Raw genomic sequence first — 60948 nt, 5'->3', positions numbered from 1 at the left:
TTTTTTGAAAGAAAATAAAACTTTTTTTGAGCAAAATGACAGTGAAGACATTTATGTTACAAAGATTTCTATCCAACAATGGCTCCAACAAAAATATTAAGCAGCACAACCACTTTCAACATTGATATAAATAAGTAATGTTAGAGCACCAAATCAGAATATTAGAATGATTTCTGAAGGATCATGTGACATTGATCTTTTAAAACACATGAAAAAATCTTATTGACTCCCTTTGAATAGTAGTGTAGGTACATATTTTATATTTATGTATAGTTTATATTTAAAAAGAACAAATTAAAGAAGAGTCTTTGATGGTTTTTTTTTTCCAGTTTATTAAGCTGAATTGTTTTAAAGTGATTTTATTGTTCAATATGCATCACAATAATTTACCTGCTGACGGATAAACCCATTGATTCACACAGGTTAGTAAGGTCTCTAAATTACACACACACACACACACACACACACTCTCTCTCTCTCTCTCTCTTCTCACTCACTCACTCACTCATGTATTACATTTCTTCATGAGATATAAAGCATACACTAAAGAATACCAGGATTGGCGGGAAACTGATGATGTCACAGTGATGGTTTCCCATGAGATTTTTTTGTGCTCTTGTCAGTACAGCAAAGATCAAATCTGACCACCATAAAAGAACAGTGTCAAAAGCACAGCATGACATGGCACTAAAATTCTACAACCCAAGACAGAAATACATTCATAATGCCTCATAATCGTGAACCGGCCAAGTTGATGGGAAAAATACATTCCGATAAATGTTGACAGACCTTCATAACCCTGTTAAGTCAATAATTTGACAGTAGTCCAACATATTCAACATTAAGCATTCACTCAACATTCAATCTTTAAAAAAAAAGGCAGATTTCCCTTCTACAAAACATTCACTTCCTTCATTGATTTATTTCAGCGTCCAATCACAGTGTGTGGTTTCAGTGGTTTACAGTGGTCTGACTCTCATGAAACATATTTCAGTAAAGCAAGTCCATGTTTAACATGGTCTCAAGGGTGTTTTTAAAGTGCAAGAGACACTTTTATTGGCGTAATCTTTTTCTCTGACACTCTTCAGTGATTGTACGCATCATAAATATGTAACATATTCAGAACATCCACTTAAAGACTTCATGACACCTTTGAAAACATTATTTCAGAATTCACAAATAGGCAATGTGACATCTGAGCCTCATACATCAGTGATGTAAAACTAACAGTGTGCCATTATATTTGGGGAATTATTCCAAAGTAAATGTCCCAGGGAGTGCCACAGTCACTCTGTACTTCAACTTAAGCAAATGATCAATAATTAATAATTTGTATAAATAATTTCCTTTATAAAGTCTCAGAGTGTGTTAATTTGCGCTCGCGCAAACAAATTCATATTCTGTACATGTTCAGGCTTTGGTGACAAATGTTTTCAGATAAGATTCAAGCTGTTGGGATTTCATTATCCATTCAGATTTAGAAACAATTTTTCAATCTGATCAGTCATGATTTTGAATCTGTAAATGAAATAAGTTAAGGTCTGTGGTAAACGTTACTTGAAAAACTTTTTATGTTTTGCGACATAAATTACACAGAGTCATATCTTAATGAAAAAATGCATTCAAGTTTGGGGTCAGTAAGATTTTTTTTTTTTTTTTAAAGAAATTTTAATCAGCAAGGATGTTTTAAGTTGCTCAAAAGTGACAGTAAAGACATCTAAAATGTTACAAAATATTTCTATTTCAAATAAATGCTGTTCTTTTGAACTTTCTATTCATCAAAGAGTCCTGAAAAAATGTATATCAATGTTTCCACAAAAATAATTGTTTTCAAGATTAATAATAAGAAATGTTTCTTGAGCAGCAAGTCAGTATAATATTAGAATGATTTCTGAAGGATCATGTGACACTGAAGACTGGAGAATGATACTGAAAATTCAGCTTTGCCAAATTATATTTTAAAATTAAAATTATATTTTAATTTTAATACATTTTAAATTAAAATGTAAAATATATTAAAATAGAAAAAAGTTATTTAAAATTGTAATAACTTTTTACTGTATTTTGAATCAATTAAATGCAGCATTTATTGCGGATAAGAGACTTCTTTCAAAAACATTAAAAAATCTTACCGACCCCAAACTTTTGAATGGTGTTGTAGCTAACAAGTTGCTACATAAGGACAACAACCTTGGTAATGCCTATAATTTCATTTCTTTCTGGTAGATTTAAGGCCCATTCACACCAAGAATGATAACTATAAAGATAACTACATTAGCGTCCACACCAGCGGACGATATTGTTCAAGCTCGTTACAGCAGGATGGATTCTGATTGGCTGTCAAAACGCTTCTTAATACCAGGTGTAAACAGGGCCAAACTTATTCCAACAATATAATTTCTCTGTGCCGTTATCATTATAGCTGTGCTGTGAACTCTGTTAATCTTTAATATTGAGAACGATTATTAGAACTATATCTTTATCATTATCTTTATAGTCATCATTCTTGGTGTGTACGGGCCTTTAGTCCTTATTTAGCAACTTGTTAGGGACTTTTTAAAAAAACAACAACAAAAAAAAAACCATCATTCACATTTAAGGCATGAGGTGTGAAATTTATGTTGTAGAACAAAGTAAAGTCAACCTCATACGTACTCATACCACATTTCTAAAAACCCACAGGAAATTCCAGAGGAAACCCAATCTAAAATGCTAATTCACTTCCTGGTTTAAAAACTACAAAATAAACAGCTTTATTCTTGAGTCATTGCACTGGTGGTCTTTTATTCTGGAATAATTTCCTAAATATTCTGCCATTTTATTTCTGAAGGTTTCTTATCCAGCCCTGCACTGGCTCCTTTCACAGCAGTGTAAAAGACTCAACATGTACCTGAAACTGTAGGAGATGAAAACAAGTCAAGTTTTGAACCATGTAATAATTTAAATGCATTATTCCCCTCCTCCTCAGAAGGCTTTAGGCTTTTGACTGACGGACATCCTTCCACTCCATCTTGGTGCTTTGTAAAGCCTGTGTCTTCTTCTCGTCTACCTGCACGTAATCCACCCTGTACTCGTCTGCCAGCAGCGGTTTCTGAAAACATCAATAATGCAATATGAACAATCAAAACACTAACCAACACGGCGGAACTGTATCAGTCTCGGAGGCAGATTTATGCCATGTCGTGTTTAGAGCTGAGTGGTGGCAAAGCAACTGTCACCGGGACAGGAAATAGAAACAGAGTCACTGTTACAGCTGCCTAAAGATTTGGTTTAAAAGAGCCACAGAAAAGATTACTATAACAGATAGCAGTGCCCACTAAACCCCCATGCACACTCACTAAATGAGCGTTTGTATTAGAATGCTTTAGATGCTTGTGAGAAATGTATTTCTGATATCTTTTTTTCCACTTCATGCCCACCACTAACCTTCTGGACAGGTGAGGGGGAGGCAGAGTTGAAGTCAAGTGACAAGTAATCCAGCTGAGAAGGCCTCACCCAGGGGGTAGAATCACAAGCTGAGAAGAGCATCTGCCGAGAGTCCAAAACCAAGGAAAAACATACAAATATACCCACAAAATATTTAATACTGATACACATTATATATGTTTTTTATTACATAACAATAATATTTTATGTATACACATACATTTGTATTCAAAACTATCACCAAGGCTGCATTTATTTGATCAAAAGGAAGGAGAAGAGTTACTACAATTTAAAATAACTTTTTTTTATTTTTAGGTTTCTTTTTCCTCCCTCTGTTGCCTTCTTGCTCTTTCTAATTTTAAAGAGAAACAGAGCAATAAATTATTAATGAGAGAGGACGGCTTAAACAGGAAATCACGTTACCGTTGGCGTGATGCTCCTTTCCTGTTCAGAGCACCATTCCCGCCGCCTGTCCAAAGGAAGTGATGTGCTAGAGACAAAACAAACAAGCTGATATTAAAACACATTAACATTCAAATACAGCCATACAAATACAAAACACTATCTTACCAATAACAAATAATAAACATCAGTGTGTCACTCATAAACATCACAAACATGTAAATGAGAAAACACTCGTGCAGAGGGGTTTGCAGAAGCAGGAAATAAAGATCGGGTGACATGAGGAAGAGCAACGTCAAGACAAACAATTTCTTTGTGGAAGATTTAAGACAGATAGAAATACTAAAAAGAATTACAGACGGTAGTGGATGAGAAGAAGAACAGATTTGCAGGGGATCCATTTTAGGTCATTTTGATCTGTAAATGTGGGTTTGTTATAAGTCAATGTTGTGCAGATCTCACCTGGGTTCTGTCATGGTGCGTGTGAGAGGAACGTGGAATGGACATTCAGAAATTGTGGACAGGCCCCGTAGGTCTAAAGGTGGCGGTCGAACTGTGAAACCAAACACATTGCAAAACACTCAAACACTCTATATGTTTTTCTGTCATCCACACAACACACACAAACACACACTTTCACTGAGTTTAATGAGGCATTTCCTTTGTGTGAAGGTGCATGACCTGTAGAAACCCTGTGCCTCCACTCAAGACACAATGCTGTCTGCATTTCCTGATCTGTGAATCTGATAGTATCATGCACTTCCTCTCTTGTGCTTTTGACTTAGGAAACCTAAATGCTCACTTTAAAAGTATTTAAAATATGTCACAAAGACTTGGCTATTCAGAATTAAATACAAAAATACTAGTGCGCTGCTCAGTGCACACTACTATATATGATCCATGATTAAAAGTGCGGTCACATTTACTATTCTGTGATTTTTTCGAGGGCAAAATCCAGTCATTTTAAAAGGAATCCACGCAATAAGGAATTTCGCGAAGGATTTCTGTATTGGGTTCAAGTTAGTCATGCAAATTCGCAACGTTTCGACCAACAGAAAGCCGCTTGGTTTGCATGTAACTTCTGTGTGAAAGGTGCTTCATACATTGCTACATTATTGCCAATTGACAATGAAACTTTTTTTCACCTGCGCTAATTTGACCACACTTTAATTCTGTGGTGGCTTTGTATGGAAGGCAGATTCTGCCGATTTTATATAAATTAGCAAATTTACAGTCAAACCAAAAATTATTCAGACATTTTTTATATTTTTTTACTAGTGGGTGCAGGACACTATAGTTCATTTATGTAAGTGAGGATAGCAAAATAAAGTAAACTGTGACATTATACCCAAAAATTCTTCATACAGTGGACTGCCAGTAAAATTGATAAAAATTTGGAACCAGAAATTATTCAGACACTTTGACCTGACCATGTTTTGCTTAAGTGTTGTCTGACATAATTAAGATTATTTTTTTCTGATACAGTTTAACTCTGAGATCTTGTCATATTTTATTACCATTTTTTAAACTATAGTGAATAAACTGTAATAATGAATGAAATGTTCAAGGTGTCTGAATAAATTTTGGTTTGACTGTATATGAAAATGAAAATCAGGGTAACCATTTAATTTCTGAAAAGTGTCAGCAAAGTATGTGGCAAAATTGAGAATTCGATATTTCATTTACTCTACAATCTCAAGGCAAGACTGCCTTTAAAACGTTTAAATTTAGAGCTTGAAATAGAAATGGTTTGTGTGATACACAGATCATGAGCCTCTGCTGCATCTTATCTTCCTCATATTCATTTTCAACATGCGTCACTCTTCTGTACCCCTCCTCACATGAGATCATTTTTTCCATTTCTCTATTTTCTTTTTCTGACGTAGCTAACTAAAATCATGATATTCCAGTTAATGAAATTGCTTCATGGCAGCAGTTACAGCTAGTAAAATATACAGAGCCCCTAAAGGTGCTTGAAAAAAATATGAGATGGGAGGAAAAATTATGTCTGTCAATGCTTTTGCATTTTCTTGCAAATGTTTTGCATTCCCCCAAGAAACTTTGCGTTCACTCGCAAAATGTTTGCATTCCGCCAAGAATTGTTGCGTTCGCTTGCAAAACTTTTTTTGCAATGTTTTTTGCGAGCAAACTCAAAGTTTCTCGGGGGAATGCAAAACATTTGCGAAAGAATGCAAAAACATTGACAAATAATTTTACCTCCCATCTTATTTTTTTTTTTCTTTCACCATGTCCCTTTAGGGGCTTCATAGCTCCTTAATAATACATTCTTAAAAATAAAGATTCTTTATTGGCATTGATAGTTCTATGAAGAATATGGAGCTTTTCATTGCACAAAAGGTTCTTTATAGTGGAAAAAAATCTTCATACTATTACTTCATACTAAAATATTTTTCACACTAAGAAAAAAAAAATGGTTCTTTTAAAGCTGCAGGCCTCAATTTTGCCTCTTTGTCGCCATCTCTGTTTGAAACCTGCAATTGCAGTTGTTTGCGGAATTATTATCTTTACATGGGTTGTGTGAATCTAATGTTTGCTGTCAATCACCACATCGGTGTGGATACTGTAGTCTGGATTGTCTTTTAAGTATGACCAAAATAAGAATTTTCGCCGGAAAATGTCATCTGAACAAGTAAGTAACATGTCTGCCACTTTTGTTCTGACTAACTGAGGAAAAAAAGCATTACAGTAAATCGTGCTGCCAATGGTGATTAAATCTAACGATTGCTTAGCTCGGATCACGTCAAACCTTGCAAATTTTTATTATTGTTATACTTTGTTCTCAAATTGTTAATGTTAACAACATCAGCATTGCGTGACTGTGTATTTAGTGTGTGTTAGCGTTACCTGTAGATTTCAATTTCTGTACAGTCGAATCTCTAACGTTAATTTGTCATACCATACAATCCGCCATCAAAATGATAAGTTTAATTATTGCAGCTGCTGTGAGGAAAGGCTATAAATGATCCGCCTCACATGCGATGTAGCCTAGTAGCTGAGACTCGTTCTTTATGTAAACAGATGTGGAGTAATGACGCAAAGACAAACGGCGACATGCTCGAATTTCCAGCGAAAACTCACCAGTACCACCCAAATTATAAAACATTATTACAAGCTTACCAGTGTGAATCGGGCTAAGGTAAGGAGATAGTTTTGAACACTGGCTGGTTATGTACATGCTCAAAAATTGATTTTGGATCATTTTTAACCAAAAAAAGTTATGGACAGCAGCTTTAAGAACTGAATGTTTTTTTAATGAACCCAAAATGGTTATTCTATGCCATTTCTATGAAAACCTCCTTTTGGCACCTTTATTTTTAAGAGTGTACTTGTGCAAAAACCTTTAAAAGAATAAGGAATTCTGAAATAGCAAGTTCCTCAAACTATGACATCACATCCTGTTTTTTAGCTAGAAATTAGTCATTGGCACAGTATATTTAGCAAATGTGTTAGGAGTAGATGTATCTTACATAGCCAAAGATAAATGTAAATTAAAAGGGGCTATCCTCATACATTTGACCATGTAGCGTATATGCTATTACATGTTACTTTGGGGCATGTAAATCTTATTTCCTAATTAAATCATTTAGTCTAAAGGCTACAAGTCACAATATGGATTACTAATGCTACAATCACAAAACTTTTAATGAAATTTTAGTACCATATGCTTTGATTGGGTATGATACTGGTAAACGTTTACTACATTTTTAACCCGAAAACATTTACCCTTTTTTGGTCTTTTTGGTTTAAGGTTGCGGTCGACTGGAGGAGGCTCAAGGTCGGGATTCGAAGGTGAGGGCAGCTCTGTTTTGCCGTTGGTCAGTAGGGAGACAGGCAGGGTGGAGGGACTCATGGGTATGTAGCCGTCTGAAGTGACATTAGAGCAGCTGATTGGTGGGGAGGCCATGGGCACATATGAATCCTCACAGTGGTTTTCAGTAACTGTGGTATTCAGAAATATCGGCTAGAAATAGCCGAGATACAGAGAGAGACAAACTATGATACATCTGGTTTCTGGCAGTGAATATTCAAATTGATGCTTATTTACTGTGTATGTTTAACTTTCACCAGGCTCATTTGACTATTTTATATTTGAATATTTCTTTACCAGGTTGAGGCTTAGACGTTTGTTCCAGTTTCTTCCAGCATTGTCATACTCTCCTGAAAAAAAAGGTAGTATAATAATAAAATATAATATATAATTCATTTTAAGGAGATGTTTTGGAGAAAAAAAGATGTGTGTGTGGGGGAGGGAGTCATTGATAATATTTGTTGTGTGTATTTGTGTGTATGTTCACCTTTCCTAAAGTGGTCTATTCCTGAAAGTGACGTCCTGCGAGGGAGGAGAGCAGGTTGTGTCTGATTACGGCCGGTATCGTCATTACTGGGGTGATCGGACAGGTGTGTGGGTTTGGGTGGGAGGGGAGGAGGCGTCTGTGGGTCTGATGTCACACAGAAGGGTCGGTCGAATCTGAAAATGTCCGATGGACGGCGTAGAGAGATGGGAGATGAGAGGCAGGACGAAAGAGAGGAGGAGAGAGAGAGTGGCCCACAGGGGGCGCTAAATGGGGGCTCGGACGCCCCAACCAAAAGAAAAGGGGAGGAGTCAATGCGTGGGGTGGGGCTAAACACATCCTCTGTGTACTCAGACGAGCTCTGCTCAAAGGAGCGTTCAGAATTAGAGATGCTGTCACACCTATAGGGAAGGACAAACAAACAAACACATAAGAAATAGGCATATACACACTAAAACAACACTATAGTCAACTAAGTAATGTTATTCAAATTAAAACATGTTGATGAAACTCTTCTATGGGAAAAAAAATATTCAGAGAAAGCATATGGAAAATGTGTGGTGTGTTGTGTCATAATGAAACTATTGTTTTTACATAGGCTTTCTCTGCTGAATGAGTGCTCATTTAGAAATCATACATTTGCATAACAAATTCAAAATATTCTTTTACATGTAAAGCCTTAGGAAGACAATACAAAAAAATCTAAATAAACAAGTAAAGTGTCACATATTAAATAAGTTAAAAAATTCAACATTTGCTTAAGTGTCTGAGCCACTCAAATCTGGTTCACATTAGAAAAGCTGTCAAAGTCAACATGAAATAAAATTTTACCCTATTTACTTTTTTTTATTAGACTTCTCTGACATTATTGTACATTATTCAGCTGTGTGTGTTATTATAAAAGAAAATAAATGTTGTGTTGAAGATCAGAGACACATTTCTAATTTCCAATTTCCAATTCATGTTAATGTTGATTAAAAACTTTGAAAACAAATTTCCCGGAACATATACATACTACAGTTCAGGTTTTGTTGTCAGGTCTTTTGAAGAAATTAATACTTTAGGAAACACTTTAAATTAGGGAACACATATTCAAGGTTCCGTGTTCTACGTCAGAATGCTGACTCAGCATCAGCATCACGCATGTGTCATGCTACTCACGTGTAGAGCATCGGCCAAACACTGAGTCGGCATTCTGACGTAGAACACGGAAATGCTGCACTGCGTTTACTATGCCAACAGCGTAGGAGACTGACAGGGAAGGAAAAAAATTGAAAAAATTGAATAAAGTTGTTATTTTTGTTTTGTTTTTCCGCACAAAAAGTATTCTTGTCGCTTTATAACATTAAGGTTGAACCACTGTAGTCACATGGACTATTTTAACGATGTCTTTACTACCTTTCTGGGCCTTGAAAGGTGCAATGACATTGCTGCCTAATTGTGGTTCAGAAATCCTCGGATTTCATTAAAAAATATCTTAATTTGTGTTCTGAAGATGAACGAAGGTCTTACAGGTTGTAACGACATGAGGGTGAGTACTTAATGACAGAAATTTTATAAGTAGTAATGCATATTAGTACTTATAAGTACTTATTATTAGTAGTACTTATTCTGCATGACCATATTCTACATCTCTAAACCCTACCCCATACCTAAACATAACCACTACTATAACTACCTTATTTACTATCAATAAGCAGTAATTAGGAGTTTATTGAGGGAAAACTCCTAGTTAATAGTAAATATGTTCCCTAATCTAAATGTTCTCTTGCTGTAATTAAGCAAGGATGCATTAAAGTGATCAAAAGGGATGGTAAAACATTTATAATTATAATTACAAAAGATTTCGATTGCAAACAAATGCGGTTCTTTTAAACTTTCTATTCATCGTAGAATCCTGAAAAAATGTATACAGAATTACCCTTAAGACTTGTTTTGTGGTCCAGGGTCACATTTGTCTGTGCAACTGCACAGATGTGAACCAATCAGGCTTCAGAATTCGGAGAAAACAGGAGTTTTTTCCCATAAGCATCAGCTAAAGCAGACGCAATGCTTGTTCCCTTTATCTCAAGGAACCAGGGTTACGTGAGTAACCATAATGTTCCCTTTCGATACGGTTCACTCACATTGCATCTGCTTTAGCTGCTCTGTGAGCCGACAGCTAGGGTGCGCCCAGTCGAGGGCCCCAAGACCAACTAGTAACTTTGGAACACCACTAGCCACAGTGGCTGGTGAGAAAAAAAGTTAATGTCAAGCTCTGTGTCATTTTCAGACGGTTGATGTGCCATTTCATCATAGGAGTCGCCCATGAGCCGAAGGCTATTCTGCCATCACACAGAGCACCCCAGCCCATCTTGGAGGTGTCTGTTACGACCATTTTTTTCCTGAAAACAAGGCCCAGCATAGTCCCGTTCAGGTAGAAATGGGGAGATGTCCAAGGGACCGAGGCCTTGACAGAGCTGTGGGTCACTCTGAGAGTGAGTCGGCCCGTGCCCCATGCATGAGGCGGGACACGGACTTTTAACCAGAGCTAGTGTGGTCAGGCCCAGCGGAACTACTGAGGATGCTGCTGCCATGAGGCTTAATAGCTTCCGAAACCTCTTGAGGGGATAAAAGGGACCATTCCCTGAATGAGGCTGCCATGCTCTTGATTTTCAAGGTGCGCTCTTCAGAGAGCCAAGCCTGCATTTAAGCGGAGTCGAAAACTGCCCCCCCTGGAATGAGATAGTAAGCTCTTGCCAAATTTAACCCTGAAACCCAAGTTCTCCAGATGGCTGAGGAGCAGGGATCTGCAGGCACATAACTCGTGTCTTTACTGGGCTAAAAGTAGCCAATCGTCGAGGTAGTTGAACATGCAGATTCCCGTCTGTCTCAGAGGGGAAAGAGCCACGTCTACACACTTCGTAAAGGTATGCGGGGCTAGAGAGAGTCCGAATGGAAGGAATGCCACCCCTTCGAACGCGAATCTCAAGAATGGTCTGTGATGGGGGCTATCTAGATGTGAAAGTAGCATCTTTCAGATCAACTGACATAAACCAATCCTCGGGACGAATCTGTGCGAGGATTTGCTTCAAAGTTAACATCCTGAACGACCGTCTCATGAGGGTGCGATTCAGACGTCTCAGATCAAGAATGGGCCTGAGGCAGCCCTAGATCAACCAATGGATTAGGCGGTGGCTTTAGGAGCGCACAGGGCCAGGTCTGTTGCACTGCGCAGCTCTTTGAATTTAGCCGGGTCGGGTCCAGACTCGTCCATGTCATGGAGAAGTTTGGCCTGATATACTTGAAGCACCGCCATAGTATGTAGTGCAGAAGCGGCTTGGCTGTCAGTGCCGAAAGCTCTGGAGGCAAGAGCTGACGTGGTTCTGCAGGGCTTGGAAGGATGACTGGCCTTGGTCTTCCAACCAATAGCCATAGGCAGGCAGAGATGCACAGCGACAGCTTCTTCCACTGGGGGGGAGCTTCGTGTAACCTTTTTCATCTGCGCCATCGACTTTAGAGAGAGCAGCCAAAGAGGAAGAATGGACGCGCGCCGAGTACGGGTAACATGTCTTGGTGAGCTCTCAATGGACTCCAGGGAAGAACGGGGCTGGTCTCTGGCGAGGGGGCTGCTGGCGGGCTCTTCTGGGGCCGACCAGTCTAAGCCGAGCTCTTCCACAGCTTTTGAGAGGACTCGCAAAAACGAGTGACGCCTCAGTATTCAAAACAAAACAGCATTACAAAAATCATAATGTGTTTTTATAAAACCATTAAAACCCTACTTTGCATACAGGTCCCTGAAGATTTTATTAGAATCTAATCACAGTGTGTTATGCTGCAGTGACCAAGATCAAAAGATCTCACTGAAGCAAAAAGCATGAGAGATTTTCTTTTCTCATTTATTCTCTCAGTCACCTTTATTAAATCTGATTAGAGAAAAGCTGATAGTCTGGCGCTACATGGAATGAATCTCAATTCTCTATTGAGATTAACATATAATTATTATTTTTGCAACGTGTGATCATAAGAAGTGAGGTGGGCCTTGCCTGACGATGCTCTTTGTACCGGTTTCACACTGAGAGAGGAAGAGGTAGTCAAGTGGAGGGCTGATCTCTGATTCGCTAGGCCTGTCTATGACAGCGTGGCTGTCGATGGTAACTGTGTCCTGATTGGCCACAAGAGAAACATGAGGAGAGAGTGCTGGAGATGGCTGCTGGGAAGAGGGAGTGTGATTTAGACTGTCCATTGATTCTGTCAAAAAGAAAGAGCGAGAGAAAAATAAATAGATTTGCTTCGATACATTTATTTATTTTGGATGTCAAACAAATAAGTGCAATAACCATATTTCACACATTTGATTTTTGAAGTACCTTTGCTTTTAATTACCAGAAGGTGGCAGACCAAATCACCCCCTTTCCAGCCCCCCACACACCACAACCCACACACACACACACACACACACACACCTCTTTCTCTTCCTGTTTAGACTCAACAGTGCGTTAGTAGTGGGCAGACATTTCTAAAGCTCTCAGTCCCACAGATGAACACGTGAGGCTCACGCCTGTTACACACACTGAAAACACATGACATGTTCACAGTCAATTTTTTAGGGGTGTAATCATTTCTCTTCTTAATAGTAAGCAAAAATGTTTTTAGAAGGTGGAACTGAGTTAAAATAATGCAGTTATTGTGGAAAGTTTTGCACTGTTTCCATGGTCATATTTATGTGTGTTGTGAGAATGAGATTGACTGTATGAATCTGAATGACACATCTCTCATTTTGGGAATTATTGTTGAGCAGGTTAATTAAATAGGCAATTTCAAGCAATACAAATAATTTTAATTGCCCAAAAAGAGGTGTCCAGTGATGACTCAGTGTTTGGAAGTCTGATATCACACTCAACCTGCTGGTGCTTGAAAGGCATTGTGAGTAATGTTGTGGGTAAACAGTTGTAGATAACCGGCTTTTGATCACGTTGCAGCTAGCATGCTAATCTGAAGGGGATTGTGTGGGCTCACATAAACATTGCTTCTTTGGCAGAGCCTACTATTGGGTACCCAACACTTGAATAACTGACAATGACTCAGAAGAGAAATCTGAGAGACACTAGGCGTGTAGTTGTATTCATTTTTGTTATCTTATATTTACTGTAAACATCCATCAGATTTTACTCAAATGTATAAGCCCATAACATTTTTGCACAATGTTTGTACAGTAAGTGTAACATTTTTTGAACACCTTTTGTTATACAGCTGCATTGAGAAGCATATAATTATTATGTAGAGCTGCTTTACACCTGCAGTCCAAGGTTGCTATGGTAAAGGGATTCAGGAGAACAGAGCAGTTGTCATGGTGATGGGGTCAAAGGGACAGTAGAGATACAATAAATAGTAGTCATGGTGATGGGGTCAGAGAAAGAATAGATACAGAGTGCAACAGTCAGGTTCCGGAAGTAAAAACTCCATTCAGTTTCTCCATAGGGAAATTGATTTTTAATGACTTGGAAACCTTTTTAGACAGCCATACTGTGAGCTACGATGTTATTAATCGATGGTAATTACTTCTGTTGAAGCCCACATTATTTCAACTAAGTTTTAAAATAATAATGTTTTTTTAAACAGTGGAATTTGTGGTGAAAAACTACATTACCCATGATGCTGTACAGAAAATTCCACCAATCAGAGAGTTGAAACATATATTATCACCACTGCTGAAAAAGTGGGTGGACACTGTTGCATTCTATCCACCTTATTCCTACGTCCCATGACGCTTTGCGCAAATTATGGATGTAACTTCCGCTAAGCTGTAAACAGTCAAAAGTGCAAAAAAAAAGTGCGAGTGCAAAGCTCGCTCTATGAACGCAATAATACATTTTATTTTTAAACTGGGTACAATGAGATGACATTATTCTACTCACCCTTCAACCAACGAACATTAAAAGGACACTTAAAAGTGTAAAAGCATCAACAAGGTACTTTCTACAGACCATGAAAAAGCGTGATTCTCTGTATTATGTAATATACGTCGCCTTAATAAAAAATGTTCATGAACTTCAGCATTGCGTGATACTATTTCAAAGTGATTTCCATCATTTTTACAGATAATAAATTGTATTTACCTATGGAAACAAACCTGGAAAGAAACGTGAGGCTTTGAGGAGAAAAACGAGAGATTCTTCGTGCATTCCAGTGAATTATTAATGGGATATATCGTAAATTATATCAAGAGAACAGACCACAAATGTGCAGTATATGTTGTCCTTTTTCATACTATTACAGCGGTATGCAAAGGGACAAAAGAAAATAATCACGAGGATAGAAAGCAGCGACTGAAAAGAGCTCTTGCCATAGATATTCTTGTTATAACATGTTACGTTAAACTACCAAGCGTTACGTTATTCTCATGATGTCTGAAAATAAAACATGAAAGAAAAATTGACAGCTCAATCAGTCAAACTGACGGATAAGCTTTATTTGTAGGGAAACCTTATGATTTGAAACGATTCGTTTCAGTCTTTTTAAATGGAAGTTCCCCAAACCGGAAGTGGAACCCATAATTCGAAACGCAGTAGGCTAGTTAGGAATAAGGTGGATACAATGAGCAGTTGTCATGGTAATTGGTCAGAGGGACAGTACAATGAGTGGTCGTCATGGTTACGGTTTAGAATGAGAGTAGAGATACTGGGAGCGGTTGTCATGCTGTCATGCTGATGGTCTAGAGGGACAGTGGAGATGCAGTAAGCAGTTGTCATAGTGATGAATTCAAAATGAGAGCAGAGACACAATGAGCAGTTGTCATGACAATGGGTCAGATTGAGAATAGAGATACAGCAAGTGGTTGTCATGGAGATGGGTCAGAGGGACAGTGGAGACACAATGAGCGGTTGTCATGGTGATGGGTCAGAGGGACAGTGGAGACACAATGAGCGGTTGTCACGGTGATGGGTCAGACGGACAGTGGAGACAACAATGAGCGGTTGTCATGGTGATGGGTCAGAGGGACAGTGGAGACACAATGAGCGGTTGTCATGGTGATGGGTCAGAGGGACAGTGGAGACACAATGAGCGGTTGTCATGGTGATGGGTCAGAGGGACAGTGGAGACACAATGAGCGGTTGTCATGGTGATGGGTCAGAGGGACAGTGGAGACACAATGAGCGGTTGTCATGGTGATGGGTCAGACGGACAGTGGAGACACAATGAGCGGTTGACATGGTGATGGGTCAGACGGACAGTGGAGACACAATGAGCGGTTGACATGGTGATGGGTCAGAGGGACAGTGGAGACAATGAGTGGTTGACATGGTGATGGGTCAGACGGACAGTGGAGACACAATGAGCGGTTGACATGGTGATGGGTCAGAGGGACAGTGGAGACAATGAGCGGTTGACATGGTGATGGGTCAGAGGGACAGTGGAGACAATGAGCGGTTGACATGGTGATGGGTCAGAGGGACAGTGGAGACACAATGAGCGGTTGTCATGGTGATGGGTCAGACGGACAGTGGAGACACAATGAGCGGTTGACATGGTGATGGGTCAGAGGGACAGTGGAGACAATGAGTGGTTGACATGGTGATGGGTCAGAGGGACAGTGGCAAAACAATGAGTGGTTGTCATGGTGATGGGTCAGAAGAACAGTAGAGATACAGTAAGTGGTTGTCATAGTGATGAAGTCAGAGAGTAGAGATACCTTGAGCAGTTTTCATGGTGATGGGTCAGAGGGACAGTGGAGATACAGTGAGTAGTTCTCATGGTGACAGGTCAGAGTGAAGGACATTGAGAAGTTGTTATGGTAACAGCGAGAGTACACACAAAGTAAGAATGGTGACAGATCAGAGTGAGAGAACAGACGTAACCGTGTGGCTCTGGCAGAGATCAACATTTGAGTTTACAAAAGTTCACAGAAGCCTTTGTTTAACAGGACCCCAGCGTGTGTTCTGAGTGTCTTGACACATGGCCTGAAGCAGGATCTGAAACTGTGGCCCACCAGGTGTGACTACAATCTCTGATTTGTTCTTCTCTCACCCTGCTGTCTGTCTGTCTGCCTCAAAAGAGTCTGCCTGTAAATAAAACGCTGAGTTCCAGTTCACAGCTGGAGTCCTGCTGGGGTTTGTAATGAGGTTAGCGGTTAAGCAGCAACTGAGACTTTGTGTCTCCAAAACTACACTCGCTGTTTCTCACTGTTCTGTATATACTAGCTTTATCCTTCACAATTGGCCTTTACCAGTTTAGAGGCGTGTCCAACCATCCAGTGTGTTGTGCATTAAACAGTAACCATGTGCGTGTGTGTCTGAAAACCTCCCGGCTGCTGTATATCTTTTTGATACCTTTCTAAGTAATGTGTAACTTGTGGTTTCTCTCATTCTCTGTGTTTGGTATATCACATTAGCCATGCTAACTGCTAACATTCTCCCTGTGTCTTACACTAATTATTGTGCCAGCTTTAATAAAAACCTATTTTCTTGCTATAATAGCAGTCATATATGCTGTGGACACAGATCATGACGCTAGCTGTTTGCTATTAGTTAAAGATATGGGATGCCACATACTTGTGAGCAGTCTACCTTATGACAGACGTGTGTTTGTCTGAACGTTCCTCTGTGACGCAGCTGTTGCTCTGCAGACTATTCGAAAGAGAGGAAGAGAGATGGAGGAATGGAACAGAATATTAAAATAAGACCTCGCCTATATTACAGCGTCATTCTCTCACGGATTCTGTCTGCATCTCTCAGTCTCTGCATCTCTCTCTGGAGAAACATCCTGTGGCTAATTATTTCCCAGTCTAGGTTTATTCATTTTAAAACCACAGTTAGAGAAATGCTAATCTTTAAATAAATTATGGAGGAATCTGATGTGGTGAAAGGATTGTTTTTAGGAGGCTTTTTACGTACACAGGTTTTTCCTTTTTTAGCTTGTCCATAGTACTTTCTTTTCTCATAAACCCACGCACATACACAGAATTTATTTATTAACAGTTTGTTTACCGTAGATAGAAGTGAAATAAATTTGTAACTATAATTTTAATTTTGAGGTTCTTTTGTACTTAGTTTAAATATATTTTCATGTGTACCTTTGTTAATGCCTCACTCGATCTTGTTGCATCACCTGTCATTTGCTAATTATTTATTCTTATTTATATAGTGCATAAACATGACTGTTCAAGTTTGAGGTCAGTAAGATTTTTTTTTTTAAGAAACTGATACTTTTATTCAGCAAAGATGCATTCAAATGATCCAAAAAGTGTCAGTAAAGACTTTTTTTTTTTTTTTACCAAAATGTTTTATTTCAAATTAATGCTGTTGTTTGGAAATTTATATTTATCAAAAATCTTGAAAAAAAAGTGTATCATGGTTTCCACAAAAATACTAAGCAGCACTGTTTTCAACATTGATAATAATAATAAGAAATGTTTCTTAAGGCACCAAATCAGCTTATTAGATTTTTTGAAGTATCATGTGACACTGAAGACTGGTGTAATGATGGTGAAAATTCAGCTTTCCTTTACATTTTAATATATATTAAAATAAAAAAAAACTTATTTTAAATTGTAATATTTCACATATTACTGTTTTTACTGTATTTTTGATCAAACAAATTAAGTGCTGGTGAGAAAAGTTATTTATTTAATTTAATAACCAAATGTATGTTGTTGTTTATAATAGACTGGACAGTCTGCATTCATTCTGACATTCTCATTTACATGTAAGATTGTAATGATATTGAAGCAAGCCCGTACACTAATGTTAATGTGTAATGTTTTGCATAGGGGGGGGGATAAGTCAGTGTGTCTGGAGTCAGCTGTGCTCAGACAAAAGAAGTCAAGAACTGCTCATTCTGAAGTGAAATCTTCAGGTAATTGTGATATTGTGATGACAACGGAAATCAAATAAGATATTTATGTAACGTATTACAATAAATAGACAAGTTAGTATCATGTCTATAATTTGAAGCTACGATTAATCAAAAAGGCAATTGGAGCACGTCATACTAAGCTCTCCAAGACCTAAAAACTAAATTACACATTTATAGTAAAAGTCCTCACCTGCATGTCTGTTCAGTCCTCCAAACGTACAAATCTGTCCAATGTTCTGTACCCAGATGTTCATCTCTTCTGCTGTTTTGGCCAGCAGGTAAAAGATGCGTGTGGTGGTCTTGACCACAAACAGGTGCTGATTTTGGTACTGACGTTTAGTGGGCCGTACCTCTGCCTCAATGGTGACCTCACACTCCTGCAGGTCAATGGTTCTGATTGGTTTCCGGGAGCTCTTGCTACGGTAATATTCCAAAACGTCAGGATCCCCGCTCATCCGACCCCTCCGCAAAACAAACCATCGCTTTCGCCATGACTGAGAGAGAGAGGGACAGAGAGCAAAAGAAAGGGGAAGAGAATTAGATTAACACTGTCCTAAAGGACACACTCACATAGATTAGAAATCAAGTTAAAAAGTCTCCTTTGATTTTTAGATCTTGTCTTTCAAACTACAAGCATTCACTAGTCACATAAAAATCATCATTTGCCCCTATTTATATCTTGACACACGTTGGTCTTGGTTGGCCTTATTTTGAACAATTTATCTGTGCACATTATTTAAAAAATAAATAAATATTTGTCTTTTATAAATGAATTTTTTTAGTATTACTAAAAATAAAACTATAAAAAATAATTTTCATTCATTTAAATGAAGCTGAAATAAATATAAATATTGCGTGAAAAACTTAAAAATATTTTTTTAATCTAAAAAAAGATCATATTAAAAAATCTAAATATATAATTAAAAATAAAAATAAAATAATATTTAAAAAATCTAAATAATAATAAATACTAATAGTATATAAATAATACTGAAATAACACTGATTTTAGTATTATACTAACTTAACTTCTTCCTCTGAAACAAATGTCCTTTTCCACTGATGTTAACGAATAGTCAAATAATTATTTACTAACTAAGCACTGTTTTAAGCAAATCTACTCTGGCTCCATTCTGGTTTGTAAAACCCATACTTCAACTGTCTTCTAAGAAAAGTGATTGCCAAACATAACTTTTATTCAAGAAGTAAATTAAACAAAATACTTAAGTATTATTGTGCAAATTAGACTTGCCACAATGTCCTACTTTTCACACCATGCGGTATCTGTGTTCAAATTGTTCAATAGCCTACACAGTAATGAAAACAGCTTGAACTTTTATCATTACAAGCGTTCAGTCAGTCCAATAATGGTCTTGGAAATATATCTAGATGGATACCTTTGTGGCTTTAAGTTTCATTCATAATTCCACCCCCCCCTTTTACCTGATATAAAATTTCACACCACTGTCGTACCTTACTGAGCATAACTGTATACCATGGCAAGGCTGGTATAAATGCCAGAACAAACTTAAAGATAAACTTCTGTCTAAACTGGGCAGGGCGTGGTTTGCAGTAAGAGATGACTTGCAAACACTCTTCCCAAGAAACACACACAGATTAATCTCTCAGGACAGAAACAGGTTGCACATATGGTTACAAAAAGTGAATAATCAACACCAAGTCAATCAGTATAAATCCCCTGGCTTCACCAGTGACTGTAATCAGTGCAAAAACATGGTTATTAGATGTATTAAGTTGTTATTCTATTAAGATATTAGGTTATTATGTTATCATGAGGTAATTAGGTTAATATTAGCTTATGAGGTAAGTGCATACTTTGATGTTATTAGGTCATTATTTCTTATTATTATCCATTATGTGTTATTTTAAGTAGGTTATTTTCCCTGCACTAAGTGCAAACAGTACCTGCCTCGGGTGAAATCTATAAATCTTTCAGAGAATTTGCCTATTTTCAATGATGTAACAGAAACTGTTATAGAAACTACAGCAGGAATATTTTTCTCAGCAAAAAGCAAGACAGGTAAAGCAATAGCAGTCCCAGGTTTACTCATACAGTAGTTTCTCTCTCCTTCTTGCTCTCTTTTTCTTATTAGGGAAGATTATACTCTAACCCAAAAAGATGAACCATGCAAATTTTTTTGAGGGGGCACCAGTGGTTCACTTTTTGCCCTAGGCTATACATCTACACTACAGACACTGCATTTATACCACACCTTGGTCCCCATGAGGGAAACAGATTATAAATCATACAGCATTATGTATTTTTGAAAATGTAAAAAAGCAGAAAGTTTTCGGTGATGGTTAGTAAAAATCATGTCTATGTCTATAGAATGTCCCCATAAAACATGAAAACCCGACGTGTGTGTATTTGCAACTATAGATAACAACTTTTATATTTAATTTTTTCACTTTAATGCCAATGTAAACCTGACTAGTGTCCTTTTTTTAAAAGACACATACATACTTTATGCTATATAATTTTGTTATATAAGGTTTGAAAGATGTATCACACTCAGTCTGTACTATTACACAATTGAATTATGATTTGTGACAATGAGATGAACTCCAGTTCAAAAGCCAACCTGACCATCAGATACGGTATCAAAAACCCACCTCAGCACAAAACACACACCAGCTGTCATTGCCACTAGCTTATAGTCTATTTGGAGTGATTCCTTATTCTAATTCATGAGAAGAGATTGTTACTCCAGTGAAAAAAAAAAGAGAAAGTTCAGCATTTTTGCATGGCCTTAAGGTTTCACACATGCTTTCAGTGTGACCGTCTTAATTCTGAACGTTCTGGATCCATCATCGACTTGTTGCTTTCTGTTTTGCGTCTGTGACATCATTCATTTCTCTGAAACACCTTTAGTTACTGTTGTCTTTCTGTAACCAAGATTTCACCAGAAGTCAGCTGTTACACAACACCTTGCGGTAAAGATGTCTCTCACAGGCCTAAGTATCTAAATAATCTAATTAACATGCAAGCAGTGAAGTGTTATTAAGATCTATTGTGAAACAAGACCAGTTTTCTGAGTGTTTTAAAGTTGTTTTCTTACAGCAATATTTAATAAAAGGCCACAATCTCCTACTTGTATCATCAGGAAAATCCCGACTTCCTTCCTTGAGGTCTTTTTACCGATATACAAATATGTTTCAAACAAATGCATTGTGGGTAAGAATGCCACAGAGCTGCAGAATTTCTATCACTCTAGTGTCACAAGACAAACTCTCTTCCTCTTCTCTGAGATCCAGACCAAGTGCTGACATTAGTACTGAGAGCCAGATTAAGCAAGAAAAGACCAGAAAAGACTTCATTTACTTTGGTCTAATATCCAAATTTTTATTCCAAAGTGACTTATAGTACACTTACAGTATGACCAGGAGTGTCATGCCTAAAATTCAAGGTGCACGTGCCACCTCAGATTGTTGAGACAAAAGAATTTTGAATGTAATTTTCAAAAAAAAGATTGTAGGTTATCTGATACCTGAACCTTTTCATTTACCGTAAGTGGTTTTTGTATCAAAAACATTTGACACTACAGGCCAGAAATGGACTTTACAGTCACAAACGCCTCCTTAAAAAATAATCACACCTCATTAATGTTGCACGCAACACATGCACAGAAGACAAAATGTAGAACTGTTTTTACTGAAATGCTGCGCTTACAATGCACAAATCTCCATCTTTGTGGTCTTTATTATTTAAAATACTCAGACATGCAAGAAATAAAGTTGACAAAGGGGGAAGTGGGTTGAGATTGTCCTGAAACCTAAGCAATTTCTCAGTAATTAAGCATTTATTAAAAAAAACTCTAGAAGTTTGATCACTAGCACTGCTGTACTGTCAAATAATAAACTCAATTTGAAAACACTTCCTTGTTTTTAAACAGACTAGGGAAAGATAACGAGCACAAATGAACAGACAGATTAAAACATGGTTATCTTTAAAAATTCTTCCATATTGAGTCAGTAATATGTGTGTGTGTGTCTGTGAATCTCACTAAACCACATACATTACACTTCCTGTGCCTGAACAGTTTTTCTACAGAATTTGTCATCGAGGCCACACGTAGTTCTGGGCATGCTCAGAGCAGCATGGTCAGGGCATGGCCTTGATTTACCTCTGTCTCAAACAAAGACCTTCTCTCTATTCTTTCTTTTGGAATGGTTATATTTTCTTCCCCTTATTCATGCATGTTTTAGTCAAAGAGAGGAACTAGAGCTGTGTTTTCCCAGAACCCTTCACAAAAGGGAAGTCTGAAACTGGCCCAAATGTTTGTCTCCAACAAGCAAACACCAACATATTCACATTTGCATGTATATGAGTTTTTGTGTATGTTTATGTACATTGTGGAGGAGTAAACTGAGTCCGTATGAAAAAAAGTAAATATCCACTGATCTTTTCCCATAATGCTTTGCACAAACAAGTGATAGTCTTGATGAAGTCTTTGCATTTATCTACGGGCTTATACATAAAAGTAAAGTATTCAATTACTTTTTCTACAGATTACATTGTTACACCATGTATGTGGTGACAAGTGATCTTGGCTGTGTCAAAATTGCCCCCTATACCCTCATTCACTATTCCCTACATTAGTCCACTAATGTAGTTCACTTAAGGGAGTGAATAAAAACGATTTCAGACACAGTAATCTTCATGAGTGAATCATCGCAAAGAACAGACTTTTGTTCTCGTGGAGACTGGTCTTGCCAGGCTACCTTGAAAAAACGAACTCGGAGGGACTAAAGGACCCAGAACACATCCTTGTGAGAAGGTAAAGACTAGAAGGGATACAGCTAAGGACACTGGGCATGCGCAAAATTAATATTGGGTCATTTAATTACTGTATTTGCATTATTGTAAGGGTAGGTTTAGGGTTGGGGTAGGTGTAAGTTTCAAGTTTAATTTATTTATATAAAACAGCAGCAGCTGACCAATGTGCTTTACAACATCGGATAAAATAAATACAAGCAAAACAATAAATAATAATGTCACAGATAAAATCAGAGACAATTTAACCAACAAAATATCAAAAGAAAATCAGTACACCAACAAAAGTCAGAATATAAAAATAAAACATCAAGGGACATTAAAAGCAATGGAAAAATAATGAGTTTTAAGCAAAAATTTAAAAATCTGTAATGTAGGAGCTGATCTAATGTGAACTGGTAACCTGTTCCAGAGTTCAGGGCCCGCAACAGCAAAGGCATGTTCTCCTCTTTGTTTTACTCTGACTCTGGGAACAGCAAGCAATGTAAAACTACTGGATCGAAGAGCTCCAAAAGGGTTATGTAAAGATAGAAGTTCAGATATGAAGGGGCTAAGTTATTTAAGGACTTAAAGTGTACTCGTTAATAAAACACAATCTGATAAGTAGCAAATTAATTTACTGTTATTTCATCGTGAAATTTTGCCTCACTTCCGGCCGTTTCTGTATCCCTTCTAGACACAACCTTGTGAAAATTGAGATGTTGTTGCTCAACTGAACGTCCCAGCATTAAAGTCCCCCTGAAATCAAAATTTAAGTTTTTAAGCTTTTAGTATGAATATGTTAGCCTTAAGGTTATGAATAAGCAGTGTGTTCCAAAACAATGACAAAATTCGCATTTAGGAGATATAAGCATTCAAATCTTACAGTCTCTCACTTCCGCTAAAATAGATTTTCATGACATCACATCACACTTCAGTTTCTTGTCAAATCTTCGGTCCAGACAGACGCTGAAGCCTCGGCTGAAATCGGTCATTTGCTCACACATTTACTGGTTTCTACATGGTGAATGGCACATAGTGCACTATATAGAGAATAGGGAACGATTCAGACAGTGTAAACATGCTTTCCTTTGACGCGAATGAGGTCCGTTTTCGCGTTAGTACCGCCGCAATGTGAGCAGTCTGCTCTGGTCCAGAGACATGAGAGCACAGAGCGGATCATATGCGCTAGTCGGCACAGACCACAAAGGGTATCGGACCCATATGAATTCTGCACAGAATGCTATATATTAAAGCGATATAAAGGACATTAGGAGGAGAAACGGTTAGAGATTAGAAGGAAACAGAGGTTTTACTGAGTCTAAGGGCTCTGGCGAGCTGTAACATAAACAAAACGCTATTGGCTATTTAAAAAAAGGGGCTGTTCGATATATCGCCCTGTCTTCCTGTTTCAGTTGAAATTACGTCAACACATTGAATAATGCTGCGCGTTCCAACACTTTTCAGTGGGCCTTTAAGCGGCCAATGCACACTGACATCACAAACATATCCTATTAAAACATTTCTTTCATATGATTATTGACATTATTATCACATTATTTTATATCATTTTATTTTACCATGTGTATTTGTGAAAATGAGTATGTAGCCTAAATGTTATCAATGTTAAGATTCTTTTTAATATGCCAATAAAAATACTGCAGGCTTTCTTCAGGTCTTTATCACCTTATTAAAATTAAGCAAACCAAATGGACAAATTATTACTTTCAGAGCCGTCACGTATTTACGAGCTTGCAGCGGGAATCTCTTAAGCGAGAACGAGAAGTTTAGAGCTTACAGGCCTTCCATAGCATCTTCCCGCAGCGTCTTCAGGCATTCCTAACGATTCGGTTTTCTCAAATCGATGCATCTTCTAGACTTATTCACAGCAGCGCCATCTCTTTTAACGGGATAGAAAGTGAGGCTGTGAGGGATAGACATCTCTTCAGTGCGTTGTACTGTTATTAAATGTGTTTTTGGATTGTTCTGCTCATGAAAAACTGCAAAAATATCTTTTCAGGAAATTTCAGTAGACAAAAAACTCCAGACAACATGAGCTGTGAAAAATTTATGAGTAATTTAAGAGCTTTATACAGCTTTTTAAAGCGGATGCCGTTAAAAACGCATTAAGTCTATCCCTTACAGTCTCGCTTTATTACCTGTCATGGCGCTGTTGTGAATAAGGTCTATTAAGAACACATCCGGGTACTTTCATCCATCCTCTGTACTTGCATTGGCTGTGTCCCAATTCAAAGGCTGCGCCCTTTGAAAAACTCAGACTTCAAAGGCTATATAGAGTATAAACTATATATAAGCACATCTTATTAAGATATGTCAACATTTGAACCGCTTTAAAGTTTTTATTTTACATTTGTATTAATAGATATTTGTTGAAACCCAGTACTTAAGTTTCAAAGTGTAATTCATCAATTTCTCTCTCAAAAAAACAACAACAACAAAAAAATCCTGTCGTCACTGGTGCACAATGAATTCTGGGGTAGGCAAGGCTGCGAAGGATCCATTTGGATCCATTGCCTACAACAAATGGATCCTTCACGGCCTTGCATTTGGAGGCCGCATCTGAAGGAGACTTCGCATTGGGACAGCCTTAGTGACACAATCAGCCTTTGAATACGCCCTTTGAAGAATGCAGCCTCTAAATTGGGACGCAGCACTTGAGTATTGGAATTGAAATTTGACGGTTGATGATGACACAGTACAAGAACCCAAAGACGCAAGATTGCTTAAGAACGCATATTGAGAAACTCGCTGCCTTATAGGCAAATGTATGTTTGGTCAAAAACATACATTTACACACAAACTGACCAGAAAGCGCAACTTTCAGATGCCATCTTTGTTTTTCTAGCTCAACTGTCACTGAATGGAATTCTGAATTGTGGAAAATCAAAGGCAGCGAAGGATATATCTATGCTGCCTTCAAAAATCGATCAGATGAAGGTACCTCAGGAGACAGGAGGTGAAGCTAACACTGGATTCGGACGTGCCTTGATGCTTTCCTACCCTGGAATGCGTCCACCGAAGGCAGCATTTTTAAGTTTTTGGATGCAGCCACTGAATCATTCTCTCAAACGATTCGGTCAAAAACACAATTAATTCAGGAAGGAAGCACCACATGCTGTGTCTTACACATACAACACTGTTGGTTCTGCTGCTGATTTGAACTATTTTTCACAAGTTCACACTTACAAGTAATCAGATAGCGAAAAAGAAGTATGCGTATTTGGCATGCTGTCCGAGGCTCTGTGTTTTGGCCTGAACCCAGAGTACTCCCCCCAAATCTCTGCCTGTGATAGGAACCAGGCAAGAGTGAGGAGTCAGGGTGGTGTAGCGATGCTGAAAACTGTCAAGAAACATAGCTGAGTCAGCTATGTATATACAGGCCTCTTCTCGTGCTGATTGGATAGATCATTTGAGTGTTCTTCCCGAACTTTAATAAAACATCATACACTGATGAAGCAAAAACAGACGCAGTAACTGGAAATATTGTGCCTGATATGTAAGTTACTAATATTAACTTCGTATTTATTGAAATGTGTTATAAAAGTATATCACGCGCAGTACAACTATATATAACTATGTAATTATGAACTACTATAGTGTGTGTGTGTATATATATATATATTTTAAATGGGCCTATAAGTAGACCTATTATGCAAAATTCACTTTTACATGGTGTTTGAACATAAATGTCGGTTGGCAGTGTATGTACACAACCACCTTATAATGATAAAAATCCACCCACTTAATCCCCTTAAAACCTTAACAGCCTCTCAGAACAAGCCATTTTTATTTTCTGAGCAATGTGACGTCACATAGCGCAGGCCCTGCCCACAACTGCTGATGGACTCTGCCTTATTAGCATAGTTTCTGCCCTGAGCGAGTTGTAATCTGTCTGCCGTTGTCTCGATGCCAGAGTAGCTGTCTTTTGTGAACTTTGTGTGTTTTTGACAGTTTAAACACAATAATTAAAGAGAAGTTAGTTTAATACTCACAGCCAGCTTTCTGTGCATGTGCTTTAGATGTGTGCGCTCAGAAAACAATAAATTAGAAGTTTAAACTGATATAGCTTTAACGCATGCAGATAATAAACTTTCATGATGAAGAAGAACTTCAATGTCCGTGAGCGTGATTGCGATATATATGATGATCAAAATGAAGCAGATGTCATGTTAGTATTTGTCAGGGTATTCGATGCATGCAAGAGCTGTGAATGAAGGAGCTATTGACCTTTTTCACATTTTCGGGTTTGTCAGAAGTGGAAGTTGTCATAGTTGGGTTAACTTTTACAGCGGTGAATGAGAGACTTCATTAAATATATTTTTTTGTGTTTTCATTTGCAGAAATAGCAAAAGAAAAAACTTCACAACTGTGTTTTCACAACTTTCAAAAAGAGGAAAAAAATAGAGAGCAATTGATAACAGCAGCCAGAAGAGAAAAGAATGTAATTTTTACCATCACTCGGGGAAACACCCTCACAGCAGCGTTAACTAGTTTTTTGTAATTTAAAGCAAAGGTAATATAATACTTTTATAATGTATTTTTTACAACTTATATGTTAACCTCAATGCATGTACTTCTCCAGTTCACAGAATGTAAATACCAACAAAACAAGAATCAAAGAGAGAGGATGGTGGGGAGAAAGAAAGAAAGAAAGAAAGAAAGAAAGAAAGAAAGAAAGAAAGAAAGAAAGAAAGATCACACCGGTAGCACACAACAAACACTCCTTCCCAACGTCTCACATTTTACTATCTGATGAAGCCACAAAACCAGAGAAAGAGAGAGAGAGCGAGAGAGAAAAAAAGAAAGAAAAAAAAAGTGAGCGAGACAGAGTGTTTGTTTGCTCTTCATGCAGTGCCTTGAACTATTTACTATGACACACACATAAGCACTAAACAGGCTACAGGCACACTTGTTTACACTTGCACTCACTATTTGTCAGCCACCCGGTTACACCTAATAGCAGTCAAGCCACTTTTGCTGGTTGGGTCTCTTATAGCACAGCTCATTTCTGAATGCAGGGTCACTTTCAACTGCCTGGCACCCTACACTTCCCATGTTTTGCAACACACCCAAATTTCACAGAAACAGAGCGAAAGACAGCGAGGGGTGGGAGAGAGCATGTTTGTGGTGTCAGGCTGACACTTTGAACACTCGTCTTATGACTGGAGGTCCTCCCTGCCCTTCCTCTTCTCAACCAAACAACTGAGACCTTCACTTTCATGCAGAAGATCTTGAGTCTCTCTGTGTTTCTAATCAGGTTGTAATTAGACTAAACAGTTTTCTTCTGCATATAAATCAACTTTTGAAAATTATTATGCACCTGCTTTTGGAAGGTGTTTTACAATTGTGAAATATAACAAGCGAAATATGAACTCACTATTAGCCAAACTAGTAACAAAAGATTAATAAATGGATAGTTGACATAACATGGGTAGGTGACAGCACTGCACTTATGTTTGACATGCAATTTTCATCTAAAACTACTCTTCTGAAATAATTACTGTACATGTAGACATGGAATATTTGTACTTTTAAAATGTCATGACTCATATGTCACACCACAGGGATATTTAAGTAAACTAAAAAACAGTTGGTTAATAAAATAGGTGAAAAAGGTGAACAACTAAAAGGAAATGATGACCAGTCACAGCACCTAAAATATACAATTTCCCTTATACATTAATATACATTTTAACCAAAAATCTTTAAGCTAAACGTTTGTGTGCATGTTATTTGTCAACTGTGATCTGTCTCAATGATTGAATACTTAAATTTACAATTTAAGGTCCGTTCACGCCAAGTACAATAAATATAACTATAAAGTTTTAATAATCGTTTTAATTCTATTAGAATAAGGAAGTCTACACCACAGCTAAGGCTAGTTCACATGCTATAACAGTAACTACTGTCTATTAGTGTCCACACCAAGGGCTGATAATGTGTTCTGTTTATTAAAAGTGTGCACAGAAGTCATATTGTCTGCTTATTTAAATGCTTGTGTGGATTCTCATTGGTTGTCAAAGTTTTTATCATTTATCAACTGGAGAAAAAAAGTTCTGAAAGTGATTCCAAAGTGATACCATTCCCCCGTGTTGTTATCGTTACAGCTGTGGTGTGGACTTCCCTGTTCTCATAGAACTTGAATGATTATTAAAACTAGTTTATAGTTATAGTTGTTATAATTACCGTAACAGGCCTTTATAATGACAACAACACAGAGAAACAATATCACTGGAATCAGATTCAGAGCGATTTTGTTTCCAATCAGAATGCACCCGACATTAAAGAGCTTAAGGATTGAATGAACTAGAACATAGGAACAATGCTTATAGTAAAACGTTATTGTCCATTCGTATGGATGCTAAGCTAGTCATTGTTAAAGGTATCATTATAGTTATCTTTATAGTTATAGTTCTTGGTGTGAACGGCCTTTTATACTGTTGATAGTGATTACCATGACATACCACTCATCTCTGTTTACAACAAAACTGAGGTCAACGCATTACCCAACACCATTTTACACAGTAAAAAGAGAACAGTTAGGTTGTTTCAGTTTTAAACTGTTCCAGTTTTACTTTTAACGGTTCCTGTTTTACTGCACTTATGTATTAGAGTCTGGGACAAGGAAAACATTTTCACAGCAACACAATTAAAGGCTCAAAAAACTAGCATTTGCTGAGACACTGTAGCTTCTAGTCTGACAGATGAAAGCACAGGGTCAAATGAGTGCTGAGCACAGAGAAAAACTTACAGAATTAAGCACAGTACACACGTAAACACATTGCAGAATACATGCAAGAAATGAGGAAGGAAGATTAAACACAGGGGAACAGTACAGGACAACAAAGTGTACACTTTCCGCAATAGTCAAATAACAAAGAGACTGCAGTTACATGACAAAGCATAATGCACTGCCACATTCCATGACAGAGTAACATATGAAAGTGCCTGTTTAAGTGGTTGCACAGGTAAACTGCTTTGTCACAAAGCACAGCACTGAAATTCACACAGGCAAGAAGAGGCAATGCAAAGCAGCACAGCCACGTGCAAGAAGGCACACAAATGTTGCACAAACACAGCTGAGAATTAGCATGTGTAAAGCATCGCATAACAACGACCAAAAGTCCACAGGCAACAGAAATTAAAATGCAGCCAAGCAGAGCCTTCGGCACAGCACAGTTAAATAGTCTAAAACACTGACAGTGATGGAAAGCAGTAGGGAGAGCCCAAGTATAAGCAATACTGTTAAAAGGCGTGAGCACATAGTTGAGAACATAGTATGCCTTAAAATGCAATTAAAATGAAACCATGCAGCAAAGAGAAACACAGCAAGAGATCCTGTCATAAAAACACAGAGAACATGAACTGACAGTGGATCATTATACTGCAGTACCTGCTTCTAATGCTGAATACATCACATTCACACTCAGACACACAAGAGTTTTACTCACAAATCTCTTTAGCTTCTTCTCCGGAGGGGATTTTATGAGCCATCCTGTGCACACCACATCGCCTGCGCTCATAGCTGCTGCGTCTGTGTGCGTGTGTGTCCGTTGCTGATTGCAGACTGAGAGGAAAGCAGTGAGAATCCTGTGTTCAACCCCCCCAAACACAGAGAGGAGGAACTCACAGCATCGACCAGGGAGAGAGTGAGAGAGAAAGAACGAGAGAGAGAGGAGGAACAAACAGAGGGTGGGAGGAGAGAGCGTGTGTTTTTGTATTTGTATGTGATCTGTGAGAGGACATGTATGTACAAGCAAACCGTCTCTGTGTGTGTATTTTGGGTGGAGGAAGAAAAGATGTTCCTCCCTCCAGTATCTTGTAACAAACCAGCACATGACCTTGTATGTGTGCGTGTGTATGCGTGAAAACCCAAGGTCAGTTTGGAAAATGTTGTGAGGGGAATTTTAACTGGTTTACTAGACCATCTGTTGTTAGAGCCTCTGAGAAAGAAAGAGGGAGACAGAAAATGAAAAAGGAATTACTTTTGTTCATTTTAACACATCTTTGTTATGTATGTCATCACAATCTGACCAACAATTTTTTTTTTTCCCCCAGGTTGAAAACACTTTCTCAGTAGCAGGTTGTGCTGCAAGAGGAAATACTGTGGTATCTGTCTGCCTCCTAGTGACCAATATCTATATCAAAACAGTCTATTGGCATCAGAAACTTTATTATTACCACCACCTTTTATCCTTGTAAAATAAATAAATTGTCTGTACAGGAGATGTGGAGATGTGTCTCAATCTAATTAGACTCAGAGTGACCATAAAACAACAACACACACTCTCAGAAAAAAAGGTACAAAAGCTGTCACTGGGGCAGATCCATATCAAAAGGTACTAATATGTACCATTTAGGAACTAATATGTTTATTTTAGGTATTAATAGGTTTCTTTAAGGTACTAATTTGCACCCTTTATGGGTAAGTAAAGTACAAAAGTGTACCTTTTGAAAGGGTTCTGCTCCAGTGATAGCTTGTGTACCTTTTTTTTCTGAGAGTGCACCATGTTACTCTATAATACAATAACATGTTACAAAATATTGTATCACAATAGCATGGGGTGACCAGATGTCCAAAACACGTTCAAAACATCCTGCAAATACACTGCAAAAAAGCCCAACCAACATAGCCTCCAGAAGCACAAACATAAATTAACGTTTGAAAAATTAAAGTTATTACTGTATACAGTATATTCACAGCTTGTGAAAATAAAAATATTAAATACAGTTGGAAAATGGTAATATATTGCTTTTTGCAATGGTTACTATTTAATATTTTTCTTTTTGGGAATTGTATTAAAACCAGTAAGGGTCAGAGATTGAGATTTTAATTATATTTTGACCACTGAACTAGAAAATGCCCCGTTTTCATTTCAGAAATTTGGTCACCTTTCAATATCAGGCATTTAGTTCAAACTGAGACATTATTTAAAAAAAACAAACAAACAAACAATACGACACATTTGATCTTTCTACCTGCTTTGCGTCTCGGTGCATTGTGTGACAATATTCAACAATTTCGTGCAGCTGGTTAGTGTTTGACAGTTACCCCTTTTTTGAGCCTTTGATATCGCGAGATCTAATGAACAGCTCCGAAAGGGGCAAAGGATCACTCTAATCTCGCGATATTTAGTATGAAGCTCTGAAAAGGGGCGTGTGCGCGCGCCGTGACTGTACGGTCCTGTCATGACGCATATGCCAAAATTATGCTTTATAACTTACTGTCTGGTCACCAATAACTCATGAAAACCTTCGTACACTGACCAACATGTCGGACGAAGAGCTACCGTCTACTTCTCGGGAGGCGCACGCGGAGGCGGAAGAGGTAAAGAGAAAGAGAGAAGTACATAATATGTTTGCAGACGGACATGAAAAACAGGATGCAGAAGTTTACAGTTCATCTGCGTTTGGGGGAACGGAACATGGCGGGAAGGCGGAGTTTAGTTCACATCTGCATTGCTTTATATGTTTATTACTCTTTGCTTAAGAGCATGTTTTTTTTTTTGTGTGTGTGTGGCTTTTGACAGATTTGCATGCGTTCCGTCTGCGGTCGGAGCAGAGTTGCGGAACGCACGCAAATCTGTCTGATTCACATCAACAACTACCTGCAGACGCTGCCCGCGTAAATAAACACTCGCACGCTCACTGTTACTGTGAGCTGAATTGACTCTAATGTCACACTGGCTTTATTTAAGCTCAGATAAGCGTGTGTCTGTGAGAGTATTGATCTTTTGTTGCTATAAGCAGTTCAAAGCTGGGGTCCAACTTTTAGTTGTCAAGAAGAGTCGTTTTAATAAGAGATTTAAACATTATATACTACATGGCTTTGGTCACTCTTCACATTATTGACACATAATTTATACATTTGTTTTGTTATTTTTTGTCATACTATAGTGATTATGATGTAAGATTTGTAACTCGTCCCCTAAAAATGTTACAATGGTAAAATATTCTTCTGCCAATAACTACTACAGTTACTGGTACTAAACTAAAATTGGAGAATGCATTGGCCATATAATAATAATAATAATAATAATAATAATAAAGTTGTGCCTTTTTCCACCACATTTTAGATCAAAGCAAACAACAGTGTAAAAGAAAAAATGTATTTTTATGTCATATGCATCTAGTGTGTAAATTGAAAAAAAAAAAGGCGGACACTTTTTGTAAACATATTTATATGTTTATATCCAATTACATTGTTAAAGCTCAATGTAACAATCCAACAACAAATATTTCAGCAAAACTGCAATCATTTTGTATGTGTGTGCTGGCACCTATTCAGTGAAGTCTGTGAAGTTTAACAGAGACTCGCTTAATGCAAAGATTATAGATAAAGATGGTTTACTCCTATTAGTTATGAATGGGAGAAGCTGCAAAGGGCAATATGGCAGAATACGTCCCGGCTTCGAGCCTGAATAATAAGCTTTTTTAACGCTATTTGAGCATAAGAAACAACATTTATGGGACAGTTAATGTCAGATTTTGTTGCTGATTTGAAGTATGTTATTTAATTATAAGTTCGCCAAGCAGTTTTTGAGATTTCAGGATTCCCCCATTCAAATAGATAGGACTTGGTCATGGATGCCCAAAATAGCTGCCCGGAGGTGTTGCAAATATGGCTGCCGAGTGAACAGACTTTCCTTTAAAGGGACTTTGCTTAATGTCAAGATTAAATTTGCACAAATTGGAAATATTTCTATGAATTACTAACATTTATAGATAAGGATATACTGTAAAATGTCAAATATGTCAAACGCATTAAATTGCACTCGCATCTGTAACAGCACCTGGCAGGGCAAGACATCACATTGAACTTTATACTTATGAGTTAGTAACAACTTGGGTTGATCATTTTTCTGCTGAATCTCACTTTGTGACTTAAGCTAATTTTTTCAGACTCTTTTGTCCATATAAATATGTTTTTCACTACTGTAAGATGCAAAATGTCCAAAATGTATGTGTCCAGAACAAGGATGAGCAATTTTATATATATTTGTCTGCATGTATTTGTATCAGATGTGTGTCTTTGATATATGTTTCTAGGAGGACCCACCATTTCTCCTGGACCCCCCTCCTAAAGCAGCTGTGAAGGAGAGCCTGGTTGACCCTGAATATGAGGAAAAAAGAGTTGAGTGTTCATTACACTTTTAATGTACACTATTAATGTATAGTGTACTGCCAGCAAGCAGGTTTTTAAATACATTGAGCTGTTATTCAGTGGTGAGAATGAGGTTTGCAGTTCCAACACTTAAAGGGATAGTTCACCCAAAAATGAAAATTATCCCATGATTTACTCACCCTCAAGCCATCCTAGGTGTATATGACACATCTTATAACACAATCGGAGACATTTTTAAAAACATCCTTAGTCCTCCAAGGTTTATAATTGTTGTGAATGGGGCCCGCATTTTGAAAAAAAAAAAAAAAAATGCATCCATCCATAATCAAAGTAATCCATATAGCTCCAGTGGGTTAATAAAGGCCTTGTGAAGCAAACCGATGTGTTTTTGTAAGAAAAATATCCATATTTAAAACTTTATAAATTCAAATAACTAGTTTCCGGCAGACGACCGTACACATACTGCGCAAGTTGATTTGGGTGGAAGAGCAACCTTTGACCCGAACACAACGCAATGATGAACGCAGAGGCACAGAGGAGAGAGCAAAACCAAACACAGGTCACGAATTAGAAGTCTAAAATGAGAAATTTTAAAGAGAAATGTCGAAGGATTTTGATATAAGAGAAGAGGAGCTTGAGTTTGTTGCACAGCCCTATTTGTTTGAACCGCCAGATACGTCTAAGCTTATGATACTCCTACATCCTGCGTCATACATCGCGTCACGGGTTACTAATTTGCCGGAAATCGACTTGCGCAGTATGTGTACGGTCGTCCGCTGGAAGCTAGTTATTTGAATTTATAAAGTTTTAAATATGGGTATTTTTCTTACAAAAACACATCGCTTTGCTTCAAAAGGCCTTTATTAACCCACTGGAGTCATATGGATTACTTTGATTATGAATGGATGCATTTTTTTTTTTTTTTTTTCAAAATGTGAGCCCCCGTTCACTACCATTATAAACTTTGGAGGACTAAGGATATTTTTAAATATATCTCCGATTGTGTTCGTCTGAAAGAATACACCTAGGATGGCTTGAGGGTGAGTAAATCATGGGATAATTTTCATTTTTGGGTGAACTATCCCTTTAAGACTAACCAGAGGTGGAGGTAAAACCAACCAGATGAAGGCATTTAGTAGACAAGATGTTACATAAACACCGAATTCAGACATACTTGATGTCTTTGTATCTTCATATACTGCTTGAAAATTCAGCATTTTTCAGGTTTCAGACAGTTTTTTTATTTTTTTTATTTTACCAAACTTTGTGAAGTAAAAACTGAGTTTTGCTGAGTTTGAAGTAGTAATTTGCAGATGTTAATTTACTCACAAACCTTTGTTTCTCACTTGAATAAAGAAAACGGACCGTGCGAACAGATTTGAGTTCCTGCTGAAGCAGACTGAACTGTTCGCTCATTTCATTCAGCCTGCCAGTCAGAAATCCCCCACCTCACCTCTGAAGGTGAAGATGGGGAGACCCAGAATTAAACAGGATGAGAAACAGAACCTGCTGTCTGTTGGAGAGTAAGTCAGACTCACACACATACAAAGACATGCATGTTAACGATTAGTCCAAAAGCTGCTGGTCAGACGTGTCGTCATGGTGATTTGGTTTGATTTATTTCTGGCCCATGGTTATGTGTTTCAGTAACCGCCATCGTCGAACAGAGCAGGAGGAGGATGAGGAACTCCTATCTGAGAGCAGGAAGGCAGCTAATGTTCTTGTTCGTTTTGAGGAGTCACCCTCATGTATGAATCACTGTTTTTATGAATATTCCGTCTGTTTCTGTTTATTAGTCTCACATTGTTTTAAATACAAATATTAATTAATTTTAGTACATTATTAAATTGGTTATTTAAAAAAAAGAAAAAGAAATGTACTTACTGTCATGTCATTCCAAACTCATGCTGTTATGTTTTCAATGGAACACAATATTCATAATGAACTTTGGTGCACGTTTTGATGGTGTTTCAACAAAACTGTGAATAATGACTTAATTTCTGCCTGTTCCTCACACAAAGCTATCATGACTTCAGAAAACTTATATATAGTGCATAGTCATATGGACTACTTTTATGGTACTGTCATTGTGCTTTTTTGTTCTTTTGGATCTTGACAGCTCATGGTTACTATATAAGGTCTCTGTATTACACTATAAAGATTGTTAAAAAAAAATCTTTGTATTCCACAGAAAATATAACAGCATACAGGTTTGGAACCACTTGAGGTTGAGTAAATTCCTCTAAAGCAATGTTTCTCAACCAGGGGGCCTTCCAAGGGGTCTCAAGATTTCTTAAAATCAAGGAAAAGTCTTGGAGCCTTCAAATATTGTAGTAAACAATGGGGGGTTTTGAAGTAAAAAAAGGTTGAGAACCACTGCAAAATTTCTGCACTAATAACAGCCCCAATGGAGTTGCAAAACTAATGATTGTTTTCAAGTACAAAAAAGCCCACAGAGGCCATGCATCTTTATAATCCTGTTTTCTTTGTCCTGTTTGCTAGAAATAGAAAACAGACACCTGTAATGGGATGTTTAACATTTAAGTACCTCTTCCAGTACTTCCAGTTTGTTGAGATGATTAGTTATATTAGTTATACTGTTTATTCACCTGTGATCAAATGTAATGATTGACTGTAATGTAATTTTCTCATTCATTGACAGATGTTAAGAATGGAGCTTTGAGAGATTATCAGATCAGAGGCCTGAACTGGATGATTTCTCTGTATGAGAATGGCATTAATGGCATCCTGGCTGATGAGATGGTAAAACCCCCAATATTTTAAAATAAAGGTCAACACAGCAACAGTAGAAGTACAGCATGTTCATAGTGGCATGTCTACCTAAAAGCAACTATATGATTTAGTAGTTGAATCCCTACATTTTCAGAAATAGTCTGAATATACGTCATTGTGGAACCACACAGTCTCATGACAATGAAAATATGACTCCGGCATCTTTTTAGACGCTTTAGTGAAACTGATTTTTCTGGATCTGTCTTGTTGATGTCATGGACTGTGACTCATTGGATTTGTGTGTTCTGATTGGTTCAGGGTCTAGGTAAAACCCTGCAGACAATCGCGTTGCTAGGCTACCTGAAGCACTACAGGAACATTCCTGGCCCCCACATGGTCCTAGTGCCCAAATCTACCCTGCATAATTGGATGAATGAATTCAAACGCTGGGTGCCCACCCTGAAGGCCGTCTGTCTCATTGGGAATAAAGATGATAGAGTAAGGCTGTTCATGTCCTTCTGTTTTTTTTTTCTCACTTTCGTGCCTTCTGTTCCCTTTCTACCCACTTTCATCTTACCAGCAGGACCTTCAAAATGCTTGTGTAATAATGAATCAGTCTTAATTAGTATGTGTGTGTGTTATAGGCGGCGTTCATACGTGACTTAATGATGCCTGGTGAATGGGACGTGTGTGTCCTTCAGTTTTTCTCTCACTTTCCTTCTTTCTATTCCCTTTGTACCCAATGAATTTCATCCTACTAGCAGGTCCTTCAAAATGTTTGTGTGATAATAAATCAGTCATAGTTAGTATGTGTGTGTGTGTTTTAGGCAGCGTTCATACGTGATGTGATGATGCCTGGTGAATGGGATGTGTGTGTGACCTCATACGAGATGGTGATTCGGGAGAAATCAGTCTTTAAGAAGTTTAACTGGCGATATCTGGTTATCGACGAGGCCCATCGCATCAAAAACGAGAAATCAAAGGTATTTGAACACAGATGAACAACTGATGAGACCCAATTAATGCAAGAGTAACTAAAAAGCAGAGAAATGTGTCTCATAAAACTTCTGAGATGGTTTGATGATCTGATGAAAAGACTTCAGAGAATCTTTCCTCTTTTCCTCCTTCTTGGTGTCTCTTTCTCTTTTAACTCCGGCTCTTAGTTGTCAGAGATTGTGCGCGAGTTTAAGACGACCAACCGTCTGTTGTTGACTGGTACCCCACTGCAGAATAATCTACATGAGCTCTGGTCGCTTTTGAACTTTCTGCTGCCTGATGTGTTCAACTCTGCCAGTGTGAGTCATACTTTTTTAAATATCTCATCCTGTTTTATCTCCTCCCACATGTTATGTTGCTGTATCTGTCACAGTGTGTGTGCATGTGTTGTGTGTTTAGAGAAGTCTACACTTTAGATTATAAACCAAAGTTTATAACCAAATCAGGACTAAGATTAGGAAATAATGTCTTCAAGTGGTTTTTAATAGATTTTTTTTTATTGTACACTATCGTTTAAAAGTTTAGGGTCAGTAAGATTCAAAAAGAGGTCATGACATGGATTTTTTTGTTAATTTAATATGTTCCTTGAGTTATAATGTTAATAAAGGTTTTTGCACACACACACACAAAAAAAGAAGCATATACAGAAAAACAATTATATTCAACCCCTGATTCTGACCCTCTGTCTGAAATGATCTGTTTTTAAGGGGCAGCTCCTTTAAGGCTTGTCAGTAAACGGCCACTGTTATGATTGGCTAACATAATTGCTTAGGAAATAGTATCAAAGCCCAATTGCTATTGCATGCGAGTTTGATAACATTATCATTATAAAACAGTCAATTACAGATAGGGCTGGGTGATTAAATGATAATGATAATTATCGCGATAAAATTTTCCTCAATAAAACGATAACAAATGTCTGATAAATGTTTGATATAATGTTTATGTGCCAAAAGCATAAGGAAACAGTGCTACTTGTTCGAACCACAGGCTGATATGTAGCTAGGAATGAATTGACGGACCTCTCAAAATCTACGAATCAGACAATCGCGGTTTAGCTGCACAGGTCCGACGAAAAAATGGCCACGCTTCATACAGATGTCTTTGATATTTATTTTTTCTCTCTCTTTCTCTGTAGACACCGTGAAAACTACAAGAAATAAAAAAAAAACAATTTTCAAATATGCATTTCTCAAGTTTCTCGTGATAATGTCCACTGGTATGCAATCGAATGACGCAACAGAAATACAACAAGTCCAAAGACCAGTAATAACACGTTACATTTTTGTGCAGAGTGACACAAAACAACACAATACACAAAATGCAATAAACACAAAGTAAACTACCGTGTGCGCCTCCCAGACCACATGCAGATTAAACAATTATCTTGGGGCTGTATGTCTCACAGTCTCTCTGCATCTGCTCCCAACTCAACAAAGGTCATGTGACGTATTACGCTTCTTAAAGAACCCTTTACGCTAAACATTTCAAGGGAGTAATAATGGCCATACATTTGTCACATTTGTTTTCAAACACTTAATGAAATAACACTGGTAATGAATTTATACCCAAAAGTTCAAAAAAATTTACATTCCAATGAAAACCATGTCTGTTGACTGTTACACGCGGTGTGAAAATGACACCGCCACATGACCAAACGTCAGCGATGCACTGCCTGTTTGGCTATCCGACAATCGTGCAAAAAAATAGAACGTAAACACAACGGAGGAACAGAGTGGGAGAGGATAAAAAAAGAGAAAAACCCTGGCCATAGATGCAGCAAGGTGCTGCAAAATCACAGCCATATTCACCACCAGTAAGGGAGCATGTCAGTCAGAATTACCTACACACATGCATCTACAACATGGCTAACAAGAAACAGACAGAAAGACAAGAATTGTCATATAGCTTTATGATTAAAAATATAGATTTGATTTGTGTACAGCCGTTACTGGGGAAACCACTATATTTCTGCCATTCCGAAAGCGCCACCTGCTGGCAAAGAATGAATTTACAATTTCAATAAGCCCTTCTACTGTAAGCCCACTGCATGGTCTGAACAAAATTTGTTAACTAATAGGGTTAACCTACAACATTAGCAGTCCAGTGGATTACATGAACAGGGTGGCGGTCACGACAGCAGTGGAGGTGGCCTGGGATCGAGTCAAATTTCCGGCCTGAATTATTGTCTCAGTCCGCCACTGGCCACACGGACCATTTATCAACTCGGCTTAAACGGCGCAAGCTTACTAGAGCAGAATCATTTACTCGCTGAACGGTCTCTCGCTCACTCAACCACTAAACAGTGAGGCAGCTGCTGTCAGATCCAATACAGTTGGCTGCTTCATCTATCAACAAAAGTTTCTTTGCGAACACTCCATTACACTGTGTTTCGATTAGAAAACAAATGCTCCGAACAAACATATAGTCCTATGACGTGATCTGGGATGCCTTTAAAATAAACCATCCACTTGTGTCTGATGCTGGAATCCTTCTGAAGTCTCTACAAAGACGCACTCTGTATACTGTATCCAGTGTAGACAGTGTCAGTGATTATAATGGGTTCTATTTGCTTTTGACAAGAAGCAACGCTCACATCCGGTGTAGGCAAACAATCAGCCGTCAAGCAAATTAGCGCCAGTGGGTGGGGCCTGTCGTGCGATGATGTATAACTATTCGTCAGTGTCTTGCTCTAGAGGCAGTCACATGCAAATTTTGTATCAATTACATTGTTATGCTACCAGGCGACTGTTAAAAAATGTATTTGTTATTGAATCATTCATTCAAGAGATTCGTTCAAAAATGCTGATGCTGATTGGAGAATTTTAATGTTATGATAATGTTATGTAACATGATAATGTTATCTCTGTTTGACACAAAAAAAATCATGATGATCAATTTATCCAAAATTGTGCTGCTTTATTAGCTTAGTATAAAAAATGGCAGAAGACACTTTGAATGTTACCACCATGACAACATATGTCTGTGTGTTTCTATAATTTTAGGATTTTGATTCGTGGTTTGACACAAATAACTGTCTGGGTGACCAGAAGCTGGTTGAAAGACTTCATGCCGTGAGTCTAACTCTCTCTCTCTTTTGAGTATATTTTTAGTATTGTCTAGCATTGAAGTACTTTTTGTTGATGAGACACTCAAGCTATTGAATGTTTGTTTTCAGGTTTTGCGTCCATTTCTGCTGCGTCGCATTAAAGCGGAGGTGGAGAAGAGTCTTCCTCCCAAGAAAGAGGTGAAGATTTACCTGGGGCTCAGTAAAATGCAGAGAGAATGGTAAGCTCATACACAACTTATACACAAAAATAAAAGCAGGAATTGAAGAGATGAGAGATAAATTCATCATTGGATCACAGTTGTATAGCACTTGACCACATTAAAAGTCAAGTATAAATTTACCCAAGACGCATTAGGGCTTTTCACACTGTGCTTAACCCTGGGTTATCGTCGTTCTAAACACTGCTTTTAACCCCAGGTAAAGGAGCGTTTCACGCTTGTAATTTAGATGCTGGGTTAGCACCACTTTTTACCCGAGGTTATGAAACCCTGCTGTTTTCGGAGCAGGGTTAGCACCACTTTTGCGGTGTTAACTCCGCATTGCGGTGCCAACCTTGTACAGTGTGAAACGATACGGTGTTAGAATGTTACAACTAGATGCTTAGCAATCAATCAACCATTTGCGTGCCAAAACACTGTGGAATGTATATAAACAGTCATTTCTGCGTATGATAAGAAAAATGTCAATGCGATAATTGGAGTGAAGAAGAGACTATCATTTATACCTTTAAAGTTCGAAAAGTTCATTCAGAAAAAAAAATTTTTTTATTATTACAGTCAGCAATGATGATGCGCAATGCTAGAGCCTTTATGTAAACAGAGACAAATTAAACATGGCTATAAGGTTTTCAGGTGGGTATAACAGTAGTACAAAAGTTATTCTGAGAAGAGCAGTGAGTGATTTTCTCCTTGTCTTTTGTTCTTTGATTAACATGACAGACAGCAGCAGGTTTATTAGGCTGTTGTCACTTTGCTGTTGTCAGTTCGCCGAGAGACTGAGAACGTGCAGCTGGTATCGGTGTATTGATTATTGCAGAAAAGGAGTATTGGAACCGTTTCAGATATTTCATTATCGATACATATCGAAATATCAATATTTTTGACAACGCTAACATTGACATCACCAGAACTTTTGTGGTAAAAACTCTTAGTTTTACCAAGTGCTGTGTTGAGGCTTTGTTGTTTTATACTGTTCTCACCATGTGAACAAGACAACAGAAGCTGCTGCAGTCTTACGTTCTGGTTGCCTGACTTAATGATCAATATTACATGAATTACAGAACTAGTCTAGGAATCTTTTTATTTCTCTCCCCAAATCGTCTTACGTCTCGTTTCATTTTCACATGGGTGCTTTAAATCTTGCCATATGGTTTGATAAACACTTTGGGTGATTATTTATAGTGTCATGTGCTGGGTACTACTGAAATGAAAATATACTGTATGTACAAACACTATTACTCATCATCACCCAGATTTTTATTTATTGCTAACTCTCATCAGTGGGTTGTCTAAAGAATTACAGCAGTCTGTCTTTAGAAAGCCCTGTATAAAAAATAAAAAAAAGAGTTTAGTGATGTAACTTCTCAAAGAGGAGTCAAATCTCTAGATCTGTTACAAAAGTAACATTGCTAAAATATATTTAGAGAAATAAAAAAACATCTTCATAGACTCACTAGTCAACCTCACTAACCAACTTCGTCAGCTGTTGGACGACTAGTCGACCATCCTGCTCCGTTGCTATAGTAGAGTAGTACGTGGCAATATAAACTACTAAACAAGCTCTAGATGTGAAAATTTTGAAAAACATTGAGCAGTTATGATGCTGGAATAATAAAAATTACAGACTGACACAGTGTTTTCTTTCCTTGATTTACCACCAGGTACACACGTATCCTGATGAAGGATATTGACATCCTGAACTCAGCCGGAAAGATGGATAAGATGCGACTTTTGAATATTCTGATGCAGCTGCGGAAATGCTGCAACCATCCGTACCTGTTTGACGGAGCGGAACCTGGTCCCCCATACACTACGGACACACACCTAGTAATCAACAGTGGCAAGATGGTTGCGCTGGATAAACTTCTGCCTAAAGTGCAAGAGCAAGGTAAGGGAGTGTGTGTGTGTGTTTGTGTGTGTGTATGTGTGTGTGTGTGTTTGTGCTTATTAGCTTTCAATTTTGATAAAGCAGATATTTATGTTCTTAATTGGAATTCATATGAATTTTTTTTTATGTTTTTGTGCATGTATTCCTGGATATGTGTGTGTGCAGGATCCAGAGTCTTAATATTCAGCCAGATGACACGTGTGTTGGATATTCTAGAAGATTATTGCATGTGGAGAGGGTTCGAGTACTGCAGATTGGATGGCAATACACCTCATGAGGCCAGAGAGGTACACTCTTACACATAACCACACACATACACTAAAATACATACATAATTAAGTTCAGAAACATGCACGTCACACAGCAGGTTCTTTTTCCTTCTTATGGCCAACTTTCTTTATAAAAAATTGGTAACACTTTACAATAAGGTTTCATTTTGTTAGCATTAGTTAACATGAACTAACATTGAATGAACAATAATTCTACAGGACTTATTAATCATAGTTAATGTTAATCTCAACATTTTCTACTACATTTTTAAGATCCAAAGTTGTATCTGTACTAGTTAATCTGCACTAGTTAATGCACTGTGAACTAATATGAACAAATATTTTATTAACTAACATTAACAAAGGTTATTGCTCTCTGTTAGTTCATGTTAGTTAATGCATTAACAAATGAGACCTTATTGTAAAGTGTTATCGAAAAAAAATCTATTGCCTAAAAAAAATAAAAAATAAAATAAAAATGACAAAAATAAATAAATAAAATACCGAAATAATGCAAACAAATCATTGGACAACATTACTTAGGCTACATAAAAAGAATCAAAATGCATGTGCCATGGAAAAATAAAATGAAATAGCCACATATAGACAATAAGTAAATGTTTTTAATCAAACCATATTGTTGATGAAAATAATACGAGAACAATAAGTGCTAGTTATTATTAATAAAGCATCAATGTTTTTAACACTTATTATAGTTGTTGTTATGTTTTTTGCTCTAAAGTACAAAAATATTATTACTATAATATATCTATTAATTGCTTGTCTAACCTTTACAATTTAATTATATAAATAAAAATAATATTTAAATAATTATTAATTTAATAAAAATTATTATGACGAGCAGGGCGGGCGAGAGCCGTGAGGGAACGGCGTGAGGCCGGTGACGCAAGTGATAACGAGCGTCACTTGCATCACCGGCTTCACACCGTTCCCTCACGGCTCTCGCCCGCCCTGCTCGTCACAATTATTATTAAATTATTAATAAGTCTAATTATTAATATTGTATAGGTTCCATAAAAAATTATATAGGGTCTAGGGTTGGCTTTTGCCTTTACCCTCATGCTAAAATAAACTGTAAATCATCAATAGCAATCAGTAATAGAAGTGGTCTAAATATTAAAATGTACATATTACGGCTGGGAGAATAAATCGATTCATCTTGATTCGTGGATCAATTCTGAGATTTTCCAAATGCACCGCGATCATCTCTTGAATCAATTCAGAGCTTAGTTTTTAACAGCAGATGGTGCTCTAGGCTAGTTTTTAACCGCATGTTCAAATGCTGACGAAGAAGAACGCTTGTGCGTTCAGCTATGTACTTGCACCTTAGAGTGCTTTTATGACGCAAGAATAATGTAAACAGCCCACTGCAAACTCCCTTGTAATTCGCTTTAAACTTTTCGAACTTTATGAATTATTATTTTATAGAAGGTTCAAGTGGTGTGTGATTTGAGGTCAAGTACGGGATGTTTCTAAAGCACACAGTGCCATCTGCTGTTAAAAACTAAGCTCAGAATCGATTCAGAATCATTTCTCGATTCACGATTAAACAATTTATTGTCCCTGCCCTAGTGCATATACAGGTGCTGGTCATATAATTAGAATATCGTAAAAAAGTTCATTTTTTTATTGTAAATTATTTTAAAAAATGAAACTTTCATATATTCTAGATTCCCTACATGTAAAGTAAAACATTTCAAAAGTTTTTTTTTTTAAATTTGTTGATTAGAGCGTACAGCTAATGAAAGTCCAAAATCCAGTATCTCAAAATATTAGAATATTTACATTTGTGTTTCATTAAATGACCATCCCTACAGTATAAATTCCGGGTATCTTTTGTTCTTTGAAACCACACTAATGGGGAAGACTGCTGACTTGACAGTGGTCCAGGAGACAATCATTGACACCCTCCACAAAGAGAGTAAGTCACAGAAGGTCATTACTGAATGGGGTGGCTGTTTACAGAGTGATGTATCAAAGCATATTAAATGCAAAGTTGACTGGAAGGAAGAAATTGGGTAGGCAAAGGTGCACAAGCAACAGGGATGACCGCAAGCTTGAGAATACTGTCAAGTAAAGCCAATTCAAACACTTGGGAGAGCTTCACAATGAGTAGAATGAAGCCGGAGTCAGCGCATCAAGAGTCACCACACTCAGACATCTTCAGGAAAAGGACTACCAAGCCACTTCTGAACCAGAGACAACGTCAGAAGCATCTTACCTGGGCTAAGGAGAAAAAGAACTGGACAGTGAACAGTGGTCGAAAGTCCTCTTTTCAGATAAAAGTAAATTTTGCATTTCATGTTGAAATCATGGTCCCAGAGTCTGAAGGAAGACTGGAGAGGCACAGAATCCAAGCTGCTTGAAGTCTAGTGTGAAGTTTCTGAAGTCAATAATGATTTGGGGGGGCCGTGACGTCTGCTGGTGTTGGTCCATTGTGTTTTATCAAGTGCAAAGTCAATGCAGCCATCTTCCAGGAGATTTTGGAGCACTTTATGCTTCCATCTGCTGACAAGCTTTATGGAGATGCTGATTTCCTTTTCCAGCAGGACTTAAGCACCTGCCCACAGTGCAAAAACCACTTCCAAGTGGTTTGCTGACCATGATATTACTGTGCTTTATTGGCCAGCCAATATGCCTGACCTGAATCTATGGGATATTTTCAAGAGAAAGATGAGAAACAGTCGATCCAACAATATACAGATGATATCTTCTGTGGATGTCTCAGGACCAAACAATATTCATCCAATCATTGCATTTGGTCTGAACGCAATGACACAATGTCCTACCTTCCTGTCAACATATGTATTTCCATACCAGCGTGATGCATTGCAGAATCTGCTGTGTGTGGTTATGTGTTTTAAAGGAGGCGTGGCTTTGGAGAGTGCTTTGAAGGGAGGGTGCCCCTTATGGAACAAAAATATATGGGAATATACTGCAAAATATAATACGATATATTACATAATACATTTCCATATATGGGAAACTAGTGCTTATATTTTTCAATATACTGCAATATATGCATTGACCATGTAAAGCTATATATTGATACATATAAAATATTTATAAATGAAGACGAAAATAGCATTACATTCATAAAGTTTTATCCCTTATTGTGTACATATATTGCACATACATGTTCTTATATAAATGTGAATGTATTGTACACACATATATACACACATTCATGGAATGAGTTCAGTGGTTACAACAGACTTTTAGTTCCCAGCATGCTTTGCTTCTGACTGTTAAAGAAGAGTAAATGTTAAAATTAAGTGCTATTTCATGTATTTTGCTCAATATTGATATAGGGGGAGATCTGTTAGTGTTTAAAGTTGTATTATTTTGGAATTTAAAAAGTTTTCTGGTATGTGTGAGTTTTTGGGGTTACCACTGTGCTGAAGAGTAGAGCCTGTGGTTAGGTTTATGATTGGCTGAACACCATTAAGACTATAATAACTTTATTTAAAACATAACGGCTGTGCGTGCTATAGCACAGTGATAGTCTCTTTGGTAGAAACTTCAGTACATGCAGGTGTGCTTTTGTTAACTAACTTGAAAATATGAAACATTTAAAATGTAAATAATTATAAAATATAAGAAATGTGTTACATAATATATTTTACCATGTATGTATTTATACTGCATGAGTAAATATATCTGCAATATATTATGCATGCAGTACCATATCTGATCACATATAAATCTATATATGAAGTATATTACTGAATATAAAATTACATACATTATGATGTATTAGTAAATATATTATCACATATTCTTCAATATATGAAAAGCGGCAATTCCTTATGTATTATTCAATATATTGTAATATATTTACGCAATATATTTCTCTGTATATTTTCAAATATACTGTTAAATCGTGTAATATATTGATCATTCATATATAGGTAAATATATTTTCTTTCCATAAGGGTGGGATCTTATGCTTTTAAACCTAGCTTGCTATTGCTAGCCACTCCAAAATTGCCTACCCTACCTGTAATATATAGTTAAGACTACTTATTGGGTAGCATATATTCTGCCTGTGAAGTCTTTAAAAAGTCTGTGTAAACACACTGTTGAATTTCACACATTGAATTTCTTCTTTCAAAATATTTCTTCCTCAAAAAAAAAAAAATCTTTATGGAACCATTAAGGAAGTAGAGTTTGAGCCGCAGTCATGATTCCCATCCCTAAATACTAAGAGGTAGAAAGGAATGATTCACCAAGAGGAAGAAAGGAAATCAACAGGCTTTATAAAATTATGAGACACGTACAGATACTTCATGTGGAATCTGAGCAGAGTTTATATAAAGACACTGATTAACCAACCTGGTAGTCATGGAAACCGCTGATCAGTTCTGGTGTGATTGCAAACTCTGCGGTTACATGGGAATGTAAGACACACTCATAAGCTAAGAATATTCTTGCAAATATTAGACATTAGAAAGGTTAGAAGTGTCTCATTTTAACAATTTAAAATCTAGCAACCAGTTGGTCTGTTTTAAATGTTTTTAGTGAACTTTAATTAAATATTGGGTAGAATACAATTTTATTTTGTCTATGTGTCATTTGTATATGTAAATTGCATTATCGGCATAGACAACATTTCACTCTCGAGTTGGGGGGGGGGGCAAAAAAAAAATCATGAGACTTTTTGTACCTGCATCAGCAAATTATTTGCAGAAATTTTAAGCAAACAAGTTAATTGACCTTGTTATTGACCAAGTTGTTTATTTACTAATTTATAATACTTTACTTAATTTTATTATCACGAGAAAAAACGTGCACAAAATGTGAATCATTGTCCATCATTTTGCGAGCAATTGTTAATAAAGAAAAATGCCACGTTGCAATATTTAAAATGTTTCCATATTAAACCACGAAGGTGAGCCAGTGGATAGAGAGTCTCTCCTGTCTCATGGTGTTTCTCATGTATGTTTTCATTCGGCGCAAGCAAGAAAAATTTCTTTCACACGATGCAGTGTTCACCGGCACAGTCAAGAATAACTTAAAGAGGTTGCCAACGTTTAGTAGTCTGTGGACTAGATTTTACTCTCTGAACAGTGAGTTTTTCTTGCTTGTGCCCTGAACAGGCCATTCATGTGGATTTGGATCTCACTCAAGGACGCACGTTGTCTGTGGAGGCCTGACTCAAGCCCAGAGTATACTTTGGCCATCTGCATTCCGCGACAGTCCGCGCACTGTCCTGTCCGTGTCACGTCATTTTCGTCATCAGGAGGGTCTGTGGACGTCCGCACACCACAGCCACATTTTTGACAGTGCGCGTACAACAGCACATGTGCGATTGACCTGAGCGCTTGAAACAAAGTCCACTAGATAGCATGCATGCGCCGAACGTGTCTCATGGCCAAATGAGTATACTTTGAAAGGGTTGCGCGCTCAACTGTGCGCAAGACAGAGCAGAACGCGGAAAATGAAGTATGCCCAGGCCTTAACCTCTCCAAATTGTAGCGGAGCTGATGGCTCACATCGGGAAACTCCATGAATACAATAAATATCACCCATGTATATCGGCCAGTGACCACTCTGATATACTACTAATGCGAAATAGACCTTAATTATTAAAATGATATAAGTGGTTTAAATGAGTTATTTCTGTCACTCTCTAAATTGCTGTCCTTGTCTTTTCCTGTCCTGTCCTTCTCTCTTGTTGTTGTGCATTAGCAAGCCATAGATGCTTTTAACGCCCCGAACAGCAGTAAATTTATCTTCATGCTGAGCACACGGGCAGGTGGGCTGGGGATTAATTTGGCTACAGCTGACGTGGTGATTCTCTACGACTCAGACTGGAACCCACAGGTGGACCTGCAGGCCATGGTGAGAAACACAACACACATACAAAACTACAAAACTGAGCTCACTAAACTTTATGATTGTGAGCCTCAGAGAGATGCCAGTTTTCTTTATGACTGCTTGATTTTAAGTTTTAATGGTTTTTGTTGTGTCGTGTACTATGTTTTAGGACCGTGCTCACCGTATTGGACAGAAGAAACCAGTTAAAGTGTTCAGGTTGATCACAGACAACACTGTGGAGGAGAGAATTGTGGAGAGAGCTGAAATGAAACTACGCCTGGACTCCATAGTCATTCAGCAAGGTATGAACACACTAGGGGTAAAACAATTTATTTTGTAAATAGAAATATTAAACTGTATGAATTGTAAGGTGTCCATGTTCCAAAAGTAATTACAGTAATTCTCTCTGTCGCTGAATGGCTGTACTGGCAGAGTGAAAATGAATTTAACAGTCAATTAAACAAAAACAAATCTTGTCTTACAAATTTGTAATTATAAGTGATTTTAAGTAAACAAAACCCTATTGTGAATACTATTGTTTTTCTACTGGAGCAGTTTTTGAGCTAGTATTAGATACATGTGTGTGGTTTGTGAAGCTGAAACCTCATGGCCAGTATGTCACAATGATCTTTGACAGAGATAATACATCTATTCATTTACACCACTGTTATAAAGGTTGGGGTCAGTAAGAAATTAATACTTTCATTCTGCAAAGTGTTAAATTAATCAAAAGTGACAGTAAAGATATTTATAGTTATAAAACATTGCTATTTCAAATAGCCTAAATGCTGTTCTTTTGAACTTTCTATTCATCAAAGAATCCTGACAAAATATATGACAGTTTCCACAAAAAGCATCAAGAAGAACAGCTGTTTTCAGCATTGATAATAATGAGAAATGTTTCTTCAGCACCAAATCAGCATATTATAATGATTTCAGAAGGATCATGTGACACTGAAGACTGGAGTAATGGCTGCTGAAAACTCAGCTTTGTCATCACAGGAATAAATTACATTTTAAAATAAATTTGAAATTATTATATTTTAAATATTACATTTTAAAACAGTTATTTTAAATTGTAAAAATATTTCACAATATTACTGTATTTTTGATCAAACAAATGCAGACATAAAACATTAAAAAATCTTACCAATTGTACTTTGTTTTCTATACAGTATATCCCAATAATAAATGTTGATACCTCACCAAAAAAAAAAAAAAAAAATGTTTTAACAGTTTGGTGCATTTGGGTACGTTATATAATCTGAAACTGAATGGTGAGAAATGTAAAACAAGAGGTTAAGTAGCGTTTGTGTCAGTCATATGATCTATTAAGTTCTGTTACTGTATTTGTGCTCTTAAAGGACGGCTGATCGACCAGCAGAATAAACTGGGGAAGGATGAAATGCTACAAATGATCCGACATGGAGCAACACACGTGTTCGCCTCTAAAGACAGCGAACTAACAGATGAAGACATCGACACCATTCTGGAAAGAGGCGCCAAGAAGGTGAGTTGACACAGACACCTTGGACTAGATTGGAAACTGAAAAGTTGCTTAAATTCACTGGAAGACTCCTTAATAGCTTTAGGTCCAAGTTCCGAAAGCATTCATGTTTAAACTCATCAGATTTCCTTCATATAATGAGATTTTTTTTTCACTTTTACACTCCAGTTGATACCATTTAACCCTGTTTAACTTGTTTGATGGCTGTTTTCCTCTCAGACGGCTGAGATGAACGAGCGCATGCAGAAACTTGGCGAAAGTTCGCTGAGGAACTTCACCATGGACACGGGTGGCACCGAGAACAGCCTTTACAAGTTTGAGGGAGAGGATTACAGAGAGAAACAGAAAGTTAGTGTCTGTGTGGAAGTTTACCAGGTGGAAATCATACTCATACTCATGTATAATGCAGCTCTGATGTGCATTAAAGTAAAGCGAGTCTATCAGTGAGAATTTGGCAGGTTTTTAAGCTTTGCACCTGTGTATGTCACAGACTGTTAAAGTTTATGTGAAGGTGTGTAGATAAAAGTGTGTTTGTGTGTGTTTAAGTTTTAAACAATTCTCTCTGTGTTGTGCAGCTTAGTTTGATCGAATGGATCGAGCCTCCTAAGAGAGAAAGGAAGGCCAATTATGCTGTAGATGCTTACTTCAGAGAAGCACTGCGAGTCAGCGAGCCAAGAGCCCCAAAGGTAACACACACACATACATGGTTTAGACACTCTGAAATGATTTTCTTGTCAGTGTTACTCATGACTGCATGTAGGTACACTCTACACAACCTTACTACAGAATAAATAATGCACTCAGATCAGTTTTTATCACTGACAGTTGCACTGGATTGTAGGAACTCAGCTGAAGGGTGTCGTACCCTCATGTACTGGAGGGACGTAATAGATAAAGAGTTGAAAAACAAAGGTTGCAGGTTCAAACGCTGACTCAGGAAATGACCTCATGAACTAGACGTTCTTCTTTCCCCTGTCCTGTCACTGCTGTGCCCTTGAGAGAGACACTTAACACTAGATTGCTCCTGAGGGAGAGTTTGTTTGAATAGTGCACTGTAAGTCATAAAAAACATCAATAAGGATAAAAGTGGATGCTAAAAAAGAAGTAAATGCACCTTTTATGCAGCTTCTTAATATCTATAGCTGGTTTAATCAATAGTTGTATATATTCATTAAACTATGGTGTCAGTTATTTTTGTCAGTTACTGATAAATTAAAGCCAAATATAAATATTAAAAAAATATATATAAAAAAAAAAAAAAAAGACAAAAACACAAAAATGACTAAAACACTAATAAGCTAATGTAAAATATTAATAAATATTATAATAGTATATAAAATAGTATAAATTAGAATAGTACTGTATATAAATAATACTAAAATAACATTGATTCACTGGTTCACATTGTCCAAATAAACGTCAACATTATTTGGATCTAGAATGTTGGGAAACATAACTATCTAAAACCAACAACCGTCAGAAAATTGTGTTTTTTGGCATTTGCAAGGGCAGTGTAAACTAGCTTTAATATTGCCTTGTCCTTTTAAAGAATAATGATTTCTAGCAAATGTGATGGAAGTTGATAGTTTATAAAGTGATAACCCTGTCAGCAAAATAGCAGGGAGCCAATAAACCTCAATTTTAATGAATATCATTAAATTAAATTGAAAATCAAATGAGTGTTTTGATTAAAGTGAAGTGTCTGCTAGATAAAGCTGCATCTGCCAGGAGCATAACAATGTTTTGTCATTATACAGTACACATCAAATATCACACAAATGTTTGCATGACAATATACACACAAGTGTCTGTGGAGAGATCATGAAAAGTGTGTGTATGTGTGTGTGTGTGTGATCCAGGCTCCTCGGCCTCCAAAGCAGCCCAACATCCAGGACTTTCAATTCTTTCCACCACGTCTCTTTGAGCTGCTGGAGATGGAGATTCTTTACTACAGAAAAACCATTGGATACAAGGTGAGCACTTCATGCACATCACGTTTGTTTTCAAGATTTGTGTCAAATCTGCTCAAGTGTTTGCTGTTGTATCCGATATACAGTGGTGTGCGATTGTGTACGTGTGTTTATTGTAGGTTCCACGTAATCCAGACATCCCAAATTCAGCACAGGTCCAGAAGGAGGAACAAGCAAAGATAGACGAGGCAGAACCCCTCTCACCTGAAGAGACGGAGGAAAAAGAGAAACTACTCACACAAGTAGACAAACACTCACCTTCTCCTCTCTATCATTCACTCACATTCACACACACTCTTATAAATGTGTGCAGTACAGAGCAGTGCTACAGCAGAATATGTTTTTATGTTTTTCCCAGGGTTTCACAAACTGGAACAAGCGTGATTTTAATCAGTTTATTAAGGCTAATGAGAAGTACGGTCGTGATGACATTGACAACATCGCCAGAGAGGTGGAGGGCAAGACCCCTGAAGAAGTCATGGAGTACTCGGGTACAATACACACCAACGCAACTACACATAAGCCTAATATCTATAGTAATTACACACTAGGAATGTGCAAACATGTATTACAAAAACATTTTCAAAATTCACTAGTCGGTGGGCTACTTGACCTAAGTTTTGAGTTTATGTGACCTGATCATATAATATAATATAACATAAAATATATATATATATATATATATATATAATTTTTTTTTTTTTGCTTTTTATATATAAATAAAATGTATATTAAAGGGATGGTTCACCCCAAAATAAAAAGGACCTTAAAAGGACATAAAAATGGACCACAAAAGGAGAATTTTTAAAAATGTTCAAAACTGTATATGTCCCGCTCGTCCATATAATGGCAATGAATAGTGACCAGCATCAAGCTTTTTAAAAAAGATGCCAAAGTATCACAGAATGAACCCATGCGACACGTGCCGTATATTGTCGGATATAGTGTTCTGGGGGTATACGATATGATATTTATTGTATTATTTAACAAAACTCCTGACCTTGGCCGTTGGTCTGTACACGACTACATGATGTGTGCGTTCGTGTGACTATTAGCACCACAGTTCACTCCGTCTCATATATACATAGATATATACTAAACTATTTTTAAATATAATTTCTGTCATCATTGCTCATCATATTATTAAAAATATTACTATATAAAATCTAAAAATTACTTAAGGAAAATTGGTAATAAACTAAGCTACTTCACTAATCGACTAGTCTACTTTTGGGGACCTAGTCAACCATTATAACTTATCTCTGTTGTACACTATGCACAACTACCCACACATGTATAAAATACACAAGCAACTACCTCACACTTGTCTGAACTACACAAATATATTTCACTCCTGTACCAACTACACAGACACACATCTCACACGTTGCTTGTCGTTATTATAGCTGTGTTTTGGGAACGCTGTAATGAGCTGCAGGATATTGAGAAGATCATGGCTCAGATAGAGCGAGGAGAAGCTCGCATCCAGAGACGTATCAGCATCAAAAAAGCCCTGGACGCCAAGGTCAACCATTCAAAAACTCACTATGAAATTCAATTATGTTGTTGACAAGCAAGTTTTTCTTTAATGGCTGCTGAATTATGATTGTGAGCTTTAGTTTTTCTTGCTTTTGATGATTTGCAACCTCAGTATTAGGCAATAATAGTCACAGCCTTATCATGCAAAGCAAGAAACTTTCAGAGGAAATGTCATTTTTGATGCAATAATAATTATTAAATATTTCTTGTTTGATGGTGTGTGTTTTGTGTACTTGTAGATAGCACGGTATAAGGCTCCGTTCCACCAGCTCCGCATCCAGTATGGCACAAACAAAGGAAAGAACTACACAGAGGTGTGTGCATGTGAGAGAGGGTTAGTGTATGTGTAGTGTGTTTACTAAGAACTTAAAATATGTAAACTTTTCTTTGTTTGTATGTCTGCAGGAGGAAGACAGGTTTCTGATTTGCATGTTGCATAAGATGGGCTTTGATAAAGAATACGTTTATGAAGAACTTCGACAGTGTGTACGGAACGCACCACAGTTCAGATTCGACTGGTTCATCAAGTCCAGGACTGCCATGGTGAGAACATGTTTGTGTTAGAGTCAGGGCTCCCAAAGTCATGGGCAACCTGGAAGTATCAGGGAATTTTTTGGTTACAAATTCTTAACAAGAAACTGCTCTTTGCAAGCATTTTTTTTACTATTAATTACTATCTACTATTATTTTTGTTACGATTTTAAAAATACTCATCCAATAATCACGCATCACTGGAAAATCCATGGGAAAAAATCATGAAACTGAATGAAATAATGAAACACTTGTAGGGCTGTCAATCAATCAATCAATCAATCAATCATCAAATGAATCACAATTGATTAATATATATCAATATTTGATGAGGAAAACCTCCAAAAGAACAAATTTCATAGATGTTATTATAGCAGACTACAGACTAGTAAAGAATGTAATAGACATTTTAAAAATGGGTCATTAGATGTCAGTTGTTTTAGGGGAGTCACCACATATAAAAAAAGCTTCATGAATGATCCAAATCAGTGGATCTCAACATTTTTGACTTCAAGGTTCCCCATTGTCCAGAACAATATTTGAAGCCCCCCACCCCACAATTTCTATCCAATAAAATATTTTAGTGCTTGGCATAATTAGAAGGATGTATATTCATTATGAAAATAACCAAATACTAAATAATATCTTAAAACAATAAGAAATATCTTTATATTAAATTTAGTTATTTTAGATCATTTTAATGCTTGTTTTGACTTATTTTAAATAATTTTAAGTCATCTTGAGGCCCCCTAATGGGCCCCGGCCCCCTGGTTCAGAACCACTGGTCTAAATGGTACCTAAATTCATTATTAATTTTAGGAATATATAACAATCAGCTCACATTAGATGTTAATGGGAAGTCTCATATGGATATATTTACAGTACATGGTTGTATGTGGGTTTACTTTGTGGACAGCAGTGAAGTGAATCTGACAAAGCCTCCATTTAGAGTGGTCCTCAATCGGAAAAACAGTTAAATAAATTCTTAAAAATGCAAGAAGTTTTCTTTTACAGTTTTGCTCAAGATGTTTAGTGTTTATGTAAAAACAATAAAAGTCTAGCCATGCGTGTCTCACACACAAATGCAAATCGTTTTTCAGGTCATATTGGCGTGCGTGTTTGTGAAAGCGTGTGGGCGCAGATGCTTGTGTGATGCCTGAAAGGAATTGTAAAAGTATATGAGATGTGATGTATAACTCTTATGCTGAGATGATGAAAGAATTTCCTTCCGTGTGTTTGTCTGGTTTGCTAGGAGCTGCAGCGTCGCTGTAACACTCTCATTTCTCTCATTGAGAAAGAGAACATGGAGATAGAGGAGAAAGAGCGAGCTGAGAAAAAGAGAAGAACACCCAAAGGACAATCAGTAATACGTCCTGTCTTCTTTCTTTTCGCTCCATCTGTTGTTGTGCTCCGTGCTTCATGTCCCCAAAGACTTTCCCTCTAGTTCAGAATCACGCTTGAACAACTGAACAAGAACAACATGCAAATGATCAAAATTCCCCTCAGATTTACTGTCCACAGTAAAGTATAGTATATCCCACTGACGATTTCAAACCTGTCTATCTATCTATGTATCTGTCTATCTATCAGGGCATGTGCACGGTGAGTTGCAAGATACTGCCTGGAGCAAGGAGCGTTTTTTTTTTTTGGTCTTCTTTTTTTTCTGCCTGTGTTCTCTTTGCTCCAGTACCCTTCTATCACATGCTAAATGCCTATAATGTCAGCAAGATTTACAATGTGTTAAATCTGTCTACATAACAAGATTGATCGATTGATCTATCTATCTATCTGTCTGTCTGTCTGTCTATCTGTATGTCTGCATGTCTGAATGCCTATTTATTTATCCATCTGCCTATCTGTCTGTCTGTCTATCTGTATGTCTGCATGTCTGACTGCCTATTTATTTATCTATCTGTCTATCTTGTCACAGGCTCACAAGCGTAAAGCCGAAGTGTCGTCTGACAGGAAAGAGAAGAAATCTCGTACCTGACTCCTGTGCCTGCAGTTCCCCATTACGAAGCACTACAATAATCAGACGCTCTCTACAGTTCTGTTTTTTTTATCTGTTTTATCTGTGACTCAACACCCGTTTCTTAAAATAAATGTAAATTTTATCAAAACAAAACTTTTTTGGGACATATAAAACACTTCCATACCGTGTTCAATCTTGTCCCACGGGCTGCATACATGTAGGCAGCTACAAAATGTTTTGCTAGAGCTTGTTTTTATCTTCTTTCCCCCCCCCCCCCCCTTGTTGATATCAACATTGGCAATTATTTAGCATGCTAAATAGGGGCTCTAAAGCCCATTCTAATCTTGTTTGTGTGTTTTATAAATGAAAATCTTTTTGCCTGAGACTGTTGTTGTATGTTTAAGGTCTCTGTGATTTGCACCTTAATCCATGTGATCTGTAGCTTTGGACATCCAGTCTTCTTAAGCTCTTTTATACATTTCATGTGCCATTTTAATGTTGCATTTAAGCTATTTTACACATTCTTGTTAAAACTCTTGCCTTTGCTGATCTTTATATGTACGAGTCCAGTATTATTAAAAAACAAAATAGGTTGGTTGTGTTTACATCTTACTACTTTTGTGTATAGTGGAGAAAAGCAATATGCCCCTGTGCCACTTTGACTTTGCATAATGGGGCTAAAATTGTGTCCTAACCAGACATGGCAAGACAGAACAAGCAATAAAGGCTTTCTTTTCTACACTGAAACTGATTCACAGTGATCAAGGGACCAATTGAAAAGTACCACAAACCCCTCTGACACCAGGCTGGTAGACCAGCAAAGACCCGCAAACAATCCTAGACTGATTTAAGCAGTTTTTTCCAACTGGGGTAAACTGAAAAAAGGACAATTTATACTTGTATAAAAAGGTTAAACTTCGGTCTTTTGACAAGCGACAGTAATAATTGTTAACAAAAAGGAAATTGAAAACTAAATCGCAAAATACAGTATGACTCTAAAACAAGGGCAGTCAGCCAAGTTATAAAACTTTACAACCTGCCTGCATAAAAAAGAACAATGACAGACAGTTGATAAGTTTTTAAATTTACAGCACTAAACATTTTTAAATACATTTGGCAGTCCTAAAATACTAACAACAATGATAGAGTGAAAACTAACCAAAAAAAAAAAAGGAAATAAACTCAATAAGAAAATCAAAAGTGTATTAACGTCAGATAACTTGATAAACATTTACTCTGGAACAATTCTGACTGTAGTACAGCATGTCTCGCCACATGGGTGCGCTGTTGTACTTTCTCTCCGCTTGGCGCGCTCAAGTACATTCTCTCCGTTCAGTTGTTTAATGTGTAACTCGCCTTCATACTTACTGTCACACGCTCCGACAACGTGAGTACAGAAACCGGTTGTCTTAAAGGCACGAAGAAACACCTGAACGAACAGAGATGAGCTGCTGGCCGTTATCTGTTTCAGGTTTCACTCTGAGCACATCACTGGTTCTGGTGACATCAGTTACCGTACCGCACTGATGACATCTTATTTAAGCGCGCAGGCAGATGACAAGACAAGAAACCTGTAGCCTACTATCAGGTGAGAGCTTTGGTTCAACAGCACTAAACAAAAGTATCTCTCTGTCTCCCTGCCACTTTCTCCATTGCTGCCTCTTCACTCCTTTATATAAAAATGGGGGGTTTCAAATTGAAATTGCAGCTGGTAGGTGTGTGTGTCTCAATCACACCTATAAGGTTTATGCAAGGCACACACGCTCACTCACACACAGTCATTAGTACCCAAATGACCTGCTGTGACAGAACTGCAGTCACACGCTTGCATTCTGCTTCCTGCTCACTGGCCCAGAAATCCAATCTCCCCCATCATCCATCTCCGTGTATGTGTGTGTGTCTTGAATGCAGGTGTTAATGTGTTTTGTGCCTTATCTCACTCAACCAAACACACTATATAAAACATATGCAGCTTAGAAAGAGCAAGAAAGAACACTGCAATATTCACTCTTCTGTTTCACTGGGGACAGGAACAGGTAAGATTGTGAGTATGAACACAAAGTCTTTATTTTCAAGAGAATTTGAGACTGTCAAAATTAAATGTGCTCTGAAGTTTAACAGAGACTGTTTACCACAAAACATTCCTCTCGTAATGAAGTCTCTTGGCCCCGTACTGTTCAAAGTTGTCTCTCTTTACCAACTGCTGTTCATTTGGCTTTGAGCCGTTTATAAGACATTGCAGCTTTGAAAATCAATATAATGATAACTGATGTTCTTGAATGAAAATTCAGATGTTCTTGAAAATGATGCTGTTGTTTTATATTTATAACAAAACAAACCAGGCTTGACATCACTGATGCCATGAGGGATGCACTGATATATATATATATATTTTTTTTTTTGGCCAATACTGATATTTGTCACTTTTTCTTATTTTTTAATACGTTTTGTCATTAAAATAGGTTAGTCTTTTGATCATGTTTTAAATGAGCAAAAAACACATGCATTAAAGTATATTAGCTAATTTAGTTCACCCCAAAATGAAAATTCTGTCATTAATTACTCACCATCAGTTCGTTTCACACCCATAAGACCTTCGTTCATCTTCGGGAAAACAAATTAAGATATTTTTGATGAAATCAGAGAGCTCTCTGAGTCCTCAATAGACAGCAATTTAACCACCACTTTCAAGTTCCAGAAAGGTACTAAAGACATCGTTAAAATAGTCGACGTGACTGCAGAGGTTCAACCTTAATTTTATGAAACGACGAGATTTTTGTGCGCAAAAATAGCGACTATTGAACAATATCTTGTCTACGGTGTCGTTCTTCTATGCTTTTTTTCGTCCAGCGCTTCCAGGTTCTACAATAGAATGCCGGTTTGACGTGAGCAGCATGGCGTTGACGAAGAGTCGACATTCTGACGTAGATGAACGAAGGTCTTACAGGTGTAGAACGACATGAGGGTGAATAATTAATGACAGAACTAACCCTTTAATGCTGCATCATCAAATACTTTCTATTGAACATGAATTGGATCCATTTAACATTCAACAACCCAACATAAATACAATAGAACAGAAAGATGCATATGAAACAAACAGGTTGGTCTAACAGCAGTTTTAAGGTACAGAAATAAAATAATCAAATGTAAAATATATTCTTCATTGTATAAATTAAATACACAATAGTTTACAAAAGTTATATAGTCAAGAGTATTGAATGATTTTTTTTGTCTTTTGTTGTTTGATTACATTAAATCAGACAGCAGTGCAGCAGGAATATTAGGCATATGTCACTTTGTGCACACAAACCTTCTCACACAGTGAGTAGAATTGAGTTCTCGTGCTTGAATATTTAAATTCGCAAGGCTTAAAAACACGAGCAAAGGACAAACCTTTGCGAAAATGCAGCACTGGCCCGATTTGGACAGTGACAGTTCCGTCAGTTGTCCCGAGCGTCATTCACACTGACCCCGGGCAGTCCTTATTGTCGAGCCCTGCTGTATTTTGTACAGATTTCATTTTGTTTTAACCAGTATTTAATTATTTTATCCAGATATAAATGCTGGATTATGCAACAGACATCATATAACTCAGTGCTTTCACAAAGTTAACAGTTAACCGATATATGCCGATGATTTTAAATTGATCAAAAATCGACGGATAAATAGAATTCTCTAAAAAGTAAGGGACATATCCCCCCCTTTAGTTCATAATCATTGTTACATCCTTAGTTGTAATTATGTCCAGACTGGGGTTTAAAAAAAAAAAATTATATATATATTTCAGCCATTGATGTTGCATTTATAGTATTTATTAAAATAAGTTTTAACTGTGTGGTACACTTAATGTGAAAGGACCTTGAAACACTAGTGTTAACAGCTTGTGCTAATTGGCTTGGAGTAATTTGTTTATCCAGCTGTACAAATGAGACACGGGTGTGCCACAGGGACACCGCATCTCTCCGAGTAGAACGAAAGGACCAAACACAGATTTTGGAGTTTGTTTCCATGGATGCAGCTTACCTCCTGTGACTGACACTGTTAAGCCTGGTAAGAATGACTCTTGTAATGAATCATTTTCTTTGATTCACTTTCTGTGAAACATCTGCTAGGAATCATTGCTGTGAAACACTTCTGTCCACTATTTCTTTAGAATCATTGTTCGACATTCTTTGCAGGCTTGTCTGTTCCTGCATGGATGATCAATAAATCAGCAGCCCTACAGATAGAACGCAAGAAAGAAAAAGAGGGAGAGAAGCAAGACAACCTCTCGAGACAAGATAAGTGAAATTCTGGTAAGATTTGCTTATCCTAAATCATATTTACACTGCAAAAGAATTTAAATAACATATATAGCACAAAAGTTGGGTTTTCACTAGCCTCAGATGGCCCGCCCACAGATCCTCCACAGTCTGTTCACTGACTGCCTGTTGCATACTTGCACACAAAAATGGCAAGTGGTGTAAATCAATTCAGATAAACTTGCCTAAACAACATGTTAAAACACACACACACAC

At 37.3% G+C, this 60948-nt stretch overlaps 2 protein-coding genes across 5 annotated transcripts; one reads left to right on the top strand and one right to left on the bottom strand.

The window, feature by feature from the left end:
- Positions 1–307: 307 nt before the first annotated feature.
- Positions 308–31764, bottom strand: gab3 (GRB2 associated binding protein 3). 4 transcript variants are annotated; one of them, XM_051892852.1, is made up of 11 exons: positions 30221–30637; positions 18166–18469; positions 12587–12693; positions 12167–12371; positions 8145–8542; positions 7955–8007; positions 7573–7810; positions 4291–4381; positions 3850–3916; positions 3427–3528; positions 308–3091 (listed from the first exon to the last, which is right to left on the bottom strand). In XM_051892852.1, exons 4-11 carry the CDS (start codon positions 12364–12366, stop codon positions 2975–2977), a joined length of 1266 nt encoding a protein of 421 aa, XP_051748812.1. In that variant the 5' UTR covers positions 12367–12371; positions 12587–12693; positions 18166–18469; positions 30221–30637; the 3' UTR covers positions 308–2974. The 4 variants fall into 4 exon arrangements, 2 of the variants coding, with proteins under 2 accessions (XP_051748812.1, XP_051748810.1); XM_051892850.1 differs by lacking the exon at positions 12587–12693 and having other exon boundaries at positions 30221–30712; XR_007930144.1 differs by lacking the exons at positions 308–3091; positions 3427–3528; positions 12587–12693 and adding an exon at positions 31749–31764 and having other exon boundaries at positions 7573–7788; positions 30221–30712.
- Positions 31765–31904: 140 nt separating this feature from the next.
- smarca1 (SWI/SNF related, matrix associated, actin dependent regulator of chromatin, subfamily a, member 1) lies at positions 31905–57020 on the top strand. The gene is made up of 25 exons (XM_051892849.1): positions 31905–32097; positions 33819–33902; positions 35251–35417; positions 35542–35642; positions 36557–36657; positions 36946–37125; positions 37455–37610; positions 37791–37922; positions 40629–40697; positions 40802–40911; positions 42573–42799; positions 42965–43086; positions 48781–48933; positions 49079–49211; positions 50274–50419; positions 50636–50764; positions 50992–51102; positions 52276–52389; positions 52506–52628; positions 52745–52877; positions 53793–53911; positions 54165–54239; positions 54331–54468; positions 55709–55819; positions 56387–57020. Exons 1-25 carry the CDS (start codon positions 32041–32043, stop codon positions 56444–56446), a joined length of 3051 nt encoding a protein of 1016 aa, XP_051748809.1. The 5' UTR covers positions 31905–32040; the 3' UTR covers positions 56447–57020.
- Positions 57021–60948: the final 3928 nt, after the last annotated feature.

Source organism: Ctenopharyngodon idella, chromosome 5 (assembly GCF_019924925.1).
Source record: "Ctenopharyngodon idella isolate HZGC_01 chromosome 5, HZGC01, whole genome shotgun sequence".
NCBI lineage: Eukaryota > Metazoa > Chordata > Actinopteri > Cypriniformes > Xenocyprididae > Ctenopharyngodon > Ctenopharyngodon idella.
The sequence above is the reverse complement of the archived record's forward strand: the minus strand, read 5'-3'. Positions and strand labels throughout refer to the sequence as shown.

What these genes read in the sequence shown, in the direction of transcription:
- gab3 (XM_051892850.1), bottom strand. Translation starts at nt 30,607, where the DNA reads ATGTGCTGGTTTGTTACAAGATACTGGAGGGAGGAACATCTTTTCTTC. An exon ending in AACGTCTAAGCCTCAACCTG is followed by an intron (nt 7,811 to 7,954) that starts GTAAAGAAATAT and finishes GGCTATTTCTAG; the next exon opens with CCGATATTTCTGAATACCAC. An exon ending in AAAGGAGCATCACGCCAACG is followed by an intron (nt 3,529 to 3,849) that starts GTAACGTGATTT and finishes GACTCTCGGCAG; the next exon opens with ATGCTCTTCTCAGCTTGTGA.
- smarca1 (XM_051892849.1), top strand. Translation starts at nt 32,041, where the DNA reads ATGTCGGACGAAGAGCTACCGTCTACTTCTCGGGAGGCGCACGCGGAG. An exon ending in TGGAAAGAGGCGCCAAGAAG is followed by an intron (nt 50,420 to 50,635) that starts GTGAGTTGACAC and finishes TTTTCCTCTCAG; the next exon opens with ACGGCTGAGATGAACGAGCG. An exon ending in GCGAGCCAAGAGCCCCAAAG is followed by an intron (nt 51,103 to 52,275) that starts GTAACACACACA and finishes TGTGTGATCCAG; the next exon opens with GCTCCTCGGCCTCCAAAGCA.